At 31.9% G+C, this 72089-nt stretch overlaps 1 protein-coding gene across 1 annotated transcript; it reads right to left on the bottom strand.

The window, feature by feature from the left end:
* Positions 1-29519: 29519 nt before the first annotated feature.
* On the bottom strand, positions 29520-66185 carry LOC118194042 (chymotrypsinogen A-like). Its single transcript, XM_035365227.2, has 9 exons — positions 66070-66185; positions 63269-63420; positions 55184-55424; positions 50214-50327; positions 46077-46299; positions 43672-43792; positions 35576-35741; positions 33375-33514; positions 29520-29857 (listed from the first exon to the last, which is right to left on the bottom strand). The coding sequence occupies exons 1-9, from the start codon at positions 66158-66160 to the stop codon at positions 29672-29674; spliced, it is 1434 nt and encodes a 477-aa protein (XP_035221118.1). The 5' UTR covers positions 66161-66185; the 3' UTR covers positions 29520-29671.
* Positions 66186-72089: the final 5904 nt, after the last annotated feature.

Below are 72089 nucleotides of genomic sequence, written 5' to 3'. Positions count from 1 at the left end.
ATAAAATGTACACATTCCAAGTTTAGGATCTAAAATTTCCGATTAGAGATGCATTTGAAATTAATTATGATTTGCAAAATTTTACTATTAAATTTTATGCAAAGTTAAATATTAGAAATTTTCCAAGATTCTTTCCCACATTAAAGCGTTGTTTCTACAAAGTTTTTAAGAAAATAGCCAAAATATTAGTAGAAAATTTAGACTCCTCTCCACGAATCTCTCAAATTACTGCTCCAGTATATTCCAGCGTGGTTTCAAATAAGATGCACAACATCCACACTCCGTTTCTCCCCATTCCACCCTCCCCATCCAAAATAGTCGAAAATAGTAGTTGCTGGCGTCAAGCAGTCTAGAGAAACCTTCATTGTCTGGCAAAACGGCTGGGGACCATAGGGGTTGGGTTCGGAATTTTCATCCCAACACACACACGGGCACTTTCAATTAGAAACCTGGGATTTGGCGAGATATGTGCGTCGTTTTCTGGCGACAGAGAATTGCAAATCAGTGGACAGCCAAAATTATATTTTACCAAAGTTTCTACTCTGATTAGTTATAATAATATGTATTACACATCGAAGAATTATTCTAATTCGATATCTATCACGTATTTATGAATTACTGTACTTAAAATAAAGTAAATCACAAACTGAAAAAGTTAGATTACAATCTAAGCAGAGTTCAACATAAAACCATTTAAGTTTCAAAAATTTAAAAAATATATTTAAAAATATAAAAATCAAAATACTGAAAAGAGAACTGCAATCTGGTCTTGCTATTTGATTTGAGTTTAATGTTTGAAATAATTTTAGGCGAAGTAGTCACGGCAGACCTAATTGACCTCGTTTAAAAATTTGTCTTTCCAGAAAGTAACGAGCGTAAAATCTTATATTTAAAAATGAAATATTCAGAACGGCAAAGCGAAATGGAAGGGAAAAAATTGCATCGTAAATTAACACCATGTGGAGCCTTATGCACTCATTTAATAAGAAAAATTAACTAATTGTTCAAGACGTAACTATGCACTTATTTCATTATGTCCAGAAGATTTGCAACAAATATTTCCCTCAAATGGCGATACTTTTTATTTTGCAAGGTAAAAAAGGCGAGAACCCTCCAACGAGATACATTTTAATGACTTCCTTTCAATTTTGTTCTTCGAAATGTTGTAACAGAAAGCACTTATTATGACTATTAATGCAGTTATACTCAGTATTATTCGATTGTTATTGAGCAAGCAATGAAAATTGATAATTTAGTTGGCTTTCATTTGCGTACATGAATTAATTTGATTGACGTTTTCTGCGGGGGAGGGATTTACTTTTCTATATATTTTAGACTTCTGTATTGAATTTTTTTATTCAGGTTAAAAAAAAAAAAAAAAAAAAATCCATTAAATATTAAACAAATTTTAGGATTAAATACATTTTAGAAATTTGAATGTTACTTTAAATGAATTTTAATTTTTTGGCTAAAATTTTGTTTGCGATAAATAATACTTTTACTGACACGAATTGTTTAGTTTTCCCAAAGTTTTCAATTCAAGAACAGAGCCATGATAGCGCTTATTTTGTGAGATAGCATTCCTCCCTCTTGGCAAACCTAAGGATCTATTCTAATGAGTTGAAAGGTACACCTCTCACCTGTGTTGATCCTCAGGTATAATCGTTTGCACCTGAATGCTGCAGGTCAGGCGTGAGACAAAGGGAGCTTTATGAGAACGTGCCTTTCTACAACAGCGATAAAGGGGAAGAACATACTGGTGAGGAAAGATCATGGAAATGTTGATTTAATTCTAAAAAAATATGTCTTTTATTAGACAGTTAACGAAGATTAGACTACATTTTAATACCTCGTAGGAAGGGGGAAAGAAGTTTACCATACAAAAATTTTTTAAAAAAGTGCTTGAAGCATTCAGAAACATAAAACTTGTTTTATTAATTACAATAAAACCGAAAACATCTGTTATAAAAAATGAAGGCAGTTCGTCGCACTGTGAAAAGACCCACAGCCACTAAATTTTGAATACTTGTAGCTCTGCATCCAAACTTAGATTTTAATGTTCGGACAAAAGATTTTGTTAAGGCTTTTTATATTCTCGCTGAGTTCGTAGTCTACGAGTCTGCTGTTGCACTCACTCCTGCTAATGTAATCTTTTTTTTTTTTTTTTTTTCCAGCTTTAATATCAAGCACGATTTACTTACGTCATGTACAGTTCAACAGCAACATTGCAAAAATTTTAAAAGCAGCGTATGCTTAGAATTCTAAATACATTCGATGCAATGTAAAGTGCTGGCATACTTTTTTCTTTTTTTTTTCATTTTTTTCAGTCTTTTTCTCAGTTTATCATATCAATGTTCAGTTTTCTTAGTAAGATGGCTTAAAGAACTTTTTTTAGTCTTTTTATTATTAAGCTTTTATGTGTTAACTTTATTTATTAAAAATCACGTTCTTCACACTTACGACACATAAAATTCATTACCTCCGTTACTGCCGTATTCAAAACCATTAACCATTAAGCAAAATGAGCACGTCTTAAGGACTCAAGGATGATTGGAATAATTAGATAACAAAGCTTGTTATAATGTACCCTGACGTTAAAATTGATGAAAGCAATAAAATTGCAGAAGCTGATTAAAAAAAAAAAAAAAGTAACGTAAACCGTGTTCTTCCGCCACAGAGGTTGTCTGTAGTATTTTTGCCGTGAAATTAAAGAGAGTTCGTTGTAGTTTTTCTCCACTATCCTCTTTTGTCTACTATCCAGCTACAGGCATGGGAAGAAAGAAATAGGCCAAAATGCCCCAATATCGCGGCGAAAATGCTTGGTATAGCTTTAATAGGAATGTGCCATTTTCTTTTATAAAGAAACGTCGAAGAAATTAAACGAAAGTGTAGTCACTCTCTTTTCTCACAGAAGGAGTATGAAACGATTATCATTTGCAGAGCTGGATGATTACGTATTCGTACATGAATGATGCAAATGCGAATAAAAATAATTATTTGCATACATCTAAAAAATTAAATGAAAATCGTTAAGGACAACTTATATTACTTATAAATTTCAGATTTCTCGTTGAAACGATCTATTAAATTTGACCATGATTTGCATAATATTGGCGACTATTTGAATTTTGTTGAATTCAATGCACTATGTTTTACTTATTCTTGTTTATACACATATTGTGAAAATAATTTATTGTATTTATAATTGCCATTATTTCCCATTATTTTTATTCAATAAAAAATCTGATGTGTACACCACATGACTTCCTTGTACGGAATATTAAATTATACGCATTTTTTCTTGCATTTCATTTAAACTTATTGGATTGAATTAAATCTACTTCGCCGACAGCGCATAAACCACAATAGAATAAATGTATTCCTTAAAATTCACTCTAGTATTTGTTTACCATAGCGACACTCTGGCGCTAGATTCACTTAACAGTATTATATTTCGTTCATATTATAACTCATAATGCACAAAATTTATATCATTTAAAGAATAGAATTACCTAATCAAATACTATAATAAAGCTACAATGATGTATAAAAGAAATTAAGCAAACAAAACAAAAAAGTAACAGTTTTTCACAGACGATTGAGTATTTCTCATTCAATTAATTCAGTTCTCACTTCGCGAGAAGGCAAAAATACATAAAAACTCAAAATATCTATATTGAAAATTACGAAATAAATCTTAGACACTTATTTCCTCGAAAAAATTCCAGAAAGGATTAAGCATGATTTAATTGGCAATACTAAATGAAGGCGTTATGTTTGTTGCTGCGAAGCTAAGTTTCTCTAGATTGGCAACAAATCCACTACTTTGCTGTTTCAAATGTAAACAATCAATGGCCGCCATAAAAAAAGGCTTAGCGGCACTTAAACAACTTTAAAATTGTTGATAATTCTAAAAATATTGCATATAGATTTATTAAAGGCATAAAAACCTTAACCGGAAGATAAAAACAACATAATTCAATCATTTTTAAAGCAAAAAACGTACAATTTACCAACATATAGGAGTAAAGAAACTGAGATCACTGAGCCGGGTAACAGAGTGGATATATATATAAATATATTTATATACGTTTGATGCGGCCGATTGCAACCAAAATACGAGGTGCACATCTACATGTTATAGCAGTCCTATATACAAAATTTCAACGTTCTGAGGATACTCGTTTTTGATTTATGCGAGATACGTACGTACGCGAGTACGTACATACGTTCGTACAGACGCCACGAAAAATTCTCTTCAGAATTAATTTTAAAACAGTTTTATAATTTTTCTGGAGGAAACGAGTCTTTTATTCTGTTTTTACGTACAGATATCACGCAAAAACATCGTTAAATTTCATTCGATAGCGCTCAAAATGGATATTTTCGTTGAAATATGCTGCCTGAAATTTTTCGCGATTACATTACTTCTTTTTTCCTTCGTACAAGGAAGTAAAAAGGAAAGCATTTATAAACTAATGTTTATTTATAAGCCGATAGAAAATGCACATAAACTAATACTACCAATAAATAGCAATGCTAATGCAAATAATTAACTAATATATCACAAATTAAAAATATTTTTCACTTTAAATGCAAGAATCACTGATTACATCACTAATTACTAGATTTTTTTAAAATAAATACTCTTAGATTACAGAATTAAAAAATTAAAATAGCTTAACATCAGCCAAAGACAATCTAAAACGTATGAAAACACAAGAAACATAATATATACAGGTGACAGGTGAATGCAGGGCCCGGACACCCGGACGGCTTAATATGACAAATCGGGTGTCGTCCGGTACCCGCACCTATTTAGAACAACACAACCCTGGCGACTTCCTGAAAGGGAAAAAACTAACTATTTATTGAAGCGGGGAAACAAATGCTTTGTCTAAAATTAAGGGGAAAAAAATTCTGATGTGGCCAGACCATGGCCTTCCGTCAATTCCCTATTCAGACACCAAACTAGCGGAATAGCAACGAGCTTTAAGTAAACTACCACTTACGGCTGATTGTTTGTAAACAAACTTATTTTTTTTACAAACTTTATGGTTTAATTTTAATTATAAACACTACTAATGTTTCATTATTCTATTCTCCCATGCAATGAACAATGACAACTATACGTGCTCATGTACACATCGGTTCTCATTCTTTGATCTCAAAATATCACTTCTATCGTGGGTCCTCTGGTCGTATAGTGTTTCGGATTCACAAATAAAGTGACTTAAAAAAAAATCTAAAAGCTTTCAGGTTTTATATTACGCCCAAAGGGGCACTTTTTTTATTTACACACATATACACGTTTTGAGAGCATTGGCGCTAAAAATATTTAAAAACAGCCTACCTTAAGAATTCTAGACAATGTTGAATCTGAACGCTTTGAAATCGTTTAGTTTCTTAGTAAAAAACTCGTTACAATTTTACAAAATATGAAATACATAATAAAGCAAATTCGAAATTCAAAATTCGGGCTTCCAAGTGCCCATATTCGAGTGGAGGATACGATATTCAAAATTAGATGGCTGTAGGTACCGTTGTTTTTTCACAGTGCGAGAAATGCAAATTTTTTATTCATGCAGATTTTTTATTATTTAATTTCTTAAAATGTAATGAAGGGTGATAATATTTGGTAGCAACAATCTGAAAAGTGATTCAACGCTTTTAATGATTCGACGCAAAATGCTGTCTCGAGAGTAATAGCCCTTACGGGCTAACGCTCCTTTGGGCTTAATAATCACTGTTTTTTTTTTTTTTTTTTTTTTTTTTTTTTTAAACAGCATAGCTCTACGATTCCTGATAGTATGTTAGGTGTGGCCATACATTTCTTTTTATGTTCGCTCTCTTATTTATGTTTGCTACATAATTTCTTTAAAAATGACACATAGCAATAACATTTAGTAGCAGGATATTTTTATTTGAAAAGGGATTCAACACAAAAGTGATTAACTAGAATAGAGAACTGAGGCTAATGTATTTAACTGCTCCATAACCAAAGCTCGTCTTAGTTTATGAACTTAACTTTTGTTGCATTTAGCATAATTTTAAAAATACATTTTATGCTTTTAAGAGAAACATGTTATTCTCAACCACATACCTATTTTAAATACCAAATTTGAAAAGATTTAAATTATTTCATAGTATACTTTTTTTACGAAAGTCCGTTCAGAGGGACAAATAAATTATCCTTTCCATTCTTTCAATTTTAGTCAAAATCTGGTAGGTTGTTCCCATTAATACAAAAAAGACTTGAATACCAAAACTGAAAAGTTTTGTATTTTATATTAATACAGATTTTCATTAAAAAATGTTGTAGGCTTCAAGTAAAGTACCACTTCCTGTTGTCTATAGACTGTTATGGGCTGCCTGTAGAATATTACTTAGAGTTGTCCAATTTTACTTAAAGTCTAATCAAATGTTCATATGAATGTAATTTAAATACCGAAAATAGAGTTTTTTTGGAATTTTCATATAAGAGTATCGCGGACGAAGAAATCGTCGCACACATACAGACCTCACTGTAAATATAGTAGAAACGTGTTCTGGGGACCTTATTTACTGAAAACACACTATCGAATTTTTGAACTGAAAATATCACCTCCCTTATTTATGTATATAGGTTGGCGAGGGATAATAATTAACTTTCACAACTTTTATGATTGTCTGCCTTCTTTTTCACCAGCAAAATATTCAACAGATGTTTCGCTTTGTTATGACAGCAATAATACACATTATTCAGCATGAAGAATACGTGGCATTACAATTGTTTTCAATGCTTCCGTGGTAAAACCGACAATGGGAATTTTTTTTGGACCCGTTGCTGAACACCTGAAAACCTTTTTGCAGTGCCCCCTTTTCCTTGTGGCCTTAAGCGCATGCTTATTTTGTATCCCAATTCAGTATATTTTTCATTTTAAAAGCAAGGCTTATGTGAATTAAAAACAATTAAGTTTCAAAAGTTTTCCAAAGGACATTGGAAGAACACATCTTCTACACTGCGCACGAATCAGTGCATCCAGCCCGAGTCAGATTAGGACCTAAGCACGTAAAAGATTCGGATATCACCCATTTATGTTTACTTCAGTTTTCTCTTCATTCATTCTCTCTCTGGGTTTTGGTTTAGCTACACAATGCATTCATTCCGCGGTAAAACCGACAATTTTTTGGACCCCCCCCCGTTGCTAAACACCTAAGGAGCTTTTTTGTGGTGCCCCTTTCCTTGTTGCCCTAAGCAAATGCTTATATTATTTTAATGATTAATCCAGCCATGTTAATTCTAATATGGCTAATTCTAAAATGGCTTGGATTTTCTCCAGGTAATTATGTCAAACGCCATCGCAGTGCCTGGAGTTTTCGAGGAGATTTTGACTTTGGATCCAAATTGTGAAACTAACCCGAAAAAGGTTTTTAATGGTTAAAAAAAAAAAGCGAAGATAGCCTTAAGCTTCTGTCTATCTACTTTAGTAATTTCGCTTTCCGAAAGACGTCGCCGACATTGCTAAACTGTCCGATGCCGAAGGGAACAATAAATTTCTTTCGCGTCTTTTTTTGCCTCTTAAACACTTTCTTTGCAACTTTTTTCTTTCATCTTTTGCGACGTTTCACTTTCTTTTTTCGAGGACTTTCTTCATTTTGAGTTCTATTCCTTTGAAAAGAAAGCAACTTATTTGAGAATTGCGCATTGAAAACGATTGTGATATCACGTATTCTTCATACTGAATAATGTGTATTATTGCTGTTATAACAAAGCGAAACATCTGTTGACAATTTTGCTGATGAAAAAGAAGACAGAATGCAAAATTGTTCCAGGAAAATATAAGGCATATGATAGTTGCATAAAAACTTTTGAAAGAATATGATGAAATGAGTAAAGAGATTAAGAACACGGACCTTTGCCACTTTCTTTTCAAACGATTTAAGTTTACCACTTTTTTATTTGCAAACAGAACCTATTATATGCAGGCACATTTCTTTGTATCTTGTAGAAATACAAATCGAGGTTTTTCAGCAGTCTTACATGGAGCCCCACGATTAGCGTTATTTTGCCAATCAAATTTCCTTGCTTCGTTTTTCGATGCTTCAGTAAGTTTTCAGTTGTTAATACTGTGTTTATTACTTCGATTAAAAAAAAAATATATATATATATATGAAAGCTTTCAGATTTTACATTACGCCCAAAGGGGGGGGGTATTTTAACGTTTTGTGTGTTACCTTTATTTATTAAGCATTATGTTCTTCGCACTTAAACCATAAAATTCACTTCAACAGCAATAGGAAAATAATTTTAAAATGAGCATATCTTTAGAATTTCCGGTACACAGACTCTCACACTGGAGATAATTTTTTCCCCCCTTTCCGTACAGTGTTGCCATTGCTCGCTTTGAAATCGTTGAGTTTGTTAATCAAAAATTCGTTAAAGTGTTACAAAATATGAAATCGATAATAAAACAAATTCCAAATTAGGGCTTCCAGATGCCTATATTCGGTGGAGGATTAAGTTAGTCAAAATTTGATGGCTCTAGATACGTTGTTTCATCACAATGCGAGAAACATATATACATTTATGCAGATTCTTCATTATTTAATTTATTTAAGTATAACACAGGGAGATACTATTTGGTAGCAACAACTTGAAAAGTGAAACGGACATTTAAAGTTTTCAGCGCAAAATGCCAAAACAAAATTCTGGGCTAAAGCCCTTTGGGTTAAAAAAAAACTATGCCAATACCAGAGGAATAAATAAGATCGTTGAAAGCATGTACTCCGATACAGATCCGGTTATCGAAAAGGAACTGAATTATTTGGATATTACAAAGTATGCGAAGGATATCTGATTAGAAAGAGGGATGCCTTCATGGAGGCCTGTTTAAGAAAAAAACTATTTCATAATCATGTTCACACAAGGAAAATTTCTCACGCAAACAGACTATTCGCCGGAATTTGAAACCATGTCAAACTTTCCTGTGTTCAGAGGTTTTACCGATCGACCACTAGTAGGCTTCACGCAGAAAGGTTTGGCTGCATAGAATTTTTATGGTTTTCCTTATCTATAACGTGAACACGACCCAAATTCTCTTTAAAAAGTCCTCCACAGAGGCATCTTTTGTAACACTTGTGTGCTTTGTCGTAATCAGTTAACCAACCAATAAATTAGAAGGTTATTACTTAATTTTTTTAGCCTTATTAAACTGGTTCGACTTAAGGTATCATTTAAGTTTCTAACCAGTTGTTTTATGACAGTTTTCTATCTTATCGTCCTAAGTTCCATTTTCCTGCCAGAATGCATATTTCTAGCTCGCGTGATATTAAATGAGGTAGAAAGAAGAGACTACTTAAAAGAAGGTTTTGGAAGGTAGACTCAGAGCGTGCTCTGCTTGCTTGAAGACCACGTTGCTAAATTTGATTCGCTTGTGATTAGTATTCTGCGGCGTTGAGTTATTCTTGCCAGTAGACTTGTTTACGCCGACCTGAGGTCAGAGCCAGCTTGCGTGTTATGTAGAGCTTCAGTTGTGAAGCCGTTAGGCTTTTATTTCCATCAGCTTTAGTTAATCGCTTACATTTAATTTAAGTCATAACTGTTGACTTCTGTAAGCATAAATTTTGAATTAATAAACGGGTCCTTTACACCCTTTCCCTGTGGTACTTATAAGACATAGCAATAATTCGCAACATGTCTTTCAAAGTTTCGGATCTAGTTTATGTTGCCAAAGAAGACAAACCTCTATAAATCCATTAACTTCTCGGTTTTCAAAGTATTACAGTATTTCTGGAAATTGAATTCTTGGATTATTAATCCTAGCAATATCTAAGATTTTTCTTTACTATCTGACTGAAATTAGGGCAATTACTAACCGTACCACTGTCTCCAAATATTCACGTGAAAGGGAAGCCGCCGGCGGTGGATGGTAGATTCTTTTCCGTCGCATGGAACAACTCTGATTAATCAAAAACAAAGTCCAACGTTAAGAATCAGCGTAAAATTTAAAAAAAAAAAAAAAAAAAAAAAAAAAAAAATGTGCAGTACTAATTTCCATAGTTTTTTGAACTACGTTCTTCAGTTGGTTAAGTACAAATGAACCAAATAAAGGCTGAAGAAAGATAAGGATAGAGATAAGATAAGAAAAGTTGGCAGACGTTAAGCTACTTTCGCCATCTATTGATGAAACAAGAAAAACTAAAACAAAATATCTTTAAAGGCTGAAGGTAAAGATGGATTACAATCAGGGTCATTAACTAGAACAGAAATATTTTTTTGGATGTGAAACACTTCCAAAAGATCTAATTCACAATGGTGGATGTTTTTTGAATAATTTTGGCAGCAGATAAATGGAAAGTTCATTCCAACAGTGCTGAGCAACAGCAGAGTTCTGTGTTTCTTTTTTCCTAACATATGCCTCATATTCTTTAATACGAAATTTTAAGGCTCTTTTCGTTTGACCAATGTAAATTAAACCATCCGGAATGAAGTCCTTAAGCATGGAACTAGGAATTTTATTGATAGCAGAGAAAACAATCTGAGTTAAATTTCTGCAAAATGCGTGCAATTTTATAGCTAATTAACGGAAAGAAAAGAATGACAACAGAATTTTTATAATCACCCAAAACAGGATTGTACCTATTGATGTGTTCCGATGAGAACTTTTTAACTGCACGGTTAATAAGGTTGGGTGAAAAGGCCCTGTCAATAGCAACTGCTTTTAAATAATTTAGTTCTTGATCAAGAGCTGATTTGGAGGAGCAAACTTGAAGTGCACGGAAAACAAAGAATTAAATGAAGCTAACTTCTGTTTCGCCAGATGACATGATTTGAACTGATGAAGGTTAACGGTAAACAGTAGTACCAAAATGTGGAGGAACGGAAGAGAATTGGATGTCTCAATTTCAAAAGTGAGCTGAATAGAAGGCTCAGTGGAATGCATTATTGAAAGAACATTATTTAAATCACTTTCATTACTGTCAAACAGGGTAAATGTATCGTCTATGTAAATTCCGGAACCAATCCAGAACCAAACTGGGAAGTTTAAAGTTTCAAATACTTTTGATTTAAAATAATGCATGTAGATATCAGCAAGGATTTGACTAAGAGGGCTTCCCATGGTTAATCCCTCAGTTTGCTTATAATACTTATTTTGGAAAGCAAAATGTGTTTGTTTCAAACAGAGTTTGGTAAGTGAAATTAGTTCATCAATTTCGATGCAGGAGAAATTAAGTTCAGGAAGTCTAGTTTTTAGACAACTTAATGCACCTTCCACTGGAACATTGGTAAATAATGATTTAACATCAAAAGAAACCTTGAGGAAATTTTGGGGAGAAACAGTTTGAACTTTTTTTACAAACTCTATTGTATTTTTAATGGTTTAAATGCTATTATCCAATATAGTTGAAAATCTAGAAACTAAATATTTAACTAACATATACGAAGCAGTGCCTAAATTTGATACAATAGGGAGGAAAGGAATACCACTTTTATGAATTTTGGGAAAAGCATATAATCTGGCGCAATTCACAACAGATGGGATAATTTGACTAATGGGGTTTAATTTACATTGGACAAACAAAAAGAGCCTTAAAATTTCGTGTTAAAGAACATGAGGCATGTGTTAGGAAAAAGAAAACACAGAAATCTGCTGTTCCTCAGCATTGTTGGAATGAACTTTCCATTTGTTTGGTGCCAAAATTATTAAAAAAACATCCTTAATTGGTGAATTAGATTTTTAGAAGCGTTTCGCATCGTCTCCAAAACACATTTCTGTTCTAGTTAATGACCCCAATTGCAATCGATCTTTACCTTCAGCCTTTAAAGATATTTTGTTTTAGTTTTTCTTGTTTGATCAATAGATGGCGGCAGTAACTTAACTCCTATCCAACTTTTCTTATTTTTCTTCTCCTGTTATTTGGTTCATTTGCACTTAACCAGCTGAAGAAGGTAGTTCAAAAATCTATCGAAACTAGTACTGCAAACAATTTTTTAAAATTTACTCTGAGTCTTAATGTTGGACTTTGTTTTTGATTGTTATTCAGAGTGATATTTAAACTAAATAACTCTGAACCTTAGGTCGAAGGTCCATGCGACGGCGTTTCGGTCACTTTATTATGGAGGCACCTAATAAGTTGGCCACCGTTGCCTCCCATGAAAGGACAAATAAATTACATCCATGCTTTTTCCGGGATTCGCGCCCGAGCCTTTCGGTATGGCAGTCAGAGTTCGCTAACCACTTTCCTGTGGATTTTTTTAATTACAAAATACTAGATGTATTTTGTATACATTTAGGTTAACATGGGGATTTTATATGTCTTGTGTATATTTGAAAAGTAAAAAAAAAAAAAAAAAAAAAAAAAAAAAAAAATATGTAACATAATTATGTAAATATATTTGACGTTTTTAATTAGATAATTAGGAATTAAAATGCAATTTTATTTAAATGAGATTAAGAAGTAAAAAAAAAAAAATGTTGTCTTTAAATAGCTAAGTTTGTTAATCAATGGGATATAGATTAATCTTGAAAGATATACCTTACATTTTGGCGATTGACAGCAGACTGGAATAAAAAGTGAACTTACACAAAATCATGTTTCGAGACTAATAGCCCTTTTGGGCTAAAACGGCTTCGGCATAGAATTGACAGCGGTAAAGTGTAGCCATTGGTATATGATCGATACTAATTACCAACATAAAACTGACACGATAAAACAAAAAAATATATACAAAGTCAATGCAATAACGAGTGATAGTATTCGTGTACTTCAGTCGTTTACAAGAAATCGTCACATGAAATGCGATCGACACTGCATAAGATCATCACCGGCATATAATTGACATTTTCATGACGTAGAACAGATTTAAAATGAACAAGGTTGGAAGCAGGCACAGAATCGATACTAGACTAGAATCGAAACTGATTTTCAGCTTCTGTGTCTTCCTATGACGCATTCCCAGCTAAAGTTCTTTTAGCTCTCTTTCCCATTTGCAAGCAATGCATGTGCGTTAGCAACATTTCTCATAAATTAAAATGCATATGAAAGTTGAAAATTACTGAATTCGTGTTTCCACCATTTAAAATATTTGGAGATCGCTTTCAGATTATTTTTTTAGTCAAGTATATTTGGGAATGGGAACAAGCTATTTAGCGTTATCAAATATTAAGTACATTGATAAAAATCTAAATTTTGAAATATTTACTGGACAAATGAATATTGTTATATGATTCCTGAAACCAAAAAATGGTTTTAAGGCATGTAATTCCAACTTTTCTCACCGCAAACTGTGCCCATTGCAAGCTAAAGCCTTTTTTGAAAGAAATGTCTACTAATATAAAGAATAAAGAACAACTTTACGGAGGAATGGGAAGTATTAAAAATGTTGCCAAGTAATTAATGTTCATTACCTCTTTAACTGCCCGAAACAACTGCAACAAAGATCATTAGGGAGAGTATTTTCTTTCTTCATGTTTCTCTTTCAAAACTTTCTATAGAGAAGTCAGTACAAGGAAGATATCGTTTATTTGTGAGAGCCTTTCAATCAAAAATTGGCATTAGGAACATAGAAGATGATGTGGCTCTTAGCCACTTCAGTCTTCGGATTTAACTTGGTATGATCTTCTCTTGTGGGGTCTGTCGAGGGTAGTATAGCTTTTGTGGCAACAGTATCACTCATTGGTCGATCATTATATAATGGCGTGCATGTGAGTGAAATCGTACCGATGTCTAATCAGTAAAAGCGAATCATTTCTGAAACAGGTAAAAAATTCTGGTGATGCGCATCACTCGTGCTTGATGCTTAAATTTATTCGTCTGTCTGGTTGATAAAATTATTTATTCTATGCTTATTTCAATATCAAAGATGAAGAATAAAATATAATTGATTTGGTAACATACAGTTGTCATACTTTGGGCTAAGTACTTTGATTTAATATTTCCTTTCACACATTTTGATCTGCACGTGAGTAAGTATTTATGTGTTATTGCTACTCAACGCGATTTACTAAGTAAGCAATTCATTTGATTTACATTTGCTAATCCTTTAATTTAAAAAACGCCAAGTGACTACTTTTGGTGCTCAAGTAATTCTAATTCACTACACTTAATTCTATTTCACTTTTACATTTATCACCGCAACACACCATCTATTATAACATTTGGTGTTATCCAGTATTTCTGGCTTATTGCGCTATTTATTATAACATCGAGAAAAAAGCGATTAACAGGCTATCGGTCGGCAAGCGTTGCCTAAAAAAAGCCGATTAATAGGCGATCGGTCGGTAGACGTTGGTGATGAAAAGCCCATTAATAGACTATCGGTCGGTAGGCGTTGGCGATAAAAAGCCGATTAATAGGCTACCGGTCGGTAATGTGTTAAATTTTATAAAAGCAGAGTAATCCAGTCTTTAGATAAATGTGAAAATGCTGAAGTTTCTCAGTGTGATTCTATAAAGCTTCTTTCTAAAAATGAATTAAAGAATTTAAACAGGCATTTCTTTCTTCTTTAGAGTAGTACACTACTGCGTTCACCAATTGAGGAGTCAGCACCTGCAGTACAGTTTTGCGAATTATGAGTTTTTCTATCACAAAAAATTCGAACTCTTTCTTTAATTCGAGAATTTTCTGTTGAAACTAAGGCAGCATCCGTTGAAATATCTTTATTTCTGCTGTTAATTCAAATTACCTTTTGTTTCATCATTTCCAAGTTTCCAAGTCCACATTTCCAAGTTTTAATCTTTCCTCACTTTCTACTTCTAAGTCTTAAAAAGTTAAGTACGCTAGAAAATAATTATCAAATTTGCAAAATAATAAATACTTTTTAAATAAAAAAATTACATAATTAAAAAAAATCGCTTACTGTAAGACTTTTCAGATGTTTTTTTGATGATTTCATAACATGTTCGAAAAAGAAAAGATTTTCGCTCCAGTAATTTATTTACAAGTTTGAAAAGGAGAATGTTTAAAAGGCTGTCATGTTTATTTAATTTTCACCTCTCTTTCCGCTGCTCAGGATGTTTTTCTACGGTGACTCGCAGGTGAATACAGAGTGTCCATAATTAAACTTCAAATTTGCGAGCAGTCTGTAGCAAAAACTATAGAGCGGAATTGCATGAAAATTGGGTTATAGCAGAATGAAATGATGGGAATTTTATCGAGGAAGAAAATCAATTGAGTTTCAAAAACCATCCCTAGGTGGCGTATCATATCTTTATTGAGAACATATAAATAATCTACAAAAGTTTACAAAACATACTCGATATGATGTCCACTATTGTCTGCTACCACATGGAAGCGTAAAATCGCTTGTTCGACTGTTGAAAGCAGCATGAACTGAGAAATTTAATGCATATGGCGTTCTGTGCTTTCTTTAAGGTGAGACAGAGATGTGATGGGGTCACGGTAGACCATGGCCTTGAGGTATTCCCACAGCCAGAAGTCGCAAGGATTCAAGTCGGGGGATCTAGGAGGCCAAGCTGTAGGAAATTGCCGGCTGATGATTCTGTCATCACCGAAATAGCGGCGGAGCACTTGTTTCACAGAACGGGCAATGTGTGAAGGAGCACCATCCTGCATAAACACAGTGGTTGTATCACATTGCCTTGCCTGAAGGGAGCCGGAATAACGGATTGCTCTAATAATAAAGCATATCGTTGACTGGTGACGGTGCATGTGACAGACCCTGCGGTGCTGCGCTCTTTGAAAGTGGGAAAAAAAAAAAAAAAAAAAAAAAAAAAACTGACCAACAATGAAATTTGCAGTAAAGCCGCATCAAACCATTACATGGGAAGAGTGTAACAGAATTTGTAGGAATTGATGTGGGTTTGTAGTAGCCCAATAGGGACAGTAGCGTGAGACCTTTTGAAGAATCTTATGAACCGTGGAACAAGGCTGGTCAACAGATGCTGCAATACACCGAACACTAGTGCTACCGGTTTGCGATCTCTCTTCCTCCACTCGAGTCGCTACATCATCCTGTGCGGCAACACACTTTCGTCCCCTTCCTGGCTGAATTCCCAACGTTCCCGTTGCTTCAAATTTCCTACTCATGTTTGTTATTCCTTGACTAGTGAGCGGACCTTTTCCTATCTGCTTAAAAGACCGAAATTTCTACAAAGCTTCGGTGGCAGAGTTTCCATTTTGGAAAACAATTTCACCAGTAGCACATTCCTGGAGAGTCAACGTAATCTTTCTTGACTTGGGAACGAGTATGACTGTGAGCAACCCTATAAAGATGCGAGGTTATACTATGGCTACGCCTATGCCCCAAAGATATTTTTATTATGATTACGACATTTGCATATGCCAATAGTTTACATTGCACAACGCGACTTAGTGGTTGTTTTTGAAACTCATTGTTTTCCCCCCTCAATAAAATTTCCATCATTTCATTTTACCATTACCCAATTTTCATGCGATTCTGCTGCATAGTTTTTGCTACAGACAGCTCGCAAATTTCAAGTTTAATTATGGGCACCCTGTATATGCCCATTCAGTGTTCAATGCCTTTTGTATTACAGGGTTATATTTTCATTTACTTGGAGGGATACTGAATCTTTTCCAAGTTGCAACATTACTGCACTTATTAAAAATATAAATTTATAGTATATATATATATATATATAAGTACATAATACATGAAATGAACATGATAAAAAATTACACCAAAAATGTAATGTACACTGTAATACATATATTTAATAAAAAATAAAAAAAAGTTAAATATCAAGATTAACATAATAACAGTTAACTTCAAACAGTTTGAAGTTATTTGAAGATTCATTCATAAAATTAAAAAAAAAAAAAAAAAAAAAAATTCTATTTACGTTCCTGTGTTAGAATGGCGCCAAATTGGATGACGTAGTTTCGATTTTAAATATCCTTAATAAATTCAACGACTCTCGGTCTATTTAAACCAAACTGAATACATTTAATAATAAAACATTCATACGTAAACATCTAGTAATAATTCAGCAGTACAGATAAGCTTTAAAATAGGAATTACAACAGTTACAGGTCAGCTACGCTTTTAGCGACCGAATTCTACGAACGACAAATCTCAAAAGCGTGTTGAAATGCAGGGCAACGAAAAGGTGGAAATTAATTCGATAGGCGTGGAAGTGAACAATTCCTTTCTTTTGAAGGCAGAAATGGAGCTTCCAATATTTCGCACATCCATGTTGTGCACAGCTTTTTTTTTCGTGCTGCATAATGCACCGCGTCTACTTTTTTGAATATGTTTGGCATCTTTGGATCCTTTTGCATTGGGGACTTTGTGACTCTTTAATTGTACCGGACTCTTGTATTTTTTTTCTTTTTGTAGAAGACTCATATTTATTTAATAGATTTTCAATTATACATTTTATCGACAATTTTAGAGATTTTAAATTTTCTCTATCTGTGAATAACTGTTTGCACAATATGAATGAATTAATTACACAAACGTCATGGAAACGAAAAGAAATTCTATGCCACCATTTGATGCTTTTTCTGTCAATTCGATGTTGACTTTTATGTGTCAAAATAATCCACTATATCCCATATGACTGCTATAGTTTACAATACCTCGTACACAAGGTATTTTAGTTTTGTCTTTTCTTTACATTAGCTATTGCAAGATTATCATCTACACTTGACAAAAATGGAAGAAATATCCTTCTACCAGAAACAACATATGTGATCATTACTTATGGCATAGTTAAAACCCCCTCGATACAATTTTTTGGTACATTTTTTCGACTCATGTTAACCGTGCCACAAGCAAATATATTTTTTTCCATTTTTTTTTAAAGTTATACAAAATAAAAAAGTTGCCCATATATACATGGTTTTTTCCAAATAGTTCTTTGCATAAGGATTTTACGACTCTTTCCCCCAAACCTTTTTCAACATCATCTCCACTCTTCCCAGTATAGAGTTCAAATTGACATATGAAACCAGATTTGTCACATCTTATCCATAATTTATATTCTCGTTTAATTGGCTTTTTGGCATATATTGCTTATATGAACTATGGCCTTTAAGTTTTATCACCGACTCACCAATAGACTGATTTTTATTTGGTCGAATTAAAGAGAAATCGTTCTGACAAATGATCGAGATCAAAATGCACTTTTAGAGTTTATCAAAATTACTTTCATCCCATTTAGGCTGCAACTGTTATCACTTAGATGCAAATTCAACAGCACGCAATTAAATCTTTTTGCCAATATATATTTCATTGTCATCATGTAGTACTAGCGAAGCAGATTAATAGTCAAATAAAACAAAGGGAAAACTAGGGAGGTTTTTTTTGAATGCCATACACAAATTGATGGCAAAAAAGCACAATATTTCTTCCAATGTTGTGGGAGTGAAAGGTCGGCCTTTTTAGAATGCATAAAGGTTTGTTTCGAAATCCAGGGTCTTTATAAAATTACAGGTTAATATAGTCAGAAATATATTTATGGATGAAAATTTTCCAAAGACAGCAGTTCCTCTGAAAGGCCAATTGTTTCACTAAATATTTGTGAGATTGAGCTCATGGATGTTTTACTCCACGTCAAGATTATTGGTTTCGAGGCTTCTGGAGCAGCAAATATGAACCTTCAGGCAAATTCTCAGAATCCTTCAATTTCCATACACTGATAAATTTTCTGTGCATCAGAAACATATTCTTCTTCACTATCATGTAAATCAGAAGCTCCCAATTTTCCGTTTAAAAGAAGGGTGTCAAGAAGTTCTAAAAGTTCTGAAATAGTAAGGTTTTTCTTGCCATAATCTTACAAAACTAAAGAATGGTGTACTTAGAAATAACCATAAAGTAAATTTAAGAAGAAAATTCAGAAAATTAAACCGAAATTATCAAAATCACAATGGAACAAATTCTCCGGTTTTGAGTGGTGGTGCTGCCATCTAGTAGCATTATTTGTTACATGCGCGGTGGAACGAATCACACATTTTGATTTCAATCATTTTTAATTAATGTACATATATATGAATTTAAATCATAATTTTTTATCTGAAAAAAGAAAACTTTACGATAAAAATATTTATTCTTGCTGCCCAGAATATATAATTGCATAAAAAATTTAAAAAATAAATAAATAACTCCTCCAAAATTAGACATGCAATGAATTTTTTTAAAATTATATCCATGAATTAGTAATAGCGCTGTCATCTGTTATATATTTATGAAAATAAAAGGTGTAATTGTACGTATTTGAAATAGAATTCTGCAGCCTTAATCTTGCAGATAAAAATTGATACCACTGCCTTTCAAAGGGTTAGGCTTGAAATTTTTTAATTCATAAATAATTTATTTTTAAAATTTTCAAAAATGTTTCTTAATTTTTATAAGTTATAAGGTTACAGCTATAAAAATATGATGAGAAAATTTTTAAAAATGAGTTAAATCTACTTCTTATATTAATTTTATTTTGCTTTAAATATTTAAATATCTCAAAATACTATAAGCAGTGTATCACTGTAAAATCAAAACAAACTGTTGGATATACCGTATTACTTTATTAAAAATATTTACAGACAAACAAAGTAAAATCACACAGGATACTGGATACTGTTTTACTAAAGTTTGAAATAGTTTCAAAAGTACTTCAATAAGAATATGACTAAAATACTACAGTGGATGAAACATGTCGTGCACTTTTTAAAAATGATACCACTAAACACTGGCAATTCACCGAATATAACTAACTATGCTGATATGTAGAATACACTACTTAGGAACACTTTTCACTTTTCACTTTAACTTTTTTTCACTGTTATAGAGAGAACTATGTAATACTACATGCAACAGAGAATGAATTTTCTAAAATTCCATATGGCTAAATATAAAGTCCAAAAATGAATTACATAAACATTAAAAACACAGCAGAAAGTATGCTCTTATATTCATAGCAACAAATCTTGAATAATAAAGATGCATATCAATTTTTACATAGTCTTAATGTCCTTTGATTTCCTTTACATAAAGGAAATCAAAGGACATTAAGTTACACTATAAATATTATTTTATACTAAAACAAGACCCACTTTTATATGATAAATTTTTAAACTAAAAGTACTAGTCCTCAACTAAATGTTTAAGGATATTTAGTCATGATATATATATATGAAGATATGTAAGGATGTACTTAAAATATATATATATATATATAATACCTTCAAAATCTTCTTTCATTTTAGTGATTTTCCTTCTTTATTAAAAACAGTAACATGCTGTTAATTAACTTCCTGATGTGCATTACTCTTTTACAAATAGTTTTTATATAATTTTATATGCTACTTACATAATGCTGATATACACATTCTTATAAAATAAACACAATTTATTATTCAATAATTTTAAAACTAAAAACTTTTAATAGTGAATATAAATCTTTTTCCTTTTTCTAACTGAAAGTAGAAATTTTATACTCTAAATTTTTTAAGTCGTACCTGCCTATTGGTTTCCTGCCATTCTCCTATGAGCTGTTTATTTTATTGTTTATGTTTTCTGTATGACTAACAGCTGCAATAAAAATAAACCTACTTCTTAAAGTGACCATTGAAATGGTAGCTGCTGCATCATTGTATAAATACATACATTGGACAAAATTAAATTTCTAACATGCCCGAGATAGAGCTGCTAAAGAGCATTCTGAAGATGGAGATACTTTAGACGACCTTATTTTATTGCATTTAATAACACAGAAAATAATGAAGTCATTGTACATTACCTATCACATTATAAAATTTTGTTCATTTTTGATAAAAATTAAGATTTGTGACATTTATAAAACTTGTGCATTTTTTCAAATCCTTTCTTGGATTGTAAGCTTTTTTATAATATTAGTTTTAGTCCCCATTAAAATAGATTTTATAGAAATTTTACTACAAATTTACAAACAACAGACATTTCTGCTTTTAAATGAAAGTACTATTTCTAAATTTTACTTATTTATATTTAAATGATATGCTTATTCTTTTTCCTCCATTTTATACCCAGACAAGCAAAAATTAGACATTTCTCACAAAATGGTGGGAACAAGTACATTTATTCTACATTTTACTAATTTTTCAACAAATATGAAAATATAAAATGAATGCATTCTTAAGGCATTAAATGATTCCAAAATATTACGCAGAAAAAGTTTTTTGAGTGTAAATCACAAATTAAATATACATAAATATAACTTTGCATTATTGAAAAATGGTCCCATATAAATGAACTGCACACAGACATATAATGTAACAAATATCTAAGCTAATTGTATGTAAATATAGTCCTGAATTCAGTTCTGAAAGAATCCTTCAGATTACTGATAAATATTTTACTTAAAGGGGTGAACTTAAAAAAAACTATACACACACATATATACATATATATATATATATAGACTAATTTCCACTTTAAAATTATAAAAACAATATTATTATTTGTTACCAACTTGAATATCATAAGCCTACATTTAAAATTATGTAAGATTTTGGGGAGGGAGGACACACTTCAGTTAAAACAACTGACATCATAGGCTTAAACAATGTAAACATCTGACATGATCTGATTATGAAATTCCATCAAACACGAAAGTTAGCGGAGATGCTGAAGTTTAAACAAACAGATCGCTCTTTATTTAGCTAAATACTGAGAAGCTACAAAGTGCAAATACAGATTACAAAAATTTTATAATTTTTTATGATGATTTCTCACATTACACTGTCACTGTTTTTCCATTTTCAGTCATTTATCCTGATTTTTTTATGCCTGGATCCGATAACTTTGAAAATACTCCACCTCATGCAATCCCAAATATTAATATTTTTTTTTTTTTTTCAAAATAGTAGGGAAAAATAGAGCTTACACAATTTTTACTTCCTTGTATAAAGGAAATATTGCAATTGTGGAACATTTCGGTTATCATATTTTAACCGCTCTCGAATACATTTGAACATTTTTTTTCATGATATCTGTATTTACAGACACAATAAAGGGAGTCTTTTTTCTAAAACGGATTTTTTGTAACATTTAGCATGTATGTCTATGTCTTTAAAAAAAAAAAAATTGTACATGGGACTGCTATAATATCTAATTGTGCACCTCAATATTTTATTGCAATCAGCTGCAGCAAACACATGCATATATATATATACCACCTTCTTATCTGGCTTTGTGAGCTCTGTTTTTCTTTTCTTTTTTTATTCTTATATGTTGATAAATTGTATATTTTTAAGTAAAAGAATTATGCTGTTCTTATGTTCCAGTTAAGGTTTCTACGTCTTTAGTTAATCTGCATGCAATAGTTGTAGAATTGTCAAGAATTTAAAAGCATAATTGGCTGTTGGCCTAAAGAGGTAGCTGAAACTTAATAATAGTACAGTACAGAAAATTCAGTTGGTGCACCAACTTAAAGTGTCTTTGGCACAGTAGAACCAAAAGTTTACTTTTTTGTGTCATGTCTTTCTGTCATTGGCTGAATTGTTTGTTCTTGTATAAAAACTCTAATTTGAATAACAAAATTAAAAAAAATAATAATAATAACTGTTTTAGGCTTTTCTATATTTGACAATTTTCATGAAGATATTTTGAGTTTTTGTGTATTCCGGCCTCACCATGAAGAAACTGAGTTGATTGAATGAGAAATATATTTCTAATGAAATTCAATGAAAGAAGTTTAAATGAAGTACAGCAACAAACGTGTATAATTTAATAGGATGTATAAGGAAGTTGTGGTGTCCAACATCAGATATTTTACTAAAACTAGACTGGCTTATTGGGAATTAATTAAATTTACTCAAAATCAAAACAAAATCCTTAAGACTATGCTGTGACATCATGCTTATCCATCACTGGTGCTCAATGACATTCTTTGGTCATAATGCATATGTGTTGATAGCTATAATCTGATACCTCTATAATGATATTACAAATCTCTCATTTTTTGGAAATATTTTTTTCTAGAACTCTAAAATATTCTGGTTAGTTGAATGCTGGATAATAGGGGTTTTATTGTAAAAACTGTCTAACCATGAAAAAAGTGCTCCAAATATTTACAAAGATAAGGTTGTTTGTTTCTACCAACAAAGTAGGCATTATAATTTCAATTCTTTAAAAATTTGCTAGTGAGTTTGTAAAGACTGCTTCAAAAAATATTTGCATAATTTAAATCAGTGGAGACCAACTTCTGTACCTATGAGGGTCAATTTAAATCATGTAATGAAACCATCAGCTATAAATATGCTTTGTCTGGCCAAATTTAAAAATATGAATAATAATAAACATGGGTTACTTTAAAACAACAGCTTTGCTTATTTTAAATTATGCTTTATTAAACAGTTTATAAGGGAGAAAAACACAAAAATTTAATATGAATGAGAAAAAGAAAAAAATATTCACATATTATCCCTTCCATCAAAATTTTGGTATCTGGGAATGTTATGTTTAATCATGTAGTGCAAATGTATACCATAGTCTACGTTTTCAATATTCAGATGAAAGATACTAGTTCATAATTTGGGAAAAATTAAATTTCAAGATTTTTCTGTGAAACAAACAGACACAGTTTTCTGAAATATGGAATCACACTACCAAAAGAGAATTTAATGCTCACAACACAGTGTTTATATCTGAAATCAAAATCCTCCTTAAATTATCAAATATTATGATTTTAATCACGATTAAAATTTTTAACCTGCTAAAATTTGTGAACCATTTGATACGAGCAACATTACTAGGAAAATGATTTGAAGGAAAATAAAAAGTACCAATCTGTGTATATCCTGTTTTATGTATTTCTAGCCCTAAATTTTAAACTTAGAAAGTAACATCTCAAAATCTTTAATGCCATTCATGTGAAACAACCAGCAGAGCAAAGTTGATTTTTAATTATCAGAAACCTTTATTAGCCATGTAGGTCTATGGCCCTGCATAGACAATGTTTCTAGTCTAGACAGTGTGTATTTTCATACTTTTTTTGATAGAAAAGCCCACTGTTGGAATGCTGTTCCAATCCACATTTCTTCAAATTTAAAAAAAAAAAAAAAAAAAAAAAAAAAAAACTCTCAAAGCAGTATATTTAACATAAGATTTCGTTTTAACCCTTTCAAGGGTGGCCAACCTTTTTTGTATGTAAGATCTACTTTTTATCTTAAAAGTGTGTTGCAATCGACTTGTTGTCATAGATGTAGTCTAAGGGGGCAGAAGGGTGTAAAATACATACAATGTTTATACACTGTGGTTCAGTATAAGGTGCATTCCAGCGAGGGTAGATAAATAAAATATATGTTCAAAACTATTTTTTGTTTTTTAAAATCATTTATTAAGTTTTCGAGATACAGGCTCAGGAAGAAAATAAATTTCCACCTTTCTTCAAATTAAAAAAAAAAAAAACTCTCAAAACAGTATATTTAACATGAGATTTCGTTTTAACCCTTTCATGGTTGCAATGCTATGATTTTATTAAAAGTTATGAAAAAGTAAGCTGAATACCATGCAATGGTCCTATAAACCAAGGGTGGCCAACCTTTTTTGCATGTAAGATCTACTTTTTATCTTAAAAGTGTGTTGCAATCGACTTGTCATAGATGTAGTCTAAGGGGGCAGAAGGGTGTAAAATACATACAATGTTTATACACTGTGGTTCAGTATAAGGTGCATTCCAGTGAGGGTAGATAAATAAAATATATGTTCAAAACTATTTTTTATTTTTTAAAATCATTTATTAAGTTTTCGAGATATAGGCTCAGGAAGAAAATAAATTTCCACATTTCTTCAAATAAAAAAATTATTGTTATTACTAATATATTTGTGATACTGTCCCCTTTTTCTGTCAGTGTAATAATCACAATTTAGAGATCTTTTGCCGAGAATGCTCACTTATCAAGTAAATAGATATGTATGAAAAGCAATTTGATTTAAAACAAAGAAAAGGTATTTACATTTCAAAATAAAAAAAAAAAAAAAAAAAAAAAGAAACCCAAAGTGGTCACTGAGGATAAATAATATTGATTAGTAATAATACTGTTAATAAAAAAGAAAAGAAGCTACAGTATGACACTACTAAATATTCAAGCTGACTGACTGTGTTCTTCGATGAGGCGAGCCCTAACAGTTGCGTTCACACATCGCATCTGGCGACAAGTATAAAACATAAGTCAAAGTGTCAAAATACTAGGCTGTCAAATTTCTAGGAATTTATATCCTTGGGAAATTTCCACAATGCCTTATATTATTGTTAACAGATTTTGTTTTCTACAATCGTTTCAAAGTCTATTGTAGACGGAATTCCACTCCAGTCATTGTGAGTAATCGGCGATCGACCAAAATCAGCCTTGCGATCGACTTGATCGCAAGGATCTACTTTTTATCTTAAAAGTGTGTTGCAATCGACTTGTCATAGATGTAGTCTAAGGGGGCAGAAGGGTGTAAAATACATACAATGTTTATACACTGTGGTTCAGTATAAGGTGCATTCCAGTGAGGGTAGATAAATAAAATATATGTTCAAAACTATTTTTTATTTTTTAAAATCATTTATTAAGTTTTCGAGATATAGGCTCAGGAAGAAAATAAATTTCCACATTTCTTCAAATAAAAAAATTATTGTTATTCCTAATATATTTGTGATACTGTCCCCTTTTTCTGTCAGTGTAATAATCACAATTTAGAGATCTTTTGCCGAGAATGCTCACTTATCAAGTAAATAGATATGTATGAAAAGCAATTTGATTTAAAACAAAGAAAAGGTATTTACATTTCAAAAAAAAAAAAAAAAAAAAAAAAAAAAAAGAAACCCAAAGTGGTCACTGAGGATAAATAATATTGATTAGTAATAATACTGTTAATAAAAAAGAAAAGAAGCTACAGTATGACACTACTAAATATTCAAGCTGACTGACTGTGTTCTTCGATGAGGCGAGCCCTAACAGTTGCGTTCACACATCGCATCTGGCGACAAGTATAAAACATAAGTCAAAGTGTCAAAATACTAGGCTGTCAAATTTCTAGGAATTTATATCCTTGGGAAATTTCCACAATGCCTTATATTATTGTTAACAGATTTTGTTTTCTACAATCGTTTCAAAGTCTATTGTAGACGGAATTCCACTCCAGTCATTGTGAGTAATCGGCGATCGACCAAAATCAGCCTTGCGATCGACTTGTTGGCCACCCCTGCTATAGACAACATACATGAGTTTAAAAGAACTTTTTTCATCCCCCTTTATGGAAAAGGGACTGGTTTTACCTGGAAACCAGCGCCTGTCTAGAGCATTTAAGATTAAACATTTGTTCATAATTTTTACTTTGCTGGAAAGTATCTGAAAGTAACCCCAATTGCAGGTTACACTAGTAAAATACTGAACAAATAATGAAATAAGTAATGTTTGTTTAAACATGCATTTTTAATTATAAATAAAAAAAATTAAAACAGAAAACAAAAACATGAGCAAAAAGTAACGAAGCAACTAATCAAATGAAATCTAATGAAGTAACTAATAAAGTAACAAATAAAATAATTTTTTGTTAAATTTTCAATATGTGATGTCTTTTTGAAAAACACACAAACCAACATTACAGGTTTAACACATCCACCGAGTTCTGTGGGGTTTCTCGGTGGTACTGCAATATGCACATCTTTGTGACTTGCATTGTTTTGGTATGTGCTCAACATTTTGAAGGCGCTTTTCTTCGGATGCACCCTGCTTGTGATTTTTTAGTCTTAGGAGTCGAGCTTTTGAACACAAGCTTTTTGAGTTCACCTGCACTGTCCAATAACATCAAGGATTTGACAATATCTAGTCTAAAATTCTTCATCACTTTCAAGTCACTTTCAGAACTGGGATGCAGTTTGTACATAACGAAGAAATTTACAATAGCAACACCTAAAAAATGAAAGAACATGTGGTGGCAACACTTCTTGCTCTTTCTATCTATCTCATATAGGCTTTTGAGATGATCGAAATGATGCATGAAGCCAACATTTTTGTTGTAATCGGGAACAACTTTTGGGCCCGGCACTATGATCTTTTTTCCATCTTTCTCAGTTCTTTTAACAAAAACATATTCTGTAGGATTTTCCCGAGTTGAGAGCATTGCCACACATCTTTTATTTTTCCATTTTACACAAACTATATCTTTATTGCAGACTGTCCAATCAAACTCCCTGCATTTCTATTTTTTATCCTCTGTCAGAGTTTTGGAAAGATTTTTTTCTGTTAAAATTGACAGTCCCAGAACAATATATATTTTGATTGTCTAAAAATCTAAATAAATCATAGGAAAAATTGTCCATATAAAGTCTATGGTGTCTTCCATAAAGTTTTTGTGAGAGTTTTCACCACTCTTTCTCCTAAAATTCTTTCCACTTCCTTCAGTTTGCTAATATATATCTGGAACTGGCATGCAAACCCACTTTTGTCACTCTTCATCCATACCTTGTAACTCCATTTTATAGGCCTTTTTTGGCATGTACTACTTCAGTGAGCTTCTGCTTTTAAATCTGATCATTGACAGATTGACATTTTCTTGGCCTAAAAACACTTTCAAACCTCTCAGACAAATAGGATAATAATGGCTGGACCTTATACAATTTGTCAAAATTTTCATCACCTCTATGTGGCTGCAAACTGTTGTCATTTATTCAAATGAAAATGTGACAGCATTCGCGACAAACTCTTCACTGGCATTTGCTTTGAAACACAATTATCATGAAGAAGCTCTCTCTGATGACCAAAAAATACGGTAACTGGGAAGCTTCTTCATTCCCATTAGAATATTTATAGAAAGAAATGTAACGGACCCATAAGCCTATTGAAATTCTTTTGTGATTGTGTAGCATAAAGATTCGTTTGAAAAACTACATTTTCCATAAAATCAACAGAAAAGAAAGACAAAATAGTCCTATCTGTGATCATGGACACAACATCTGAAATGAGCTCCTCTGACAAAGCCAAAGCCTCAGGAATGCTCAGCCCAAGACAGGGGCATTTTTGAAAATAATTACATTATTTACATAAAACGATGAAATATTTTGCATAATTCTGTTAAAAACTAAGAAAATTATATGTAAAAATAAATTTAGATGTATACAAATATTTTACTATGAACTACAAGCATGAGAAAAGCAACCGCTAAGAGAAACAGAATAAAAACACAACTGTGAGTATTCTTCAGTGTGCTCCGAGTCTGTACAAAATAAGAAATGTTTCCCCTCTTTCAAAACCCCATATATCCTAATCTTTGAACCCACTCAAACGAAGATAAGGCAAAAAAAAACTGTTTGCAGCAGAGATCTGAAAACAATAAGCACAGCTGGGAAAAATCTCAGAACTGTGCCATCTGATCCTTCCTTCAACGTATCAGTGGGGTGGTGGTTTCATACTGAAACTGCGATGAAAACATTCAAAATTAAAAGGGTTCCAATGCTTTTTTGTGTGTGTGTGTGTGTGTGTGTGAACTAAGCACATTTCAACAAACACTGGTGCCTGCTTATAAAATATATTGTGGAACATTTACAAATTTTGGGGTTTTTTATTTTTAAAATAATCGAAAAATAATCGTCTATGAAACAACCTATGTTTGAATGATTTGGATCAATTAATGGCTGCCCAGAAAGGTTTGGTGCCATCTATTATCAGCTCTAAATTTTAGCAGCTGTTTTGAGAAAATGAAACCGAATTCTTTTAATTAAAAAAATGTCGAAAATGCGGTTTTTCTAAGCAAAACCAGCAACCCTGTAAGGGTTATAGAACAGAAAACAGAGTGCATGACACCAAATCTGGCAAACAAGGAAATGATTAATAAATGCTAACTTTTTCTTTTCAATCAACAATTTAAAGACAGTGTTATAACAATTTGCATTTTGTGATGAGGCAACAAAAGTCCGTTACATGACTAGTCTCTTCTAGCCTAATCTGATGAATTCTGAAAGCTGGGTCTATTAGTTGTTTGTATAACATGTTTTCCTCACCAAGATGAATTTTCTTGTGAAAACTTTCGACTAACCCAAGGCTTAACAACATGGCCGCTGTTTAAAGCTTTTAAATACAAAACTTTTCTGGCAAATGAATTTTTCATTATATGTACACGACTGACAATTTGCCTTCGATTTTTAGATCATTCTGAAGTTTACATTTAAATTTTACAAGGTTTGGAATTATTTCTCACATAATTAGTGCTGCTGGAAGAATGAGTTCTTGAAGCTCCTGTTTTCTGAAGACTAACTGATTAAAGGACTAATAGGGACTAACTGATTAAGTTCAGTATTGAAACTTTATAGATACAACTGCATGCATGCACATGAGAAAGTCTACTGACAATATTACTGAAAACGTAGTGTTGACCTCCACTGATGTAAATAATTAACCTGAATAGCATAATACAAAATTCTTTTACCTTGAAAAGAAATTCTAAGGACTAAAAGCAATAAACTCAATTTTCAAATAAAACTATGAACTCTTCTTTCATATTTTTAAAAACAGAACACTTTTCTCCAAAATAATCAAATTAGATGTATTTCACTGATTATTAACATAAAAACAAATTTCAATATTCATACTTGGGAATCAAATGAAAATTTTTTATTTTATGCTTAAAGACTCTTTACAACAGGACTGAGCAGCATGGTGAAATTAGATTCCTTTTTCAAAAAATCATTATCTTTAAAAACACTACTGAATATCTCAATATTTTAAGAATACAATTAATTTCCTAGGTATTTGCTTGCATAGTATCTTCTATCCAGTCTATTTTAGCTGAAACTTTATTAAAAACAGCTGGTGTGTCAGCCATACCACATAAACCATCAATATAATTCACCCTTGTTATAAAACTTGTAGCACCATAGACATACCAATGTCCACTCTTCTGGCACACAAGAGGGCCTCCACTATCTCCCTAGAGGACAAAAAGCAAATGACTGAAGAAATAAATTTCACATACAATATAATACAAATGATAACAAGTAACAGATGCATAAGTTCAATAAAAATTATGATGTGGACACTATGTGACCTATTAAATTATACACATTTTTTGCTGCACTTCATTTACACTTATTTCCTTGAATTATTCTGACCTAATTAACCGGTCACTCTAAGCAAGTTGAAAATAACAACAAAAATTGCAAATTTTGAAATTAAATATCATGGTCAATTTTTGCTATATGGGTCAAACTTCTTATAATTTTATTTTTTCATAGTTAAGTATAAAACTTTTCCTAATAGGAAGGAAAAAATATACAAGACATAGTGCCAAAAGTTAGATTTAATACTTTTGAAAATTACTATTTTCACCATTTAATACACTTTAGTAATTGGAAGTATATGACTATGACCCCCAACAATTTCGAAAATAATGTGTAAGAACTTTATGTTGGGTAATGCTTGCACGCAAACAAAAAAAAGAGGGGGGAACAGTTCTATAATCTCCCGTTCGACTGGACTAATTGTCGAATTTAACTTGCATTTTCCATGTCTCAAAAGCATGACGTAGGATATATATTAGACTTATACATAGCATTGTTCCAATATAGGCATTTTGACACAAAAACGGAATTTTTCTGAAATAACGTAAGTTTTTTCTATATTTAAATTCTACGACTCAAATTGCAAAGTACCTAGTTTTGTAAAAATTGCACGAGTAGTTTTGCTTTCAAAATTTTTGCTCCTCACGTTAATTAAATTTGGTATATATTTATTAATCTCTCTCTTTTTTTAAATTTACATTTCATTCTTCCTTTCACATTTCAAAATTTAGGTTTTCCAAATAAATTTTGTGAATTTTTTATCACTTTATTTTCTAAATTTGTATTGTTAAATAATTTTTATAAATTTTCCGAAACACATTTTGAATTATAATCTATAAAATTTTAACCATCAACTTAAAGTAGATGTATTTCTAAGCATACCTGCAAAAAATTAGAGTTTTTTATTCAAAATTTCCTAAGGCATACGTGAATTTACATTCAGAAGTTTGGCATATTCGTTACAAGTGATAATAATGCCAATTAAGGGTTATTCACTTTGTAAAAATTATTTGGGAAAAAAAAAAAAAAAAAAAAAAAAAAAAAAAAAAAAAACCGAATGATACACTTTTTTCCTACTCATTTACAATGAGAAAAGGGAAAGTAAAATAGGTTATTATAAATAAAGAATTTCGCCAAGTGAATTATTTTTGATGCAACTGAAAAAATGTGGCAAGATAAATTTTAAAATTTCTCCATAAATTTCTCACCAAAAATTACAAAATTTAACATCTAGGCATAATTTGAGTTGTAGAATCAAAATATGGAATGTTATTTCAGAAAAAGTCCGATTTTGTGTAAAATATTTATGCTAGAATAATGCTATACATAAATGTGATATATATCCTAAGTCACACTTTATAGACATAAAAAATGCAAGTTAAATATCGACAATCAGTCCAGTAGAAGAGGAGATACACAACTCTCCTATTTTTTTTTTTTTTTTGCAAGGTGTACATATATACTTATGTGTTTGGTACTGCTGATTGAAATAAAAAATCAAGGTGCACAACTAGATATAGCAGTCCCATATATAAAATTTCAATGTTCTACGGCTAATCGTTTTTGAGTTATGCGAGTTATATACATACAACAGAAACAAACTATCTGTTCCTCTGATTAAATGCAATTACACGAACTGGAGTCTCAAATGAGAACCCCGATATCAAGCAATGTAGTCTACCCAAAAACCACCTTGGAGATGACACAAATACCTTTTGCTGAGTATCTTGGTCCCCCACTGGATTGTTACAGACTTTGGAAGTCTGACTGGTCGTGAAAATGCTACCTTCCAGTATTATGCAGAAGGCCTGAAGCCCATAATGAGTCTAGTACAGGATTTAGTGGTCCGAAAGCGGTGGGAGTGTTGGATGAGTGAAGGATTGCATACGTACACCAAAAGCGGTAAAATGTGTAGAGCATCTTATGAAGAAGTTGCAAAGTGGGTAGGAAGTGCGTGGAAATCGGCAAAAACATCGTCAATAATAGCAGGGTTCAAAGAAGCTGAAATTATATCTTAGATAAAGAGACTGCAAACCAAGAGGAAGAATGTGACGATCTGGAAGACTAAGATCAGGATTTACTAAATCTTTTTAATTCAGATAGTGAAGAATCAGATTTTGATGGCTTCATATTACGTATAGTTTGCTGTAATTCCTTTGGTAAGTAAAATTTAAAATTTCCTTTTGTCATCCAAATTTAATATTTCATTATTGCAACATTTTTTATAATATAGTCTGAGTATTACAAATATGGACTTCTTTAGTGGGTAAATATAAGTATATACGTGATCGTAAATATATTTTCAACATATCTTACCTTTAATTTATTTTTGAGTTATGGTTTCATTTCACGCATTTTCCTTAACTGATACGTCATATATCAGGTGTTAGGTTGAGATTTTGCATCTATACGGCCCACGATGGTGTCACGCACAATTTAATCTATTGCGGCGTTCCTGTGTAATTTTAATTTCTCTCTCCCCCGCCATTTTTCTTGAGTGCGCCATTTACGCTGATGCAGCCCTTCTTTTGGAAATTATGGTGTATATATATATATATATATATATATAAACCGTGGTTCAATGACATGACATGAATGATTGATTGAGAATGCAGCACAAACTTGCATTAAAATCTTCGGTGAAACAGGACTTTTCCCATGATTCACTGTGAACATAGCTTAAGAAACCCGTGTAGATTTCTTCATAATTAGAACTTGCTGAAGAATGTAATGACAGAATAATTTTGGAAGCACTGAAATAAGAACACTGAGATGTAAATGCTGATGGTGTAGATACTTGATGCTTAAAGCGTCCATCCATTTTTGAAGAAGAAGCAGTCTAGCCGGATTAAACTCCTTTTATTTATTTATAGCCATTTTGTGGCAACAATTCACTTGGCACTTTACTTGTACTTGTGCCTATTAAAGAACATTTACAATTTTGATATTATTGACATAGAAGCAAATATAACAGAACACACATGATTGGAGAAAGGCATCTGGCCAAGAGGAAAGCATAAGCAAAAATGACGCATCAGTTCGTAGAAAGAAGGGAGGGAGTCAAAGTTTCAGTTTCTAGTTTTGTTTTACAATTTGGTGATTGATTGGTCAAGAGGCATCTGCATTAAGGGTTACGTAAGATCACATGATTAATTTGAATGACACAGTTTAGACTTACAGCACTATTTTAAAGACAGATAGATGAAGTTCCCAAATGAAATAAAAAATAAAATAGGTTACAGTGAATTAAATTTAGAAGTATACTTTCATATTTTTTAATCTTGCATATATACATACATACACACATTGATTACTGTTAAAATATTACATACATCACAAACTTAACTACAGATATTTAAACAAAATTTTATATAAATGATGGCTTACATGACATAAACCATGAAGAGGATCCAAGCGTCCAGCACAAATCATAGTTTTATTTTCAAATTCTTGAAAATCATTATAACACTTTTTTTCATTCAAAATAGGATGTTCAGCCTGTTTCAGAGCATGTTCTGATGAAGACCCTAAAATGCATAAATCATTAGCTTTCATTTTTGTGACAAAGAAAATATATTTATATGTAAAACATATTCAATGTTTTAGACTTGCTAAAATGCTCCTGAAAGACATTATACAAAAATCAAATCTTGTACGATCACTCCTGTTTACCCTTTCATTTGGAGCAGAAAATCATCAGTAAAATGCCTACCCTGATTACAGATTCAATATTTTCAATAACTTCAGTATTTCTTACTTTTTTCAAGAGATTTGAAAAATTCTTTCTTAAGAATGAGTATTAAGTACTTATGCATTAGCACAACCATGCTGGGACAGCTGGGCGAATTTTAACGAAAGAAAACAAAGAATTTAATATTCAAGAAGGAGACACTCTTACATTTTATCATATATATTTCATGTTGTAATTAAGTAAAATGAATCAACACAGCTATTTACACAGTGGTTTTTATTTCTTTTGTTATGATGGAAATTTCTTTATTATAGCAATTTTGCAGTAAAACAGTGAATCCTAGAGATAGATCTCTAAATTCTTCCCTTGCAGAAGCCCATAAATGCATATTTTAAAATTGAATTCAAGACAAAAAATATAACTTGCATGTAAAAACCCTAGGAAATTAGAGAAAAAGATACCTGTCTACAAAGATGGTGTCACTGCTTCTTAAAATGAAAAAGTCATGCCTACAGTTGCCAAAGTTTGGCACAATCTAACAATTTGGTAACTTTGACTAATATGCAAATACTGAATATTTACATTTCAACTAATTGCGACTCAAAATAACTGACTACTGTCATATAACAATCAAATTAATTTGAACATAATCACAGGAAAAGAAGGCATCTGAACACAGATGTGGTTTGTTGGATCACACATGCTTTTTCGTTACAGCTATACAATTAATTTACATGTGGTATACTGAATTAAAACATATCGAGTATTTAAAATCAAAGCTTGCTTCATATGAATCACAATACAATTGATTGGAATATTTCTATAAGAAAGGTATGTGCCAATTCCTTGTTATTTCATCCCACTGTTAAAATTGATAAAAGCAACTAAACTGTGGCTATTAATAAAAACTTATATATATATAAAAAAAAAAAACCTTCATAATGGATTTTAGAAAGATTTTGTCATGAAATTAAAGAGTATTCCTTGCTGTCGTTTCTGATTGGGTACTCTTCTGTTATCGGGACCGAATTAAGAAATATGTGTCATATGTATATGTGTGTCTGTATACACAGATTTTAGTATGTACGTACACCTATACCATACTAGAACATATATATACCACACATGAACATATACATCCATACACACCTACATTTCTGAATCCAGTCCCCTGATAACGGAAGAGTACCACTGATTGCAGCCTTTTGTCTAGTAACGAGGTAAAACCAAACAGAGAAATAAATAAAAAAATGCAATGTATGGCTTTAATGGGAAAGTGGCATGTTTTCTAGCATCAAAATAACGTATCAATAAATTTAGTGAAAGCAATAAAAAAATTAATAGGTACCGGGCAAAAAATTCTTGTACACTATGTTCTTATAAATCTTACTAAAAATATTCATCATATAACTGAAATATCGTCTTTGATACATACTGCATTTTTGCTTCACATCATTTAACCTTCTGAGCAGCTTGGGTTTTTGGATCTGTCATGGAGACTTGTATTCAAAAAACCTTTATTAGTTACATTTGTATATTAACATACTTTAGGCTCTATTTTCATAAACTTACATTTATTAAGGTGACACTTATATTATTAAAGAAAGAAAGCAAAATATCATAACCTGTAAGCTAATATATATATACCAAGCGCCAAAAAATCTCATGACCTGATACGGCCAGCCATAGCGCTCAGAGGGATAATCACATATGCAATAAAAATTAACAACTTTAATGCTTCAATTTATTTTAGTCATAAAGAACCTGAATTCTGGACACAATTAAAAATGTGAACAGAAAATATAATAATAAATTACAGTATAGAAATTTTGTTAAATCTTTATCCCTATTAAATGAAGATAACAGCAATAAATTGACTTCATTACATGCTTATTACCTCTTGTTAAGCCCCATCCAGTCGACCAACATTTTTCTCCAATCCTTAGTTCCTCATTTTGCTGAGGCAAGCATGCTGGTTGAACATGAGGATTTGGAGCTACAGGTGCATTTAGTTTTGCAAGTGCTAAGTCGTGTGACATGCTGAATTCCGCATCTCTCAAAAACTAAAAAATGGAAGTTGAACTAATCAGAATTACATTTATATAATAATGACACAAAAGGTATTTTCATTAAAGAATTACATTTTATTTGTTTATTTTTTACCAACACAAACTCATTACTTTGTCCTCTTGTCACCATTTTAATAAATACTAAAAATGCAAAATACAGAAACATAAAGATTTAACATTAGAATAATAACAAAAATACTATCAACTATAAATGTATGAAGTAAAACAGAAAAGATATACAGTCAAAAGTCTTTAATTCAGACGTCCCTAATTCAAATCTCAAAGCTACAAACTTTCTGCGCATGGGCATTATACGTTTAATGTATAACGGACGGTATAAGCTAAGCTACTATTTCAGTTAATGCTGCAGATTGCGTTGTTTCTTAATCTTCTAATTGGATCTGGCTTATTATTTTTTGAAGACTGTTAGAGCAATTTTATAAAAGTAAGCTTGAACTTTCGATTATGTCAAAAAGAATTTCAGATTCTGGATCTACAAAGCGAAAGCATGTTTCGATGTCCATCAAACAGAAAGTGGAATTGCTGCAAAAAATGGAGAAAGGCATGAAGAAAGTGATAGAGAGGTTAGTGAAAACGAAAAAATTTCGATTGACAAGTTAGTCGGTATTCTCGGTACAGCAATTACAGGACTTGAACAGTGGAACTTTGTAAATGAACAAGAAATTATGTCTGTTTATAAAATTAAAGAGAAAATATTAGCACATAAAACGATGCAACTTAAACAACCTACATTGAAAGAAATGTTGGCTAATCTTTGGAATATGGTAACAGGTAGTTTGGCAACAAAGGTTACTACCTAGGACTTTGGGAATAATGTTAGAAGTACTCAGTTCCGATTACGCATTATTTTGTGTGAGGGAAATGAGAGATCATGAGATATGTCACGTGACATTAATGGGCAAATTACAGTTCTTTAATCGGAAAAGGGGGGAAATCTGGAAATTTTGTATTTAGCTTCATTCTGCGTTGTGTGAAACAGTGTTGGTTAATTTTTGGATCCCATGGCCCTATCTAAAGTGAATTCGAAATGAATATTTAGTGGGATTGAAAGGGGTAGTAATAAGTGTTTTTTTAAGGTTGTGCGAGATAGAAGTAAAGATTGCTTACTAAGTTTTATTAAGCAGTATATTCTACCTGGTACAACAATATCTGATTGCTGGAAGTCATATGTCTGTTTGGAGGATGAAGGTTTTCAACATCTTGCTGTGAACCATAAGTATGATTTTAAAGATTCTGAAACAGGCGCACATACGATTGCTTTTTATTTAGCGGAGGAAATAATAAAAGTTTATCCGCAACGTAATCAAGATTCTGAAGAAGATTAGGTAAGTTAGTATTTTTAATTATTTGAGGATATTATTTTTATGCATTGTTCTAAATGTAAGGAGTAAATAAAGTAATATGGTATTATTGCAAAATTGTTATTAGCAATGATTAAATTTAAAGTAATTAGGATTGTAAGCTAATTTTTATTAATTTAATGTATGTGCTTATTTATACTTTAAGTAGTGTTTTTAAATTTAATTATATTTTAATTAAATGATAGTTATTTTGTGAATTATATGTTTGTAGGAATTTGGTATACGTTTCAGTGGAAGTAAACGTGCATGGAAATAATTTAAATATTTGACACTAAGTATTTGTAACCATTTGTAATGTTTGAGGTATGAATTCGTTGGTGACGTTTATAATATAATAGATAATTTAGAGGTAAAAGTTTTTGGATATTTTATTTATTTTATACGTGGAAATGTTCACCTTTGGAAAGGGTATATACTTTTTCACGATCAGGTAATTTCATATATGTTCTTTTTACCGGATTTAAAGATTCACAAAATTTTCATGCATTTTCGTAAAATTTTTCTAATTTGTGAGAAAAAAGCAGTGTACATGGATATAGTGAAGAGTGTGCGCAATGCCATTTTTGTGCAATTCTGTGATTTTTTTTAAGTAAAAATAAGACGACGTGTACATGGTTTAGTGATATTTTAATTAAATGATAGTTATTTTGTGAATTTTATGTTTGTAGGAATTTGGTATACATTTCAGTTGTGCATGGAAGTAAACGTGCATGGAAATAATTTAAATATTTGACTCTAAGTATTTGTAACCATTTGTAATGTTTGCGGTATGAATTCTTTGGTGATGTTTATAATATAATAGATAATTTAGAGGTAAAAGTTTTTGGATATTTTATTTATTTTATACGTGGAAATGTTCATCCTTGGAAAGGGTATATACTTTCTCGCGATGAGGTAATTTCATATATGTGCTTTTTACTGAGTTTAAAGATTCACAGAATTTGTTTGCATTTTCGTGCAAATTTTTGTAATTTATGAGAAAATAGCAGTGTAGATGGATAAAGTTAAGAGTGTGTGCAATGCCATTTTTGTGCAATTCTGGGATGTTTTTTTAAGTAAAAATAAGTCGACGTGTAAATGGTTTATGTGTATGTGCTATTCTGATAAACGCGCAAGGAGTTTGCGATTGTGCACTTTTTCCCAATTTTGCAGTTAATATTTGTCATGATTAAGCAGTAAAATTTCTAGCATAAGTGTAATTTGGATAGCAGATTGTTGGAAAAAGTGTTCAGTAAATAAAAAGAAAAGAAACATGTCTGTACTTCGTGAAGACAAAATGGCGGCGAAAAAAAAAAAATAGAGGGTTGCTGTAGCAGAGTTGGTCGCCAAATTTTTGCCAAGTTACCATAATCCAAAGATTAACCGAAATGTTTAATAAAATAAACAAACAAATATTAAGCCTTTTTTGTTTTGTTTTTGTAAATTTTGATACCCTTTAGATCATAATTGCTCTTTATTTCATAAATTATGGTTTCATATTTTTAATTTTATAATTTCTGCATGCCATCATACCAGATTTAAATTGCTGATCTATAATCTGGAAAAACCCCTAATCCGGAATCGCTGAAGTTCCGACGAGTCCGGATTAAAGAATTTTTACTGTATAGACTAACCGAAAGAAATTAATACCAGAAATAATTATATACACATTCATTTCTATTTTCCCGAAGATTATTTAAGAATATACATACTTGGTTAGAGTAGACTGAAGGGTACCCCTCGTATTATCACGAAATTTTTGTTTCATTTATGATAACCTGAGTAGTTTGAATGTTCTGTAAATATACTTTTATCCTGGACTGGGTGCTCCTTTGACTTTTTAAGTGAAAATATATCAGTGTGTACATGGACAAAGTCAAGAGAGAGAGCAATGTCAAGTTTGTGCAATTCTCCAATGCTTTTTAAGTCAAAATGGGTCGACATGAACATGGATAAAGTCAAGAGAGTGTGCAATGCCTAGTTTGTGCAATTCTGTGATTTTTTTATTTCTGTGAATAGTGAAAATAGGTCAATGTTTACATGGATACCGAGTTTTTGCAATTCTTTGACTTGTTATTTTGTAACAAGTCAAAGAATTGCACAAACTCGGTATCCATGTACCGCGAAAAATCACTAATTTTCACCAAGGGGATTCGTGAATATACTTTTACTATATACTTTTTTAAAGTGATTAAAATGAGCCATAAAATTTGTTTTGTAATCAGTTCATTAAAAACCAAAAATTATAAATAATATATTGATGCTTTGCATTTTTTATGTTATTAAAAACATAAAAAAAAAGCTTTTCTTAAAAAAATAAAAAGGGCTGTATTATTTAATATATTTATTATATAGGGGTACTCTTCTGTTATCGGGAGGAAAGGATCAAGAAATGCATGTATGAGCATATATGAGTGTTGTATACACATATAATACATAAATACATGCATACAAGAACACATAGAGGCATACATACATTTATTTCTGAAGCTGTCCTGATAAGAGAAAAATACCTTATCTGGTCACTTTCTCCCATAAAAAAATTTGGTTTGTTAAAAAAAAAAAAGAATTCAAAAAAGAAATAGGGATTCTAAGCTTATTTTACTTATTTTCTATTTAAAGTACATTATTTTTAATTCATGTAAAACAAACACAATCAATTCTTAATTAACCACAGTAATAACAGGACAATATCGATGATCATGAATAATCATGCTACAGGTGCATTTTTTGCAAGTGCGAAGTCCTGAATAATCTAAAAACAGTTTTTTTTTAAAAGAAAAGGAAACTAATATTCCAAATAAAAAAAATACAAATCACAGTAAGCATAATTAGCAATTTACCTGCACTTTCAAACAGCTTAATTTGCATGATTAGTTCATTTGGTTATGGGGATTAAATCAACATTTGATTTGCGGGGGGATCAAAAATGAAAAGGATAATGCTTTGTTTACATCACTTTTATATTCCAATAAGAATTACTGTGAAACAAATGATCAATGGTTGTACACATGATTAATTTTTATGATTGAACAATTTACCTTTAATAAATATTTTAGCACTGTACTTATATTCTGGATTATGAAATATTTCAGACAGAATCTAGCAAACACAATGATATTTTCAGCTGCCACTTATATTATTTCGTGCATTCTTTGCTGTATTTTTGAACACAGCTTTATTTTATGCTGACTGTTTGTGACAATATTTTTTTCATCATTCCATGACAAACAAAAAACTGGTCTCAGTTAATTTATCCTGCAGATAATTGAGAGTCGTTAGTACAGAATAATCCCTGAAACCTGCAATATTTTTTTTTGAAATCCCAGAAAAGAAATATAAGGATAGTGTACGGTGCCTAGGTTCTCGTATTGTTGTCATCACAGGACCTTGTCAAGAAACCTAATTTTTTTAGATACAAAAAAAGTTGCCATTAATATAATGAAAGCATACCAATAACCACCAAAATATGTATTTATAATGACTGTGAAGGATAGAACAGTCAATTCTTCAATTCAATCTAATTTGGGTTCAAACTCTTTGAGCCAAGATGGTAGAAATAAACCTTTACTTATTTAATATAAATAATTATTGATTAATTAAATATTTATTAATAATACCCTGTTTAAAAATGAAAAATCAATGGTTCAAATGCATTTCTGAATGATAATACAGAAATTCTCGCAATTTGAATTCCAGAAAAACTGTATATATATATATATATACACAAATCTAATCAAAGTATGTTTTATTTTCTTGTGATATTGATATATTTACTATATACACTAAGTTTTCCCGAAAGTTTCATTAAAGCATATTGATAATTAGGAACTTAAAAAACAGTTGAATTAATCCTTCTTCTTCCTCAAGCTAATAAAAATATGAAAAAAAAAAAAAAAAAAAAAAAAAGATTTCTTTTTTTGAATGAATATGTGAATTTGTTGTACATAACGTTACTTACCACATGAAATCTGATTCAAAATTAAAGGTTGCTTACATTCATTTATAAAAGATAATACTTTTTCTTTTAATGAATGAAATTCTTCTTTTATATCATTTAAGTGATCATTACTGAACTCTCCTTCATCCTCAGGAACAATGGGATGACTGAGACACTTTTGTGAAGCTTGAACCGATTCTGTTACAAGAAAGCCATTAGAATTTTCATCACTAGCAGAAGGAAAATCACAGTTTCCTTCTTTTGATCCATTTCTCAGCAAAAGACTGATTTTAAAATCGTTGATCTTTTTGTCAAATTCATCCAACGCTGCTTTAACATCTCGCGAACGAGATAATAATTGTGACTCTTCTTCAGGTAACTGCATTTCATTAACAACAAGCAAACCTTTAATAATTGAAAATGGGAAACTAAGCTCGAAACCCTCTGCATAACCGTGATCAAATCCACTTTGCAGGGTAGTTTCTTCGCCTAGGTATTTTCCGTCAGAAAAACCATCTTTCATTCGAGCTTCTTTTAATTTAGACCATTCCACTTCTTCAAGCCGCATATTTCTCATTTCTGATATCTCATCGAAAACATTATCTTCGATCACATCCACACGCACCGACATATTTTTTTAAATCAGTTGTTACGGTTATGAGCTAACTTTCATTACGTTATATTTACGGATTTCGTTCATTTTTCAAAATATATTTTATTGGTCGTTTAGTTAATTACAGCCTGCGGGTTCATGGAAAAAGACCATTAATGCTGAAAAAGCGAGGTTTAACGATTCATATCCTCAGGATATCTGCAAAATACCGATCTGCCCAACGTTTCTAGTTTCATTCACACACACGTTGCAACTGTTGGTTCCGAGGGTTTTCTCATTCAGCACAAACCGACAAACTCTGAATATTAATGATTATCCCGAAAGAGAAGGTTTCTCTTACAGCAGTTTTTTGCAAGAATAGTGCCGGAAATTCGCAGGGAATCAGGGTTTATTTCAGCTGTATCTCGTTTGATATGGGGTTCAAACATCAAAGCTGATTATGACTGATTCGTATCAACTGGTGACGTATCTTACTGGTGACGTATTCAGTAAGGCTTAGAGGAGCCTTAGTATTCAGAAGATTAGTCTCTATTTCGAATAGTGTAGATAACAGTGTATCAGGATTAAGCACATTATTTTGCTGTGATAATAGCATCGATCAGTGAACAATCTATTTGATTGCGGAAGTTCAAAATTAAATTTAAACTTTTAGGGAAGAAAGAGAACAAAATTCAACCATAGAAATACGAAAAGTTTAATTAAGGTATTCTAAACAAAATTTGGAAAACATAGTTTTGGCAAACAGTATCTTAATCTGAAATGACGTTCAATTTCCTAGGTTGGATAACCCATAATTCAAAGAATATGGGCAGCACTATCAGCTGTATTCGTTCTTCTACGTCTTACGGAGTAAAAGAAGCTTTGGCAGGAAAGTTAGAAAAGCCTTCCGTAGTAGGTTCTTTTCAGTAATATGAGCTTTCATATAAGGATGTTGAATCAAGTTAATGAAGTATTGCCCAATGATATATGCTTTCATGTTTGTCTTTTACTTCTACTAACATTGCTCTGGATCACTGTGTTCTTTTGATAAGTGGAATTTTAAAGTAAAGCACAAGTAATGATCAGTCTCCAGTAGCATTACCGAAAAAAAAAAAAAAAAAAAAAAAAAAAAAAAAAAAAAAAAAACCCCTCCAGATTAAGCTTATCAAAATAAGTATTGTTTAAGGCTTGAATCCAGAGTATTTTTTAAAGCTCTTCATAAACATTACTATACATTACAACACATTCCTATACATTACACTTATACATTGCACAAAAACATTCCAATTCTTTCTCCCCGAATCTGCCTCTGTTTTTAATTCGTAAATTTCAGCACGTCATCTTTGTGGTCGTTTCACATCACAGGTACTTAATTTTTTTTTTTTTTTTACAAATACTCCTTTCAGCTGTGATATTACTGTGATATTATAAGTCAATTGCTTCTGATTTATGTACTCTCGAAAACAGCTTGCGCATTATCTGTACAGATCTTCCAGAAGTCAGCCAATGCCATATTTTTAATCATATCTGATGCATAATCGTTTATTTTTTATCCATAAATACCGTGATAAATACCGTCAAATTCTGCATGTTAATTGAGAGATTAAGGTGACAAACTCTGCATATTTGACCTCAGATATGCCCAAACTCTTCAACTTTCATATTTCCCGATACATTCCTTTTCCACCTAAATCACTAATACTAAAATCAATTCCTTAGGTTTCGAAGCTTCTGCGTTTTTTTGTATATTATGAAAATTTTTTATAAGAAAATTTATGTTTATAGTTTGATAGTAAAGCATTTAAAACTTTAGACATTACATTCAGTAATTAATAACATCCGATCACTTTTATGAGATACTATAGTCATTGCAGCATTTAAAACATAAATACTGGCTTCATACTGTTCGTTAAGAAATTTTTAATTCGCCAGTTAGTTGTGTTAATTTTTTTTTGAGATTGCAGTTATGGAGATATTGGAGATAGCTAATATAACACTACTATTCTAGAATGAAAGCTGAATTAAACTTACATCTTCTTTTGCAACTCCATAAATGAAATAATCTTTCACATAACGTACTATCTCATAAGGATCAGGTTTATATTTGTGATGGTTTCCTAAATGAACTCTAATCTGATATGGAAAACGAAGTCTGAAATAAAGAGAAAAGTTAGTGATATTTTTTTAGGAACTGAGAAATCACAATAATAACTATGAAATTAAATAACTTATGAAAACTGTATTAAATATGTATATATTATACATAAAATATTATAAATATTCACTTATACTGTATACACATTCAGTTGTGTTACGTTTGAAAGTAAGAAATTACAACAAACAGTGTTTTTTTTACATGCAAATAACTCCTGTTGGTACTGAAGATAAGCAGGTTATACACTCATGTCCATAAATTAAGGATAATTCGGAGTCACGCGGAAATCAAACTCTAAAATAAATATATATCACTTGTAAAACCACTACACACATCTTCAAGAATCATATGCAAATTTCAGGAAGTAACCACATGACACCGATGGTACGTCACAATGACGAGAGTGTAAGAGAGTGATATATAAGGAATACAGGCAAAGAAGTAAAATTGTTCGCAGGCGCTTTATAAGCATTTCAGTGCAATAACCGAATAGTTATGACATAAAGGACGTATTTGGATGATATTTACGTAGTAGAATTATCGGCCGTCTGGAATGTGGGCGTACCCAACTGGAAGTATCAGACGAACTTGGAATTGCCCAGAGTGTCATCTCCAGGCTTTGGCAACGATTCCAAGATGATGGTAATGTGAGTAGACGTTACAGCACAGGTCGCCCCAGAGTTACAACGCCGAATGAGGATCGGTATTTGGCAGTTACTGCCAAAAGAAACAGGCGGAGCAAGCCTCAGACCTGTCTCGTCAGCTCTCTTCAGTCACTGGTACGACAATTTCAAGACAGACCGTGTACAGACGCTTAGGAAAGATTGGTCTATATGCTCGTAGACCTGTCAGATGCGTTCCACTTACTGCAACTCACTGTCGCCTGCGGTTAGCCTGGAGTAGAGAGCATGCAATGTGGACACCGCAACAGTGGGCTTGTGTGATGTTTTCCGACGAGTCCAGGTTTAGCTTGCAGTCTGATTTTTGCCGGACTTTCATATGGAGAGCTCCAGGTACCCGTTACCACCAAGAAAAGATCATTGAATGACATCGTTACGGTGGTGCAGGAGTGCTCGTTTGGGGTGGAATTATTCTGGGTTACAGAACTGACCTGCATGTTCAAATTGGAACCATGACAAGCCAAATCTATATGAACGTCATTCTGGAACAACATGTACGTTTGTTTCGGGGCGCCATGGGCGCACAATTTGTGTTTATGGATGACAATGCCCGTCCTCACCATGCAAACATCGTAAGCGAATGCCTTCAACCGGAGGATATCAGCTGTATGGACTGGTCAGCATTCTCACCGGACTTGAATCCAGTAGAGCACGTGTGGGACCGAAGAGTTACAGTCCGTCAATCTCCTCCTACATGTCTACCGGAACTTCGGAGAGCATTGCTTTTTGAGTGGTGTAATATCCCCCAAGATCAGATCGATAATTTGATACTCAGCATGCCTATACGTTGTACGGACTGTATTGCATCGTTTGGGAGACATACAATGTATTAACAATCATACCAACAATGTAATAATGGTTTTTTTGTAAATAGGGTTGTTTTGTAATTTGCTCCAGGGAGGAAAAATCGCTAATTTTTTTAATAATATCAAACATATAGCATCTTTTTTTGCTCTTTACCTTTTGTTTAATAAATAAGCTTTACAAATAAGTCAAATTTGTTTTGCTTCTAACTCTTCCTTTGCCTGATTTTGCATTATCCTTAATTTATGGACATGAGTGTATTTTGGCGACATTGGCTACCATTTGGAGAAATTTTTATGGAAGCAATTGAAATTGCTGTAGATTTCGAGTTCTAGATAAGATGATCACAAGAGAATGGCCATATAAGGCATTAAAAAATTCTATCTCTCACTACCAGAGTCATTAGCACAATTTTGTTAAATTCAGTCTTTGTATAATCATCTACATGATTGCAAATTTTTTGTTATGGTCAATTTCTCTCTGCTATTATTTTATTAGAGTTCATCGAAAAAGTCACTTAAAGAACTGCAAGTCTGATCTGTCGATGACATAAAATAGCTTTATAGTATTTTGCAAGTAGCAGAAAAAGGACATCTTGTAGGAGATCATCAATAATGTGGCTAATAAATGAATCAGTTATTTTAATGGCTACTGCAGATTCTTCAAAATAAAATTCGCCTATCGAGCTTTACAGCCCCCAACGAAATCTTTTTTATCACCCCTTACATAAACAGTACTTTTTTAAACATTTTATTTTTTGTATAACTATACTATCAAGGTTGTAATCGCTTTCTTACTGTTGGAAACAATGAGCAGCTGTCACAAACCACTGTGAATTTAGTAATGTTCCTCCGCAGAAATGGCCATTGGGTAGGATGACTGCATACTGCATGTCAACTTGCCACGGCCAGCTACCTCTTACAGCCTGACGTCCTCCCACAATTCGATCCAGAGGATGTTTGCCAATAACTGGTTGAACTTCTGGTGTTCCGCATGTTTCAAAAGTTGCTGCTGCATAATCTGTGTGAAGAAAGTTACAAAGGCATTATATTTAACAAGAGTTTTATGGAGAAAGCAAAGGTTTTAAATAAAACATATCATATCAATATATTATCTTGACAAAAATAAAGAAAAATTAGAATGCGCTGTTTGTTCTTATTTATAAAAAACCTCATGATGAAATATATTTTTTGGAAATGTCTTTTGTTTTTTAATTTCAACACTGATGTAAAATAAGAAAGAATTCTACTTTTATTTAAGCAAAAAATAAAGATCTTGAAATAGATGTTTGAAATCAATTATGTGAAAAACTTGAATATATCAAAATGTTATGGACTTAAAGGTTTTAAAAATGAAAACATATTTACAGTTTTTGTTCGACAGATATTACTTAGACATATATTTAGATTAAAACTACAGATTAAAACATCCGGATATATCATCTGTTTGTGAAATTTTGTTTGTCTGTTGTCTCGCATTCAAGAAAAATATCATACGTGACTCAATTTCTTTTAAATTACGAAAAAACGCATTTAGCAGAAAGATTTTCATGCCTTTAATTGTGAATGAAAAATTAAATTTAACAAGCATATATATTGGACGGTTTGTTGTCTAGTCTACTGCATATTATCATGCCACTTTTTGTATTCATTATAGATTTCAAAGCGCATAACTTATATTTCAGAAGCAATGTAGGCATCTCAGACTTAAGAGGCAACGTAGGCATTTCAGACTTAAGAGGCAACGCAGGTATCTCAGACAGTTTATGCAGGAAATTGATGGTAAATCTGCAATATTTTTGAGAATAATGACCATTGTGAAATCAGGTAGGATATAACGAGGTTATGAGAAGATAGTTTCACATATTTACACACGGCTTTAAGCATCAAGAATGTATTATAAGTGTATTTACTAAACAATAATTCGTCCTTCACGTTGACATAGAACAGCTTAATTTCAGCTAAACATCTCGTGACACGAAGCAAACAACAATGAAGGTGAATCTGTTTACCTTAATTGTGTGAATCCGAATTTAACATGATAAATGAGTCAATAATCAGTTTACCATCACAGTTGGAACTAATTTTAAAATCCGATTTAATATACTAAAAAAACAAAAAAGACTACAAAAGCAATAAATTCTCAGAACTATCTGTAGTAGATATGTAAGATTATATGATGTTTCAACAAAAGTTTTGTTTCTTAATGACAATTAGAGAATATCTTTGGTTATAGTGTTTCCAGAATACCGAGGTTTCATGACAGAGCGGTCTGTAATCTTAGTTACCAGAAATCAGCTTCATGGAGCTCACGGAAATTACCAAGGTATGCAGGAGGTTAGGCAGTTCCAGATGCATATTATTTTACATAGATCACGTCATGAATAAAAGGCGTAAAAGGTGTATAGAATCTCGTATTCTGGGGTAACATCAGATGTACAAGAACTCTTAGGACTAAATTCGAATTTTTGCTTGTGATTACCACAGAGACAGAGAAAGGGCGTAAAGCATCCTTTTATTTGAATCAAATAAAAATAAAATGAAATAAAAAAATTTTATATAAATAATATAAAAATAATAATCAAATAAATCGAATTAAATAAATCAAATAAAATCAAATAAATAAAATAAATCAAATAAATAAAATCAAAATACACGACACCACTCGTGCTTACAGAAGCCAACAATTTTGGCTTAATTCAAAGATAGTGGATTAACTAAGAAAGTAACGGCTACACATTTAGAATAACGCGCAAGCTGTCTTTGACCTAACATCGGCGTGACAAGCCTAATATCGGGAAAAACGCAAACTGAAGAATATTCACAAGGAAATCATATCAGCACCGTGGCCTTTAGCAGGCAGAACACGCTTTAATTGTACCATATAAAACCTTCATCTAAATACTTTGTTCTTTCTACCTCATTTGAGGCCCACCAGCGGCTGAGCGGTAACGTCGCTGAACAATGGTAGTTCGGTCCGAGGTTCGAATCCCGCGAACAGGCTGGCTGCATGGGCGTTTTCGTGGTTTTCCCCATGTGTAACGTGTATACGAGCCAATTTCCCTTAGAAAGTCCTCCACGAAGGCATCCCTCCCTTAAGGCAGATAGCCCTCGAGTGCTTTGCCGTAATCTAATAAAACCAAACCAAGCCAAACTACCTCATTTGAATATCACACCAGCTGGAAATTTACATTCTGGCAGAAAAATAGTTATGAGAGAGCTAGGAAAATTGTTTAACATAAAATAACTGATTAAAAAGTAAACCTAAATTCCATAAATGTATGAGATTTAAACGGAAGTAAAAAATTTCTAGATCAAGAGCTGAAGCTTATATGTTTTCTGTCCTCTGACGGGTAGTTCGATTCCTGTTCATATCCCGGCGATCTCATGCAGCCGGCTAGCTAAATGGCTGGAATGCCTTGGTTGTTAATTTTACTTCCGTGCTAAATATAACTGCTCCATATTAAAGAAACACATTTCTTTAACAAATCTTTATAATTAATATTTCAGTCTCATCCGTCACTGCATTACAGAAACTCATTGCGTACTCCTAAAACTTACAGAAACTTCTTATATTTGACACGCCAACATGGAGAATTATTAGTCATTATTTTGTTTTCATCATCACGTGACTATCATCAAACGCTTGAGAATGACTCGCTTAGTAATACCAGAACATTCAAAAATTTTTTATATTAAATACCAAACATCCTCCGCTGCGATAAACAAGAGTTCATACAAATTTTGTATACTAATAATAAAAAATACGACATTACGAGTACATTATAACTATGAATAATGATAAAAATTAAAAATTAAGTTTTAAAAATGCTATAATTCTAATAAATTTAACAAAAACTAAATATATAAGTAAATATTAGAATTCAGATGCCAATAATTATGAGTTCAATTGTCATAAAATATGGGCAATGCAGTGAAAGTCTTAAACATCGGCACCTCTATAGATTTCAGTAATTCTGCCAAGTTTTCATTTCAAGGGGGCAGATTTTCGTCTTTAATTAACACTAAATTATTTTTAAGTTTGATTTAGCTTTTACGCAATTTAGACTTGCTGTAACTGCGAGAGATAATTTGATGACCAACATTTACAGAAAGAACTTGAATTAATCTCCACTACTCGGGAAGAGAAATTTTAGAAACTGCTGGATCATAATCAAGTATTAAATTCAAAGTAACACCTATACTGAAATGGCCAGGCGTAAGAGAATCCATGCGATTAGGATCGTTGGAGATAGCTACAATAGGTCTTGAATTTAAACAGGACTCCACATGAGTTATTGAACTAACGAACTCTTCATAAGTTAAAATCTGAGTACCAACAATTCTTTTAAGGTTTAATTTACTTGATGCGAGACTCAGAGTTCACCAAAATGAGGAGCTGAAGACGGGTTAAAATTCAAAATAATGTGTTCTTCCGCAAGGTAATTTTTGAAACTTTTCACTTGACAAATGTAATTATTTGAATTAGAGGAAATTGTTCATATTACGACTTATTTTCAAAAGTTCCCATGTTCATTTCCGACAGGTATAAGAAACCTTTCAAAGAACCTTTTTAAAGAACACTTTCATTTCAAATCTTAATAATGTACAATAAATGCATATTAAAACGACTGATTGCCACACTTCAACTTTCTAATATTTTGTTTTCAAAATATGATATGCAAAAACATTTTCTAAAACATTTAAAGCCAGAAAATTATTTTCATGTAAGAGGAAACATATATTACCTAAAAGATAAGTATACTACTTTAACAGTTCGTTCTATAGTATTAACTCATATACGATCAATGCAAAGAATGTCATGTGTACATACATGCTACTCATTTTATATGCTTTAAAATGTTAGTACGAAATAAAACAATTTTAAAACAATCAAAATAATTAATGTTAGTTATAAATAGAATTATTACCTACCACAATTTTCTTCATCCGTGCCATCGCCACATTCATCATCACCATTGCATAAAGAGCTGTTATTTGGCAAACATTTACGATTGCGGCACTGAAACTGTCCAGGAAGACAAAGACCTAAAATAACGCAATTACAAACTGCATTTTAAGTCTGAATATCATTGAGTACAAAAGTTAAATTAAATTTTACATTGTTAATGTTGGTAAATTACAAATTTTAATAATTTTTCCTCCCTGAGGCTCTGGAATACGGACTCGACAACAACAACCATATGTTAAGAATATTATGATATACTATTATATAAAAAAGGAAAGCTGAAGAGGGAGGGGGATTTCACTGAATTCCAAATTTATACGTTTTTTTCAAGTTAATGACGTTTTTATAAAAAATTAATTTCGTTCAAATATTCGAAAAAAAGAGATCTGAATATATTTATAATTTAGTTATCAACAAATTCCTGTTTGCACGCCTAAAACTGGCAATATTTGAATCTATCTATTGGAGAACGCCAGCGTACTTTTTATAGAGGAAATGGGTTGAGTAGTTCCTGGTTTGGGCATCACAGTTGTGCTACCATACAAACGAACTTAAAAGGTCTTTTGATCATTCGATGCGATGTCAGACTTTGAGTAAAGGGCGTTTGAGAAAAGAAACTTTGGTTTCTGTGATCAAAAACAGATATTTGTACACCAAAGCCACCATAACTGCCAAATTTCGCATCTTCTTACCTAGCTGTTTCCTATTATCAACATATTTAACGGCATAACTGTTTTAAGGTAATTTAAAACATCCGAAACTCTGTGATGGGCCAGTCTATGACAGATACAAAATTGGTATTTCTCAGATGCTTATAGGAATGCCAGGAGTACTAAAACAAATGTATATGTTCTGAGGGATGTTACTTCGAAGTTTGCTAGAGGGTAACTTTTACACTCTAAGCAGAAATGCCCCATAATAATTTTCTGTGAACTTTTTGAAAACAGAAGTATTCTAATTGCCCCCCTCCAAATAACGGGAGCTAACCGTTTATAGGCGTTGGCCACTACTAGGGCTGGAAGCGGCGGTAAATTTATTATAGAGGTACCTAACAGGTGCGCAACCACTGCCTTCTGTGGCGGAGATGGACAAATTACATCCCTGCCTTCTCCGCAATTCGAACTCGGGCTCTTCGCGGTACGGCTGTCAGAGTCACCAACCCTTTTCCTATCTGGGCGGCTAAAAATAATTCTGATGTACTTTCTTTTATTACTAACTGTTTATTAATACTTTGTCAAATTTTCTCAGTAATATTTAGTTTTTCTCCTGCATTCGTATCTTTAAACGCCTTGAAGCTCATTAAATTTCCAAACAACAAAACAGAAAAAACAGAAAAGTCTTTCTGCAATGTACGCATTCTGAGTTATATCTAACTGTGATCTAAAATGTAAGAAATTTATGGTCTAATTATCTAGTGTATTTTTTATAACTTCAAGATTTGGAAAATATATTAATTTTATAAATGCTTTGTATCAGTTTTGAGAACACAGTCATAACCGAGGTTCAGTTCTGGTGTATCGCAATAAACTTAATACGGCAATAAAGTAAGTAATAAAAATATTTTAGATTTCGCAGTGTATATATATGTGTAAGATATAACAAAATATGATAGCCGCTTTAAAAGATAATTGGCCATCATAAAATTAACATTCTTAATTTGGTGCTCTGAATTATTACACACACATATACAATAAATATACAACATACAAACATATACAACACACAAATATATACAACACTTATGCTTAAATTTTAAATATTGCAGTCTATAAAATCTCTTTCGCTTTGCCACTCCTACAGGGAAGGAATACTTTAAATTACTTCCTTTCTTTTCTTTTACATCTCAACACACTGTTATTTGGCAAACATTTCTTTTTCAACAAAAACACTTCCTTTTCTTTTACATCTCAACAATGTGACATAACAAGCATAGTCTTCGGCCTTTGTAGTAGTTTTCAATGCGTTTTCCTTTTCTAAGTTAACCGAATTTTAACATTTGATTAGAGTAAGAGAGTTTTTGCTTTAGATGTAGAATTGCTTATACTTTGAGTACAGAATTAAAAAATGCGAAATAGGGTGAGAATTTATGGCACATGTACTGTATTTCGTCGTATATTCCCCCCTTTTTAACTAATTTTATCGTCCGAAAGTAGAGAGAGGAAAATCATGCGGTAGTTTACAGTAAGAACGTAACAAATAAAAAGGGGTCTTGAATAAACTACTAGTGACTATCAGAACATTATTTCTTCAAAAGGAAATCCACATTCCAATAAGAATACATAGTAATATTACCATTACAATAACTAATAAGATAGCTTCATTTCTGTTTCTCTGCAACTTGAACTTCGCCTGTTCTTACTGTCATCCGCTGCTAGTCCTTAGGCCTCAAATCATTCAGTGCTGATGGAACTACTGTCTGCATCCTCTAATACAGCTTGTAAGTCACTAGCATCGTCATTGCCTTCGTCGCCCCTAACTCGGTCTTCTCACCTGTAATAATAGTCTTTAGAGCCATCCAGAGCATCAGATATTTCCCTTTCCTTGAAGCTCTTTGCTATTATTGCTTTATCAGTCAGAGTTCATACATGAAAAATCTTCAAGCAATTTAACTCAGTGGATGGTTTCTGAATTTTTCCGCTTCTAGTAAAACTGTGCAACCCTGCTGATATCAGTTGGTTACAAAACATTCGGAGATAAGTCTTTGAACAGTTTATTGATTTATACGTCCAATGGTTGCGGAAGTTATGCAAGTACTTCTGGAATAACAAGACCAATGTTTTTCGGTTCATTTGTATTTTATATCACCTATTGAAACTGTCCAAGTAGAGTAGTGAAATTTTATGTCCAAAAGCACCTAGATAACGCTTTCACACAATTTTGAGCCACTTTTTTAACAAACTGGACAACATCCAACCTTTCGCATGTACCCTAAGCATGTACCTTTCGCATACCACGAAGGAGCTTTCGTTTCGTTTAAAATCTGCGAAATGCTGCAACTCCTGCAGTTTTTACTAACAAGGAAGATACCCCTTTTCGATTAAATGTAGTGTTATTAGGCACGTGAAAGAATACAAGAATTTGATCTGTATTTTTTTCCTGTAAGTCCAACCGTAAACGTGATCTTTTATTTGCTGTATCACTAATATGTGAAATTCTAGCACCCTTTCTTCATAAACCTTTGGTAGTCGTTAAACAAGCATTGTTTCCCTCCTTAAACAAATCATTTCTTCTCATAGAACGCTAGATGCATCCTGTGTTCGTTTTAAATTGCTGAGCAGTAATATCACATATTTTCGTTTCATCCCTCGCTTTCATTTGCATAATTTCCCGCGACATAGCTATGCCATTGTTCTTTGCTCTGTTTCTTAATTCTGCACCTCACCATCAATTTCTGGAAATTTTCTGGTTTTCTATCCCCGAAACGCCAACCACTTTGAATTTGTCTTCCTCAGTGCATGTTTTTATTTTCCCTAGTATCGAATCAAAGTAGATTGAACAAGAAACTGTCTACTGGCTAGTTTGGCACCATTAACTTCAACGAATATTTTAATTTTTAATTTAAATTTTGCTATGCAGCTATGATTGTTTTTTCCCCATGATTCTGAAAATTAATCCCCTTATCCGCAATACACACATGTCAAAAGAAACTTCTAACTACGAATTCCCAAATCTAAATAAAGAATCGAATTGAATCGATAAAGCCATGAATATCGCGCAGAGAGCCACGTGTAAAATTCCAAGAAAGACATCGGAAGGAAAAAGAAGGGCCGCGAACAAAAGATCCAAATTTCGAAAATGATCGAACACATCAGAGGTAGTTGGGTTTGGTTTATTTTATTATAGCAAGGGACGTAAGGGCTACCTGCCTGGAAGGGGGAAGGGACGCCTTCGTAGAGAACTTTCTAAGGGGATACTGGTTGGTTTCCATGCTACGCATAGAGAAAACCACGAAAGCATCTATGCAGCTGGTCCGTTCGTCTGGAATCGAACCCAGGTCAAACTACTAATATTCAGTGACTTGATCGTACGGCCGTTGATTGTCCCCCTTCAGCAGTAGAAAAGGCTACAATGAGCTGAAAGTAAATAATCGAAGTAAGGTGAAATAACATGTTTCGAAAGTTCATAAGTGTGAGAACACCTGCCACCTCCGGGTAGCTTAACGAAGAATCTGCATAAAATACGTTTCAAATAATAAATGAAGCAAAAATAAACTGGATGAAATGCTGCTACAAATGCAAATACAAATTCAATACACTGAGCAAAAATAAAAATAATGAAGGGAATAGAATTTACAAATAAAGTGGCCTTCAGAGGGTAAAACTATATACAGTAGAAGAAGAAAAAAATTACGCCAACGTTTTTAAAATTTTCAGAATCTAGAGCTAAAAAGCTAAGAGGAAAATTACGCAAGGAAATACGATATATTCAGCGTATGAAATTTATAGAAATGTTCTAATGTAATCTTAATGCACATAATTTTAATAACAAAAAGTATTAAGAAACAGTTATTTGAAGACCTTTAAAGGGCAGCTCACGAATGTTAATTGTAATAATTGCAAAATGAATGCAAAATAGTAAAAAAGCTTTAAATACAATGAGAATTACCAAAATGCGATACAGAGACAGAAAGAGAGTAATTGGTTTGTAAATTGAATCGAACATATTGGCTTTTGCTATAAGACCGAGAGAAATTTTTGATTTTGTAATACTACCAGATGTTTATACATTTTGTAAAATAGATTTTATAAAACTTTCTATTTTTCTATTTTTGCAAAATGCCATGAAATGAAATACCCACAAAGATCGTTTCTATTATAATTTATCTGATTATATACTGTATATACTATCTGTAATAAGAGGAAATGAAAAAGTGCACAAAAATAGAGAATTTATTTATCGAACGCCTGAAATAATTCAGGGTTTATTTAATACTTACTGCGGCTGGAGACCACTCTGTATGTGATGTTGAATCCTACACTTGTACCGAAGTATCCACTTTTGAATTTTATTTGTACAGCATTAAAAGGTGAAATCATATCTGGAACGTTTAGCTTTCCACAGTAGAATCCCGCTGTAGCCAGAGTGCCATTGCTGTCCATATAATTAACTATTATATGATCATCGCTGCAGGTGGGATTTTGAGTGATATTAAGTACATTGAACTTTAGCCGAATATACTAAAAAAGAAAGAATAATAATAGAATTCAATAGCTTTATCTTGTAGTATTAAAATATACCGTAGTAAAATGTTTCTAAACACTTGTACTTATTTGCTTGTTTGGTTTGGTTTAGTTGATTATGGCAAAGTACATGAGGGCTAGCTTCTTAAGGGAACGGTGCCTTCGTGGAGGGCTTTAAGGGAACTGGCTAGTATCCACACTACACACGGGGAAAATCACGAAAACATCCACACAGCATCTCGTTCGGCAGGAATCGAACCAAGGTCAAATTACTAGTGCTCAGCTACTTTAGCCCTCGATCGCTGTTGTCTTCTTATTCGCTTGTAACTTATGTTTTATGCTTTTATATAGTCCTATGTATTTTTTATTAATATATTTACTTATTTCGTCCATTTTATGTTATTCATTTTATGAAAAATATAATTTTATATTCATTTAATCGAACTTGTAGCCACTTACTGTGTTTATGAATATTTATTTCATACTTTAAGTTACAGATATTTTAAATTCTGAATCCATGAAAGTTTGAATTGTAAATATAATTCAGCTGGAATAGGAGATACGAGTCGAAACTCTTATAACAGATCTTCGACAAAAATCACCGCCATATTGGCGACTTCTCGGCAATTTGTGATGATATTTTGGAAGTTTTCGGAATATGCATTTTTGAAGCCTTAACAGCGATTTTTCTCGATGTTTCCAGAAGTGCTTGCTCTCTCATTTGGGCAACACTTTAAATATCAGTTGTGTTGGAACCTGCAGTTTGCTCAGTCTGCGAGTGTTTTGTTACCGAGCATCTCTGATTATTGTCATTGACTGTCATTTGGTGATCTGTGATTTTTCTTGCGAGTTTTGCCGTTCGTAGTAGTTTCAAGTGGAAACTACTGATTATGCTCTGTCATTCTAAAAACAGGTGTACGAGTACTTTTGCGTGAAAAGTTTCAGAACTGCGAAGTGTTTTTCGAAAGTAAATTTCATCAAGCTCTATCGGTTTTCCGTGCATATAATCTATTACGATCCCGTATGCACGTTACAATAGAATCAAAGAATCCCGTATGATCCCGCACGTTATAATAGGATCAAAGATCCCATATGCACGTTACAATAGAATTAAAGAATCCCGTATGCACGTTACAATAGCATAAAAATTCGCGCCGAGCTTGGTTATCAGCTACTGAATGGGCTGGTCATGCAGGATTCTTATTGTTTTCTTCCTTTTTCTATATAAGACTTTTATGGTTTTTTTCCAAGGTGGATGCAAGTTAGTTTCCCTTAGAAAACCTTTCACGAAAGCATGGCTTTTCTGTGGCAGATATGAATTCACGAGTTATTTTCTATAACAAACAATTTAACCTAATTAGAAAAGCTAACTTGACTAAAAAGTGGGAGAGAAACATGACAATGTAAAATTTAAAACTTGACAAAAGTCTGCTCTAGACTGGTATATATTTTAAAACAACAGTTAACGATTTCGAGAGCAATGGGATCATTTTAGAAATCGGTAGAGTTTTATTCAAAATCTAAGCAATCTAAGGTTGCTTTTTTGCGTAGTCTTAGAAAAGAAAACCTTATCTTGTAAAACAATAATCATTAGTAGAAATATGACAATTTCTAAAACTGATTTTTACTCATTATTAAGCATAGCAGGATATCTGAAAGGGAAAACTAAATTCATTCATATGTAGGAATCACAGAGTGATTTCCTTATGATCTTACTATACTTCATTCTCTTAAAGATTGAAGATTTATGCGGTTTTATTATTGGAATAATATAGTCATAATATTTTCTCACGATTTAGAAACTGAAATAACGTTTACAAAAGATGAACAGTAGTATTTTGGAAAATTTGTAGTAATTGATCTACACTGGTAGCTAGATTTAAATGAATTAATTGACTTAAAAATGCACGTATTCATTTTCAGTTGCCAAGAAACTAAGCTACTCAGTATCTTCTTAAAAATTGAACAGACACAAATCGTTTTAACATGCGACATCGTTTTCTAGATAAGAAACCACTCGTCGAGATAAAGTTCTCTGATGCGGTAAGTAAAATTAAGGGGGAGATTGCCGACACCGAATGAGTGTTCTGCCAGTTATTTCTCCTTTCCTGAGAAGACGCAGGAAAAAATTAAATTAACAACGCTAGCGAAGAAATTTCAGTCTCTATGAAAAATAACTTTTTATGTGTAAAAATGGCTGTCTGTTTTTTTTGGCATCAGACTTTTATTCCTATTCTTTTAATATTTCTTCATTTTCGTACTCCGTGAATGGTGGATAGAATTCAAACTATATGCTTCAGATGAAAATAATGTTCGTTAGAATATATATGTTCTAGCAGTTTAGGATGTTTAGAAATTTTTTTCATGAAAAGATTAGCTTAACTGATTGAGGCGAAGTACAAGTCGGATATCAATATAAGGGGTGGGATACCTTCATGAATAACTCTTCAAGGGAAAATGTTTCGTCTTTTAATTTGTGTTCTGTGTAAACAGGATTTTAGTCAAATTGATAACTTGTCGACAGTGAAGTAACTTACAGGCCGTTAAATGAAAAGACCATTAAGAAAGAATAAGGTCTAGAATTACTGATTAAAAATTATCCATTGTAATGAAAGAAATGAATATCACTGTCGAGTTAAACTTAAGTTTCACTCTTATATATGGTACTTTAAGCAAGGATATAACGAATTAATCATGCTCACCATGGCTTGATTTCTTAAATAATAATAGTCTGTATACACTATACAAAAAGTAAATAAATTGATAAAATAAAATTAAGTACGGAATTTTCTATTTGCAACTGTTTATGTTTACTTTTCGTTTGTCTGTGCTCTGTCAGACATGGCTTAAACCTTATTTATTAAAAGAATCAACTTATACTTGATGATGACCATAATAAAGAAAAGAGACTCGAAACATATATCAGCGAGATTATTTTTCTTAAAAAAAACAATTTAGTATTATATTAATTTTGACATTTTTTATGAAATTATTTGCAATATCCAATTAGAGCAATATCAAAGAAGATTTTTTTAATTTATTTGTTTATATCTTAATTTATATTTTTATCATTAAATGATAACTTTTTTTAACATTAAATTTTGATGCTGAGACAAATTCGCTAGAGGGTAAAAATTTGTTTTAAGAGAATACATTTTATTGCTTCCAGTGTAAGTTTTTAAAGTTTCTATTAATTAAAACAAATATGTCAAATTTTAAAAACTAAGACCTTGAATATAAAAGCAATATGCATAAGAATGAACTAACTTTGGGGTTTAATTATAATTACTAGTCTAGCCTTCTAATCTGCAAGACGAAATTCCGTCCTGGCTTTAACTAGAAATATCAAAACACTAAATGAACACAGAACTAAAATCAACTATAAATATTGTGTCTTCCACTTAATGTATAGAACTAAATTAATGAATGCGAATTGAGTTCCACCTCTTGCGGGAACAGCAGACAACACGGAATTCAGTTATTTGCAATCCCACGCTTAAGTTAAACTTACTAACAGGCTCGATTAATTTTACGAACTCTTAGTTAACATTCAAAGCAAAGTGGAAATTTACTGATAAGTAGAAATATTTGTCAAGTTAGACTCAAACGGAGGAGTCTGTTTAAGGTTGGCACTTCTCACTTAGATTCTTAACCCTGTTTTAAAATTACATCTCATTTATATACTTTGATAGAATAGACAAAACTGCAAGGATATGAAATTTTAACATTTGTTTAAATATGTTGTTGATAGTTTTCTGTTACTACATTTGTTAAATGTAGATAGGTTGTTATTTGAAGTAACATTAAATATGGCAATATACTAGTGGTGATTTTTACTGGTACGATACTAATTTCTACATATAATAAAAGAAAGAGTCTGTGTGTGTGTGTCTTTCGTTCGCGCTGCGCGTAAGCTAATAGACCCCAGGCTACGAAATTTGGTACATAGGTGCATCTAGACAAGAGTCAGTGCACCTCGAAGCGAGTTTTTCGAAATTCGAATTCGAATTTTTTTATTTTATGTTTTGTGACGAAATCGCGTCATTTTGAGGCAAAATGGGCTATAGAAAGGCGAGATTTTACTCTACACACTCCATTTCATATCGTCATGAAACGTAGGCACTTAGCTATTTTACGAACTTAAAATAAATTTCGTGTTTCAATAAATCGATTAAATACGAATTTATTTAACAAAGGGAGCTTAGCACCTTTTCAACGGGATTTTTTCTAAAAACTTTTATATTTAAAAATGTACAGTTTATTTTACTTTGATTTTTGGACACGTTAAACTTTCATCCTTGCGACTGCTTTTACAAAAAGAATTTTGGAAAAATGATCATATTTTGTATTTTTAAAGAATTTTTTAAATGAAGCTTCCGAGTACACTTCTCACATCTCACATCTTTAAAAATGTGATTTTGGCAACAATTTTCCTGTCTTATTGTTGTTGATAGATTTTGGATGAAATCGCACTATTTTGAATAATTTCCTTCTTTTAGAAATATGGGTTTGGCAACAATTTTTCATCGTATTTCTTATGTCACTGTTTTTAAGAGATTGACATATTTCATTGTCATTTTTACTTCCTTGTACGAAGTAAAAAGGAAGTATTGTAATCGCGAAAAGCTTCAGGCAGCATATTTCAACGAAAATATCCACTTTGACCGCTTTCGAATGCAATTTAACGATGTTTTTGCATGATATATGTACGTAAGGACTAAATAAAAAACTCTTTTCCTCCAAAAAAAAAAAAAAAAACTAAAAAACTGCTTTAAAATGAATTCTGAAGAGAATGTTTCGTGGCATCTGTACGAAAGTATGTACGTACGTATCTTGCATAACTCAAAAACGAGTAGCCTCAGAACGTTGAAATTTTGTATACAAGACTACTATAACATGTAGATGTGCACCTCGTATTTTGGTTTCAATCGGCCGCGCCAAACGTATATAAATATATTTATAAATATATCCACCTTGTTACCCGGCTCAGTGATCTCAGTTTTTTTACACTTATATGTTTGTAAATTGTACATTTTTTGCTTTAAAAATGATTGAATTATGTGGTTTTTATCTTCCGGTTAAGGGTTTTATGCCTTTAGTAAATCTGTATGCAATATTTTTAGAATTATCAACAATTTTAAAATTGTTTAAGTGCCGCTAAGCCTAATTTGATGGCCGCCATTGCTCTTGTTTACATTTGAAATAGCTGAGTAGCGGATTTGTTGCCAATCTAGAGAAACTTAGCTCCGCAACAACAAAGATAACGCCTTCAGTTATTACTTAAATCATGCTTAATCCTTTCTGGAATTTTTTCGAGGAAATAAGCGTTTAAGATTTACTTCGTAATTTTTAATACAGATATTTTGAGTTTTTACGTATTTTTGCCTTCTCGCGAAGTGAAAACTGAATTAATTGAATGAGAAATACTCAATCGTCTGTGAAAAACTGTTTCTTTTTTGTTTTGTTTGCTTAATTTCTTTTATACATAGTTCTAGCTTTATTATAGTATTTGAATAGAACATGTGGCAACGATTAGATAATTCTTTAAATGATATAAATTTTATGCATTCTAATATGAACGAAATATAATACTGTTAAGTAAACCTAGCGCCAGAATGTCGCTATGGTAAACAAAGCGAATTTTAAAGAATGCATTTATTCTATTGTGGTTTATGCACTGTCGGCGAAGTAGGTTTAATTCGATCTCATAAGTTTAAACGAAATGCAAGAAAAAATGCGTATAATTTAATATTCCGTATGTGGTGTACACATCAGATTATATATATATATATAATACATTTTTTTGATAAAGTTGTTCTGCAGAGTAAAATTCTCCGCGGAATTTTATGTTTTTTGAGTTGCTTTCATGTTAATTTTTGCTTATTTCACTGTTTGTTAGGTATCGAAAAGTTTTGCATGATTTTTTTTCTTCAACGGAAAGTTGGTTCATTTTTTTATTAGGATAATTAATATTTGTATTGGATATAGCTTATTTCATTGTAATTTTTTCCTCTTGAAAATATAAGATAAAATATCATTAATTATACTTTGCTTTTCAGAATTTTTTGTTTTTTTGTATTCTTTTATGATATTTATTGCTCATTTCACTGTTTTTAAGATATTGAAAAGTTTTGAGTTATTTTTTTAGGAAACAAAGTTCTTAACTTCCTTTATACCATTTGAGTTCTTAAGATTCTGCAAAGGGAAGTTGGTTAGTTTATTTATTAGGATAATTAATATTTGTATTAAGGGATGTTGCTTATTTCATTGTAATTTTGTTTAATTTTGTTAATTGTAAGTTATACGTAATAAATTTTTTTATGAAGTTGTTCTGCAGAGTAAAATCCTACGCAGTTTTTAAATGTAACGTTTTGTGTTCCCTTCAGCCATTTTTCGGTACATTTAAAAGCCAGACGAAGGCTGGCAGCGAAGCTGCTAGTAATAAATAATTGTAAGTACAGGGTGTCGCCTACATGCCAATGCAGCCGAAATGGCTGGCCATATGTTTTCTTCACAGTTCAGTTTAAATACGGATTCTTAATATAACTATATAACAAATAAAATTCAAACAAATTCCATCTAATGGTACCACTGTGAAAAGTAGTTTTCATAAGTATGTATTCTTGTGTTAGAAGAAATGATAAGCGGTCATACCGAATTAGAGTATTGAAAGAAAGGTTTGGCTTGTATGATTACAGCAACGAATCGGGGCTATCTGTATAAAGGAAGGGATGCCTTTGTGGAGGACTTTCTAAGAGAAACTAACTCATATACACGTTACACATGGGATAAACCCCTAAAACGTCTATGCAGCTATCCCGTTCGCGAAATTCGAACTTCGGACCGAATTACCAGTGTTTAGCGAATTTACCGCTCTGGTGGGCTTATTGAAACAAAGGATCTGTAATCGCACAAAAATGCATAAAAGAGTTCTTGCATTTATTTCCTAGTCCAAGGTAATTTTAATGAGTTTATGTCCAAAGTAATTTAAGGGGCTGTAGGGTCACAGTTTTTCCTATTGAGTGATAATGTATGACCTCACTCAGCTCACCTGGTGGGTGGGATACATTGAAAACGAACTGAAAACGAGCACAGCATTTGATTGGATTAGTCAGCATTGTTGTTGGCCTCAGTCTAGTCAACTTTTTTGAGTTTTGTCTTAGGATGACGAAATGCAGCACAACGCTTCCTTACCAAGTGCTCGCATGAGATCCTTTGTCTGGGTATTAATCCTGTAGGATTTGATTCTCACTTCTGCCGGAAATTCATTCTATGATAAAACGCTGAGATTTTACATATGAGTTTCATGGTGACTGAGTATCAAAGTCACTGTTTTTAGACAAGTTAATGGAAATAACAAGACTTTTTGCATATCCTCCCAATCGTGCATTTACTTTAAAAGTTCGTATTATGAAACTGTTGCCTGTAAAAAGCGCAATCTGAATCTTTACATTAAAATTTATTTAAAAGTATAGAAATTATCTTTTCTTGTGTCATCTGGTAATGTTGAATTTTGCAAACTGCCCTTTTAATTTTGCACTTCAGGATATAATTCGACTGCATTCTAATTTTAAACGCCCACAGGAATATTACTACTTATTTAATCATACATAATTATAAGGTATTTCTCCCGCCTTTCTAGCGTGTCTTCGGGGTGTAGTGGTTCTGCACGCTCGACCAGTATTCAAGAGGTCCGTGGTTCGATTCCCGGCGAAGGCGCTTGCTCATTTTTCATCTCTACGGCTTCTCCAATTAACCTACTGTCTATACATAGTGATTATAATTAATATTTATAAGAATAATATTTGGAAAGAATCATGCATTGTGCAATTACTACATACCGTGCCTTCACTGCTTGTTAGATTAAAGCCACATTCTACTTCATTTGGGTATGATTTCGATTGTTTATAGCCTGGAGAATACAAGTTGCCCACTGGATTTTTGATCAGATCCAACTCTAGAATATTTCCCGAGACGCATTCCGTATCCAGACCTGAAAAAACACATACAAAATTATAAATATTACAGGTCTTAATTGAGATAAATCCGAGTTAGCTTTCTCTTTAGATGATGCCCTTTGCATTGTGTTGCGTTTAACATTCTTAGTAGTTTGAAGTGTAACTACTGATTATACTATGCGATCCTGTGAGCAATTGTACGAATATTTCTGTGAAATATTCCAGTGTTCTGATTTGATAAAAATAAATTTTTATTACTGTGCAAAATGTAAGATAAGTCTAAAAAAATTTAAATTGCTTACAAACAGCAGTTTCAAATTTTCATACGTTGCATATAAAAATACAATATTCAAATAAATTTTTAATAGAAAGAGTTCGATTTAAACAATCTGATGTAAAACCTTTTAAGTTAGCAAACGAAACATTCATAAATCTGGTGCTGTTCTACTTTACTTGCATAAGAAATTATTGCGTTCTTCTGTGAGTATTTCTGCTCTGTAAATGGTTACAATACTTATTTAGTAAATGGAATATTCGTGATTCGAATTTCGGCAAAGGCACTTCTGATTTTTCATGTTTCTTGCTACGAAACGTCAATAATCTCTGCATCTAAGTATTGATAATATTGTTTGATCCAATGATTAAGCAATATTATCAATACTTAAGTAATCAATATTATGAGTACACGATCTAATGATAGTCGTTATTATTAGCTGAAAAATATTCTCGAGTGTTAATATATAGAAATATAATATAAAAATTATTCTAGACTGTAATATATACTTTTGATTAGCCTAAAGAGAGAATAACTTCTGAATATTTTCTTGTTTCTGTTGAAGTTAAGTCATTTAAACTAATTAAGAAAATTAGTTTAACATAGCCTAAATTCTTTAAAAAAAAGAAAGGAACATTTGTGAGAATTTATCAATTTATTTTTGACTAATAGTTTAATTTTGAGTTAAGTAACTTTTCTATCGCTCTCTTTTTCCTCACTCATTTCATGCCAGAATGTAAATGGGATAGAAAGCGTAAAGAAGTGATATTTAAGCGAAGGTTTCGCAAGTTATATTTAGAGCGTTTTCTGCCTACTTGAGGGTATATTGTTAACATGACTTCATAGCGCGGCTGAAGCTTCATGGCATTCTGAGGCGTTGAGTGCTTCTAACCATTAGGCTTGTTTCGCCGGTTTTCCACCAAGCACAGCCTTCCTGAACGTTACTTTATCCTGTGAGGCGTTAGGCTAGTTTCACTACATTTGATTTTAGTTCAATATTACTTACTTAAATAAAGCCAGAAGTGTTGGATTATGTGAGCCCAAGTAGCGAAGTCTTTGTGTTTGAATGAAAGGGTCTTATACATTTTTCCTCTGACTTTTGTTTGTAGCATAAGACTTGAAAATAATTCTTCTACTGTCTTTTTAGAGATCGTTAGTGTGTGCTTCCTAAGCATACTAGACGCTATAAATAAATAAATAAATAAATAAATAAATAAACAGAAAAAAGTTCAACTCGGACATTTAAAACTTTTCTGATATAAACTGAAGGCTTGTAAGTGACCAGTTGCAGCAGCAAAAAATAAGAAAAACAAAAGTAATGAAATTGACTAACTTTTAAAAAGATAGACCGCTTGGATTATGATATAGTCTAAAGTTGCTTCAAGAAACCAGCAAATTAAAATATAAATAAACAGACAGATAAATAGCAAAACTTTCAACTCGAATATTTAATTCAGGATTCAAATTTTAAAAGACAAACCAAATCTAAGTCAACTCTATTGCATCTATCCCTTAATTATTTTGCAAACTGAAGATTCTTTAAAGAAGAAATTGAGAATTCATTTTGAAGAATAAGAAAAGAAAAATTAATGAAAACTGTTTAAATATGAGAAAGATCAACTATATGAACCACAGCCCAAATTCCGCTGGAAAACCAATCAACAAATTAAATACCTAAAAATGAATAAATAATAGACAGCGTAATTCGTGCACGACAAAACAATCTTGATTCGAATCATTACTTTCACATGTGCACAAATGAAATTTGTCAAAACCATTATTTTCATATTTACAAAATATGCTACCATACGTATGGAAGAAATTTAATATCATGCAACAGTAATCATAAGAAAAATTTCAAACTGCATGAAAAATAACTAAAAATAATAGAAATCTCAAGCCAAAATCAAAGTTATTAATGGCGTAATTAAAGAATAAAAGTATTCAATGGCTGATGGTTTTATCAAATATCCGTAGCGTTTCTAACTGTTTCTCACATCAGTTTTCTGAAAAAAGATCATATAAGGCTCTTAAGGGGATAAAAATCTGTTTCAGTAATTAATCAATACCTGTTAGAAGCATTAATATGAAAGGGAATCTCTCTTTTCATTAACCACAAATAAATTAAGACAGTCTGTTTAGCTCTGATATCCATGTGAGTATAATATTTGCCTACAGACCAAAATTAGCTGGATTTTCTTTTCGGAAAGAAACTTTTTGAAAATATATGCAGAAGTATTACATAGGTGCCACCTTTCGTAACGTAAGATACATTTTAATGACAAGCAACAACTTCATGTGAGAAAATGTTAGCAAAAGCTTTCTAAGTCAAGAATCATCATTTTAATTTTTTGTTTGTTTTTTAATTGCTCTTTTTTTTTTTTTTTTTGAAAAAAAAAATTCTTCTTACCTTCTGCTGTAGATAGAAAGAAAATCACGAGTAAAAAGAAACACTTCCAGGACTGTATCATTTTAAAAGCTCTCTTAGCAGAAGAAAACATCGTTTCCAACTTTGGGGACTGAAGATGTAATATTACGCTAATACGTTTTGTGTCGATAAGACAAAAGTTTGGTGATAATATTTAGATAAATGTCACATGCCTTCCTGAAATACAATAGCTATTTACAGATTACCTATGAATGAAAAATTATGCACACATTTAATCTGGATAGCTTAATTGAGTCCTTATGAAAAGTTTTGAAGTATCTGAGTCCATTTTATTCTACTATTCGATCTTGCGGAACGTACACTACGATTCGGAGTTACATTATACTATTATTCTCTAAGTTGCAAAAACATAAAATGTTTAATTCCATTTTCAATTTATTTCCCCCCACTATATAAAGGATGCATAATACTATTAAGAGGATTCAAGATATTCTGCAGAATGTGTTTACACATTTTTAGAACGAATTCGGGTTGTTTAATTATCACTTAAAATGCAAATATTATTTTAAAAATGTTTGATTTGATAGCTTCTTTCCCGGATTATAAGTATGCATCGTGATTTGATGATAGAATGTCTTTTTCTACAATTTTCAAGGGTTTTAATTTATATTCCTCATTTACCACTTTCCAGAGTTCATAAGTTGTAGTTGCTTTGCGCTTAGAAACAACTTTTTTCAAGACAGCATAGGTACAATACGTCATAGCTAAAGCGTTAAAAGACTTCGCAGGAATACGCTGAAAATGTAATGTGCAATACATGTATCAGTGTTCATTTTTTCATGGAATGCAGTTGTATATTTCAAAGTGTGACTTGTTTCTTTGCCTTCGTGAAATTTCATTCTTTGAAAAACATTAGGGTAAGAAAATGTAATTTCTTTAAATATCAGCTGTAAAACTTTCTCTAGATAACATGTTGAGCTGATTTTAACACTTCTACCCTCTTCTTATTTTTAATTTCCAACAGTAAGAGAATCCAATGACAACCATAAATGGATTCTGAAACTTTATTTGCATTTGGAACCGGGTTTGTACACTTTTTTCCGATTCTGTAATCTCTGATTCTGATTTTTCCAATTCTGATATTTGTCAAAGATGCCTTCGTTCTCGAATAAACAGCCCCTTTTTGTAGCAGTGATTTAAGTAAACTCTTGCTTTACTGTAGGGCATAATGTATTTACATTTATATCCTGATTAACAATTTTCATACAGAGTTCTACAAATAGTTCTGCGTTCAGTTACATACCTCGGCAAAAGCTGTTGAACATTATGTTGTTAGGTTTTTAAATTTGTAAATCATGGATTATTATCTTATTAATCGTTACTACAGATGCATTTAAAGGATTTGATATTGATTTTTGCGTTGGAGGATTTTCTCTTGTTACCAACGATTTAATTTTAGAAATACTAGAAACCATACATGTTCTTTTCTGGTATTCGTTTGAAGTATTCCATGAAGAAGAGGTAACTGACAGTTTTCCCCTTTCGGATTAATATTTTGCACTTCGAAATTTTAATACCAAGCATTTTGATAATATTTAATTATGGAACAGAAATATTTCTTTTCGGAAAGCTCATAAATGTATTTTCTAATCCACAGCTTGTTTACCTGAGACATTTTGAAAGAAGAATAAATTTAAAAGTAGCAGACTATATTTTTCATTTCAAATAATAAGCTGTTGTCAGAAAATTTTATTCAAAAGCGACTTGCTTTTTTTTTAAAATCCTTGATCGAAATCTTTCTAAAAATTAAAAATTAAAAAAAAAAAAAAAAAAAAACCTCTCTGTAAGAGTAAGATATTGCTCCGAGGTACGGCTTTGTGGATGCTTCTTTAAATAATTACTTCATATGAGACGGTAGAAACGAAATTATTAATAATTAATGATGATACATAGCAAAATAAATAGTTGTAAATAGAGGAGAACGGGCATATCCTCTTTAGCACCCGAAATATATTAGTAAATTACCGAAATCACTCGCAGTATAAATTCTAAAGTTTAATTCTGCTAAGGTTTTGATCAGCAATTTCTCTGAATAACTTAGAAATGAATGAGAACTGAATAACAATTGATTCATCCTAGCTATCGGAGCAGTATTTGGTTTGCACGATTTTTCGGAAGATTTGGAGAAACTCTTTTCTAGAGCTTTGAAAATGCGTCTTTCCAAAATTTTAAGCAATTTTAGCGTTTCTGGATTTAGAATCACAATATACACTATCTACATTTCTAAAAAAGAAACAAACACTTATGTAGAAAATGGAAATCGCAAATTTGATTATTTAAACTCTAAAACTATTATCCTAAATGCAAACATTACTCAAATAAATAAGTAAAATAATGTTAAATGTTACAACGCGATAAAATAATTTAAAAATTTACAATAGAACTCTTTCCTTAAGGACAGCAAGTTCCGAACAGTGTAGTTCTCAATATCAAGGACAGTAGGCTGTAAAAGGAGATTTGTACAGTCAGATTTGAAACAGAAAACATGAAAAATGAGCTATCACCGGGATTCAAACTTCTGACTTGGCGATGCCAGCTGGACATGCTTTCAATTACAATATTACAATACGAAGGCACGAGATAAGGGAGGGAAAAATATATTAAAAATTAATTCTTCTTAAGGTGAAAGTCAATGGCAGTGAGTTTATAAAAAGGAGTTTTATGGATACACGCCATTACGGTATTCAGTATCTTGATTGCACGGAAAGGCGCTTTCCAAGAATGTCTGCCGCTTGGGGTCTCTCGATTACGTTTGGGGTTCCACAATTAGACTTGATCTCCTTCTTTGAATTCCACTTCTGTGCGAATGTAAAGCTCTTCATGTCTTTGACATGCTCTGTGACATCTGTTTGATGTGACGAATATACTTTAAAGTTCTATTGTTCGTCTTTTCTATGAATACAATTAGTAGTTCATTCATATGGACGACAGCGCTCGTATATATAGGGTAATTTGGTAGATGATTTTTCTGGAAACCATGGCTATTAAACGGATGGATTAGCCAAGCAAATATCTAGACCTGAACCCTGTAGAGTAGGTTTGCAACGCTCATAGGGAGGGTATTTGCCCTTCCTAAGAGCGTTTCAAACCTACTCTATATAAGGCCTAACTTGCCCTTCCTTCTCAGAAACTTCCAGTACCTTAGAATAGCGAAGTTGTAGGAGTAGGATCAACTGCTAGAGAGACTTAAAAAGACCGCAGCCACAACATTAGTTGTATGTTTGTGAAGGGGAGCAGAGGCACAATGGCAATATCACAATCTCCACTAGAAAAAATCATATAGGTTTATATATGAAGGGACTGGCGTAATCAACGCTTTAATACATTATCTCTTTATCCTGCTTGTCATAGCCACTGTGGTGGAAAATTTTGATTCAAATAATGTTGAAAATGGTTTCTAATTTTACGAAAAATTTTATCAAATACTGTTGAAAATGATTTTAAATTTTGCGGAAAATTTTGATTGAGGTATACTCGTACCTAGTTTCAATAATGATCTCATTGGAAAAGATAATTATTCCTATTTTCATTAAAATGTTCCGAAATATCCAGGTAAATCTTTCCTTTAACATGCAGATATATACATATTATCCAAGATAGATATTTTGTCAAAGATGAATATCATAAAAGGTGGATATACCATGAAAGATGGTTAAAGATGCATTCAGCATTTATAAAATACTTAAAAAATAAATTTATCTACATTTATGTATGGTATGAGTTATGCAGCTCATTTATTGAAAATTTTAAACATTTTACAAACTTTTGAATAAGCTTGTATAATTAGTGTAAATGCTTCGGTATTTACCACAAGTTTTTAAATTTATAATGAGCAATAGCAAACAAACATTCACTATCTATACTGAATGTTGATTGTCAACTAATGAAAACTCCGATTTAGCTGAATTAAAGATTTCTTGTATTTTCTCCTAAATTGCAACCAGTTTGTAATTGTGATATTGGAAATAGGATTGCAACCTCGGTTGTTTTGCCCCAAAACGATTTCTGCTTTAAAATTTTGTTTTCAATAAATTTTGCAGTTTTTGCTACAACTTCTGCATTTTAATTTTAAATAAACATTTGTGTTATTATATTTCTTGCTTCTCAGAGACCAGACTATAAAGAGACTATAAAGTCGAATTATGGATATTACAGCTAAATATTTAATGGAAAATAAAGCTCGGTTAAATAATAATAATAATAATAATAATAATAATAATAATAATAATAATAATAATAATAATAAAAAAAAAAAAAAAAAAAAAGAATAGATTAGAATGCGACATACTTAAAATCGCTAACTTATAAAATTCATTTATGTCATTTTTTTTCAAGAAAGTAATTAAGGAAGGACTGATTGTTTTTTAAGTTTTAAAAGATACACTCAAAACTTAAGACAAATTATGCTTGTTCCGATTTTTGAAAACAAGATACTTTAGTGTAGAAAACGTAGAGAAAGCAAATTGTATATTTAATGAGGAAGAATACCTTTATGGAGAATGTTTCAAAGAAAATTAGCTTTCATTTAACTTAGCGATCTACTATGAAATACATTTATAAGATAAAGAATAAATAACAATGAAATGACCTTGCAATGGAAAATCAAAATTAAATCGGCGAATTTGATTTAATGCTTAATATTTTTCTTCCTTTATAACAATTACTTTCTACTAGTTATTTGATACTATTTTATTGCTTGTTTTTAAACAGAAATTCGAAACTAAAACTTTTCATTTATTTATTTGCTACTCTTTAATTGAAAGCCAGCTCCGTATGCAATTTAATAAAACTGAATAATGATTTAAGGTAAAACAAATATCAAATAAAACAAAAGCTTCCTGTTATAAGCTTTGCTGATTTCAATAAAGCTTGGTATCAGTATTTCATCCTTTCATACAGGTAATCCATGGTAGCAGAGGGCAGTCTGTTAATTATTTACAAAAACAATTTATTGGTCAGTTCAGGCTGACCAGTGAGCGAGGTATAAAGTCGTTGAAACCTCGTAATTCGACATGCGATCGAATACCAGCTAACATTGATTGGTTTGCTTTCGTGGTTTTCCCTATTTTCAAAGATAATCTGAGACGTTTCTCTTAAAATTCTCTACGAAAATATGTCTTCTAACAGGTAGATAGTCCTCGGGTTGCTTAATTAATTAATCTAGATTTCTGTTGATAAAATTTATTGTGTTCTGGGGGATTTGTTTTGTAAAGTTAACACAATATGAAATTAATTTCTATCTTAATACATTATGTGACATATACGTCATATGATGTATTTAGGAAAAGTAGTGTATAACATCTGAAAGAGATAATGCAGTGTCGTAAAGATTCTAGAGTAACAGTATTAGAATTTTAAGGAATATGCAGCTGCATGGTATATGGATATACCATGCAGCATAAAATTCAAGCACAAAATTGCATAAAATTCAAGTTGTTCATATGATTAGGGTAGTGTGATTGATTCATTAGTGGCGTAAAACTATGTGTTAGTTATCTCCAACAGTTGCAAGACCTATGAATGATTGTAGCATTAAACCTTTACTAAACATCAGGAAATATTCAGAAGATGAAAACGAACAAAATATAGATAAAATAACAAACACACAATCCATTAAAATACATAATAGTAAATACAATAGAGTACTGTTCGTAGATTTTGGAGTAACTGATGATAACACTTGATGAAGAATCAAAACACAGTTTATTCGCCAGTAAGAACTATTACACAGAAAAGTTCGAAACACACGTTCACACTCGTCGTTGAACTACGACAAACATGCTGAAACAATCAGGAACGCAACCTTCAGGCTATAACGGCGAAGAGAGCTTCGCAGCAGCGCACTAAACTACAGCTCCCGACTCGGTCGACCGCTCTCAAGCTAATCTCGGAACTCAAGACACTACTTTCTCCCCTTGCAGTCAGGGTATATGTAGCTTCAACCCACCTTTGAGAATATTTCCGAAGGAATAGCTAAAATG

The sequence above is a fragment of the Stegodyphus dumicola genome, chromosome 1, assembly GCF_044657685.1.
Source record: "Stegodyphus dumicola isolate Sdum_Otavi_A_Nest chromosome 1, ASM4465768v1".
Classification (NCBI taxonomy): domain Eukaryota; kingdom Metazoa; phylum Arthropoda; class Arachnida; order Araneae; family Eresidae; genus Stegodyphus; species Stegodyphus dumicola.
The sequence above is the reverse complement of the archived record's forward strand: the minus strand, read 5'-3'. Positions and strand labels throughout refer to the sequence as shown.

Coding starts and splice junctions, on each gene's coding strand:
- LOC118194042 (XM_035365227.2), bottom strand. CDS start 66,160: ATGTTTTCTTCTGCTAAGAGAGCTTTTAAAATGATACAGTCCTGGAAG. Junction 55,425..63,268: donor TAACAAGCAGTGAAGGCACG/GTATGTAGTAAT, acceptor TTTCTTTTTTAG/TATATTCGGCTAAAGTTCAA. Junction 43,793..46,076: donor GCTGCTCATTGTTTCCAACA/GTAAGAAAGCGA, acceptor TCTTTATTTCAG/ACTTCGTTTTCCATATCAGA.